We start from the raw sequence: 71,225 nt of genomic DNA on the forward strand, positions 1-71,225 counted from the left end.
CATTTTTCTTCAAAAGCCAAAAATTCCAAAAGAAAAGAAAAGTAAAAGAAAGCCACATTCGGCCATTAGCAAGCTTGATTCAAAGTGAGTTTTAGCTCGATTTTTTATAATTTTTACATTTTTGAGATCGTTGCTATGTTACCTATCAAGCCCATGTCTCAATTTTTGAATTTGATGATGATTTTATATTTTTCCATTGTTTGATGTTGGAAAATAAAAGATATGTGATAGATTAACATATTTTGTATTTGAATTTTTGATGATTTTGAGTAATTAGGGAAAATTTGTAAAAATAATAAATTGAGGGACTAAAGTGTGAAATAAATGAAATGTGTAGACTTGTATAAGGAAGATGAATATTCGGCCTAAGCATGGTATATTGAAATTTTGCATATTTTGGGTTTTGTGCAATAGGGACTAATTTGTGAAAAGTGTGAAATGTCAAGGGTAAAATGGTAATTTGCCTATTTATGTGTTTTTGGACTAAATTGAGTAAAATTATGTTTGAATGAGTTTAATTTGAATATGTTTAGATCAAGAACAAAAGAAATCAGATTTGGATCAGGGGAAAACCAAAGTTGTCGATTAGTTGTTCCGTTCTGATTACTGTTGTCTGAGGTAAGTTTAAAAGCAAATAGATGTTACTTATTTGATTAAATACAAACTATATATGCTTAAATGAATAATGTGATAGTGTATATGTGGAAGTCGAATATGTATAAGCTTGGAATCTATGTGTACGAGTTTGATTCGATCGAGTTACAACGTCCGAAAGCCTTGTACGAACCTTAGGAATAGCTAGGATACATATGTCATGACATAGGATTCCAATATGTGATGTGCGAGTAAGGCCATGGAATCAATATATGTGTGCGAGTAAGACCACATTTAATACATTAGCATCCATATGTGATTCCGATTTATGTGTGCGAGTAAGACCCTGTCTAGGACAATGGCATTGATATGTGATTACATGTAAGACCACATTTGGGATGTTGGCATTGTATGATATGTGTGATTATCTGAGTATCTTATTCAATTTCGAATGGTTCAAAGGGCAATGATAAGTTGTGATTGAAAGTATAAATCGAGCTAAAATGATCAGGTATGAGATAATTGATTACTTATTTGAAAATAAGGTAAGTTAGTTATTTGATATGTGATACAAATTATTCATGATGCTAATGTAAATATACGTATATTTATGAAGTATATTCAGCTACATGTTATGTTTCAGTATGTGATATTGAAATTTGATTCTAAAGTATATGCTTATGAGTAAATATATATTTGGTTATATAGTGGTATTATGGTTTTGAATTGAATGTAACTTTGATAATAGATATATGTACATTCAGCCAAGGTAAAATTTATATATGAAAGTATATGTTGTAAATGAAATTGTAAGCTTGAAATTAAATGTGATTATGATAGCATAAATTGGTTTGGTTAAATTGACTTGATATTGTCATTGAGTTATTTATTTGCTTATGACTTACTAAGCTACAATAGCTTACTGTATGTATATGTTTGCCTCTGTTTTATAGATTTTGGAGTCAAGTTACAAGCTCGGGGATTTTCAATGAAGTTTATCACACTATCGACTGTTTCGGTATTTTTATAAAGTTGAACTTAAACCTATGGCATGGATAGGCTAGCTTATGTTTATATTTGATTTTGGGATATGTAAATATGAGCCATGCGAAAGGGCTTATTATTTTTTTTAAGTTTGGATTTTATGTCTTGATCAAATTATGGTTATGTTTGTGTAACACCCTTTACCCGTGTCTGACGTTGGAACAGGGTATGAGGCATTACTGGACTTAATCGTTCACAAACATGTAAAAACTGGGCTACAAAATTTCTTTTAATTCAAAACTTTTCATACACATGCATAATGTCCCATGCACGGGCCTACGAAGCCCTAAACATGCATTGAAAGTAGTTAAGGACTAAACTGAGAACCTTAGCAAATTTTGGGAAAACTTAGAAAATTTCTTTCCATGAGATAGGGTCACACACCCATGTGGACATAGGGACACGCCGGTGTCCTCAAGCCGTGTCTATGACGTCAGTGAATAATTTGAACCACACGCTCATGTGCTAAGGCTGTGTCCCCCACATGGTTGAGATGAACGACCGTGTCTCGGCCCGTGTAGTCAACACTTAGGCTATTTCCCAAGCCTTCATGTTTCCCATAAACCCTTTCAACCATATACATATTTAAACCACAATTCATGGCATCATTTTAGTGATTAAACACTCTTTATTAAGACATATTCATAACATTAACATATCCTCTTATAAGTAATGCATCTACTCATGCAATACCAAGTCTAGATTCCTTAATTCACATTCATAAAACTTGTCATTTTGATGATCACTTTTACCATTATACTATGGTTACCAACTTATCCATCAAGCACTCATGTTCAACCATTATCACGTTGTTTTTATAACGTGCAATTACTACATGGCTATGACGACCTCAATTGGTCATAGAGCATATATCCAACACACATGTCATATTACCAACCATGCATGGCTAACAAACATAATCACATCATAAACCTTAGACATGACATAAATAGCTAGGTTTACAAGCCATAATGAATATGAGCCACATCTCATAGCCATATACATATAACTCAATATAAGCCAATACATTTGGCCAAAACATAATAACACATGTCAATAAACTAGATCCCTATACATGCCACTCACTTGAAATTTCTAATATATGTTTCATTATTTCAAAGGTGGTGACTTGATAGTGTGATGCTGCCTCCGACGATCTCCAACCCCGAGCAAACCTATCAACACTAAACAAAAGGAAAGGAAGGGATTCATCTTTATATCTTAGTAAGACCGTATGAAAATAATAAGCAATTTATCAACTTGCTTCTCAAGGTAATACAAGCATATTTGCACTTTTACTAATGCTCAGGTCGAGCTATTTTCTCGAGTCAGAGTCACTAAATTATTTATATCTTAAGATACGGAACTAAAAATTAATATCCACTAATTTTCCCTAAAACTAGAATGAAATATATTCTAACCATAAAATTTTCAAAATTTTTGGTTTAGCCAATTAGTACAGTTTATTCTTCAAAATCATCCCTTTTCTTCTATTTGACAACTTCAATCCTTCTTTACTAAAAATTAATTATCTCCTTACATGGGATTTGAATGATGTTCTCGTTTGCTTGTTTTGAAAATAGACTTATTCAGGATTCTAATCATATAAATTTTAACTGATAACTAGTTTTTTACAATTTTCAATGATTTTATCAAATCAGAACGGGGGATTTCAAAATCATTCTGACTCTATCACACAACAATTTAAATATTTCATAATATGAAACTCTTTTTCTTACATAGTTTCTTATATGTAAAACTAGACTCATTAATATTTAATTTAATATTTTATTCAGCCTCTAACTCAATTTTCACAATTTTTGGTCGATTTTCAAAGTCGGACTATGGTTGTTGTCCAAAACTGCTGCAGTGTAAATTAATGATACTAAGTTTATCACACTTCATTAATTTATTTCCACCACATTGGTAAAGATACATATTTATACATCATAAGTATAAACCCATAATCACAAGATCATCACAAAATCATTCTCATAGGCATGAATTACCTACTTACATCTTCACCAAAGGTGCATCATGAACCAAAATCATTTCTCATGAGCTTGGCACACATACTTGTGTTACTCAACATGCTCATATTCATTCCTCACTAATCATAAAACATGAATTGAGTTCACATCTCATCAATATCATCTAAGTACCTATACCACTCACAACATAGCCATAATCTCTATCATTGCGACTTAAACCATAAATTTCCTGCTAAACCATTTGGAACACTACAGAATATTCACTAAGCCTCAAGCATAGGGTAAGATACCGACGCCATGTCCCAGACATGGTCTTACACTGGCTAGCACATCAAAGTCGATACCATGTCCTAGACAGGTCTTACAATGACTTTCATATATCGAGGCCTATGTCGTGCCCCAGATAGGTCTTACACTGGCTCTCATCTATCAGTGTTGATGCCATGTCCCAGACATGTCTTACACTGACACACATCAAGCTGACGCCATGTCACAGGTCTTACATTAGCTTGTATATCTCGAGGCCGATGCATGTCCCAGACATGTCTTACACTAGCTCTCATCTCATTGCCAATGCCATGTCCCAGACATGGTCTTACATTGGCTCTCATAATGTGGCCGATACATGTCCCAGACATGTCTTACACTAGTACACATATCACCCAAATGTCATGGCATGAATATCCAATCTATTCCTAAGGTTCAACCAGGAGTTTAGCACGATAAGTCTTATGTTACCATACTCATAACCACATTCTATCATTATATTCAAAATCAAACATTCAATGCATAATAACGATAAAGTTGTAATATTTACGCACAACTTACTCGCTTCAATGGAATATCATATTCCATCAAATTTCCAATGTATTTAATCATTGCAAAAATGTTATTAACATTTGGCATCACTTTCTCATACATAACCCCATCAACATATAATTCAATACAATCATAGCAAAATAGATTTCAAGTATATTAACAATAACATGGGTAACATGTTTATTTAGTCACACGGACTTAATAGTCACACAGACTTACCTTATTAGCACAATCGGTGAAAAGGACTTATTCGTCATACTCTTTGTTTTTCCCACATTCTAAGTTCGAATCTCGTCTTCCTTGATTTATAATAACAATTTAATTTATTTACTCATCATTCTACTCAAATACAATTTCACATTTTTGGTAAAATTACATTTTTACCCCTAAGCTTTGTCATATTTATGCTTTTGCCCCTAGGCTTGTAAAATCAAATTCATTCAATCAAATTCATTCAATTTCTTCGCTACCCATGCCCAGTCGAATCTTTTTCATGCTTATAGCAGCCCATATTTTCATTTATTTCACATTTCAACCACTAAATTTTCACATTTCACAAATTAGCCCCTAATTTGCATTTTCATTAAAAATCATTTAACAAAACTTGTATATCTATCAACAAGCATTCATAATCTATCAAGAAACATCACAATACATGCTTATTCATCAATGCATCTTTTAAATCTTTAACAATTCAGAAATCGAAGATACGTGCTAACTAGATTAAGTTGCAATGGTATAAAAAACGTAGAAATTATTAAAAACCGAGCAAAAACGACTCACCAATTAAAGCACAAAGCTTGGTCGAATGTAGCTTTCTCCATGGCTGCCCATTTTCTTTTCACATTCGGTTCAAGAAAAGAGAAAAAAGATGATGCCTTTTTACTATTTTTGTCTTATTATACTTATTAACTTAATTACCAAAATACCCTTTGATCAAAACATAAAAAACAAAATTCACTATTTCATTTTCTGCCTAACCTTCCACTCACAATATCAATGGGCTAATTTCCATGCAAGTACTCCACTCTTCCTTTTAATAGCCATTTAACACTTTTAATAAATAGAATGCAACTTTTGTATTTTATACGATTAAGTCCTTTTTATCAAATTAAGTACTCAAACGGTAAAATTACTTTACGAAATTTTCACATAATGATTCCATCATGATGTAAACCTTAATAAATTAATAAAATAAATTTTTTGACTTTGGGTTTGTGGTCTTGAAACCACTATTCTGACTAGACCCAAAATCGGGCTATTACAATTTGGTTGTGGTTTTGGTGATTCGGTTATGTTTTATACATAGATAAATATATGTGAACTTGGTTGATATGCTTTGTTAAGGTATTGATATGTGAGTTGGTATTAAGGTAAATTTTGGTTATGGCATATAGAGGAGGTGAAGTTGATATGTTTATTAATATTGATGTTTGATAAGTTAGATTATGGATGAGTTATGTTGGCAAAAATGTCAAAGATATATTACATGTATATGATGAATGTATGTTTGACTATGATATTTGACTATCTATGTTTGGTTTATAATAGCTAAAATAGATATGTTTTAACAATTAAATGAAGTCATATTAAATGACCGAATTATACATAAATTGATTTAGTTGTGTATATGAAATTTTAGTATAATTTATAGCATATGAAATTGAAATGTTTTGATTTGGTTAAGTTTCTTGAAAAATTATAAATGTTAGTTAAATGATCAATGAATGAATTGATTATTTTGCAAGTAAAATTTGGTTAATTATTTATGATTGTATGTATGGTAAAATTTTACTTAGTTAACTGTGAGGTATAGTTTAATTTAAGCTAATATGTGCATGTGGAATGGCTTATAAATGAATATATTTGTTGTAATTTGAACACATGAAAATGAATGATGAATAATAATTTTTTTATGTTCAAATGTCATATTATTTAGTTGATATGAAATGCTTTTGATATTCGTAAAGCGATTAAAGATATTATAATGAATTGTACATGAATTAGTAATGCACATGATTATATTTGATTAATAATGTATGTACGATTTGTATTTGTTATGTGATTGGTTTATGTAGACTTAGCTTATATGGATGAGTGTTTGGTTACTAATTGAGTACAAATTTTTATAAAGAAGTTGTCATAATTTTGTGCATGATTTGTAATAAGGGACATGACTGTGATGAATCATGCTTATGTTTGGTAATACCTCGTACCCCTAATCCAATGACGGATACGGGTTAAGGGTGTTACAACAAGCCCGTTCAACCAATACCACAAACTCTTTCAATTCTAAAATCCCGACTAATACACGAATATCTTTAATCAATCCATCCTCAAATCTCTTCCGGAACTCCTCCTGAAAGAAGTCCTATGTGACCCTTTCTCTCAGAACTACAGATACGAGTGTATTCAACCAATAGTATGCTGAATCTCTCAGAAGTGAGATAGCACACTTTAAACACTCATCTGGTGTACAGGACAACTCATTGAATACCCTGATGGAGTTTTCAAGCCAAAACTCGACTCTCTCGAGATCATCATCCACATTAGCTCAGAAATTTTCGGCCCCATGCTTTCAGATCTTATTGACCAAAGGCTTATTTAATCTCATGAAATCCATACCTTGTGGGGCTACGGGAATCGGTCGAGGAATAGGTGGGGGTGGAGGAGGTTGGGCATTAGGATTTGCTCGAACAAATTTCGTATACCACTCGTTCATCATATGGAGAAAGGATTCCCTACCTCATTTTCCTTGACTAATTGTGGGGGGTCTACTATCAAACGGCGCTGTCCCTTGAGCGGGAGCCGGCGCATTACTTTCTACTTCATCAGCCTTAGCTCAATTGCGATCCATTACTATATGAATACATGATTTACAATTATCAAGAGTCATCACACTATCACAGTTCATTTATGGCATGTAGCTTTGATACCACTAAATGTAACACCCCTTACCCGTATTCAATGTCGGAACCGAGTGCGAGGCATTACCGGAGTTAAACTTAAACAAACATTCAAAACCAGGACATGAATTTCCACTCAAATTTAAAAATTTTTGAAAACATTCATATCGTCCCTTAAACGACCCTGTGATGCCTAAAACATGCATTAGGAGTGGTCCGGGACTAAACCGAAAACTTTAGAAAGCCTCCCAACACTTAGAAAAATTTTCACCAAAACAGGGGTCACACGCCCGTGTGGCTTTGGAACACGCCCGTGTGGGTAGGCCGTGTGGTCACACACGTCCATGTCTCTAACCCGTGTAACTCTCTATTTATAACGTCATCAACAAATTAAAGTCACACGACCAAGTCACACGCCCATGTGCTTAGGCCGTGTGGGTGATTAAATTTTCAAATTTTTTCATAAAATAGGTGTAGACTTCACACGCCCTGGGCACACACCCATGTCCCTAGGCTTTGTCCTTCACACTGCTGAGACACACGGCCATGTCTCTGCCCGTATGGACAAAATAAGGCTATTTACCAAACCATTTTACCACCCTTACTTGCACCAACCTACACCACAACAAGCAACACCAATCCAAGCATATACATACAACCAAATCAGCATATCAATACATCATTTGCACATACTAACAACTATCACGCATAAACATGACATTCTTTCTTTTCCATTCATGTCAATTTCATCTTCATGATAAGCATCATCACATAAACATACCAATGACCAATAAGAATAATATTAGCCAACTTCCAATGTCCATATACAAAATGAATCATTAACCATTACAATGCCAACACATTTGGCTAAACCAATATGACACGTAACAAAATGACCAAGTCCCTATACATGCCATACTCAAAATATTGAAACCAAGTATACCCAAACAATCGTTTGATAGTGTGAATCAAGCTCTGACGTTCCTCAATCTTTGAGCTAGGTTGACGACACTATAAGGAATGGAAGGAAAAAGGGGAGCAAGCTTTTAAAGCTTAGTAAGTTCCTATGCAAATAAAAAGCATCATAAACACACTTTAACATAGATTTAACATAACGTAAATAAACATAAATGTCATCGTGAATTCATAATCAAGCTTAGCATAGTTATATTTAAAATCTTAACATCATAACTTACTCGATCAAACCAATCCGAGGTTTCATCACATATCGAACTCATTAAGCATGAGTTTTGTGTACATACCTGTACCAACTTGCAAAACATACCATAATCTTTCACCACATACCATAGTCTTTCCCAACTTTAACATTGCTGTTAAGTTTCCTGTTGAACCACTTGGAATACTAAAGGATACTCGAGAAATTTCACACACATAGTACCATACCAATGCCATATCCCAGATGTGATCTTACATGGGATCTCATATCGATGACAATAGCTCAGCTATGGTCTTACATGAAATCTCATATCGATGCCATATCCCAGATACGGTCTTACATGTAATCTCAACTAACCCTAATGTCATGACATTTGTATCCTAACTATTCCTATAGTTCAACCAGGATATTTCTCACTCGTCATCCATTATCGATTTCATCCTAAGAGTCAATCATAAATTCATAAAATATTAAAGTATTTAAAACATAAATAAACAATGCATTATTTATATACAAACTTACCTCGATACAAAAAAAAAAGGAGAAATGAATTTAATCGTCAAACACATTATTCTTTCCATGTTCAAGGTCCGAACTTCATTTTTCTTAATATATAATAGAAAATTTAGCTTATTCATTATTTACACTACTCAATTCAGTCCAAAAATCATACTATGGAAAAATTACCTTTTTGCTCCTAAAGTTTCACATATTTACAAATTAGTCCCTAGGCTCGTAAAATGAAATGTGTTCCATTTCTTGGTTACCCAAGCCTAGTCGAACCGTAAACATGCTCAAATTAGCCTACATTATTCATCAAATTAGATTTTTACTACCCATTTTACAATGTTTTACAAATAGGTCCTTTAGGTATTTTCATGAAAAATCACTTAGTAAAAATTGGTTATCACACCTTAAACATACATTATCTTCCATCAAACACCAAAATACATGCATTCCACACATGGGTAAATTTTTAAACATGAACCCTACTTCAAAATAATGGTAGAAATAGGTAAATCGGTTATGAGGATTTCAAAAATGTAAAGAACATTAAAAACGGGGCTAGGATGTACTTACAATCAAGCTTGAAAGATGAAAAAACCCTAGCTATGGAGAGCTTGAAAATTTTGGCTATGGTGAAGAAGATGGACAAAGATTTTGACTTGATTTTCCCATTTAATTCATTTATTTACTAAATGACCAAAATGCCCTTATACATTTCTTTCAAAATTCACCTATCCATTACCATTTTTGTCCACTAACTTAAAAAATGGTTTAATTATCATATAAGGACCTCTAATTTAAAATCTCATAGCAATTGGACACCTTTAACATGTAGAACTTAACTTTTGCACTTTTTACAATTTAGTCCTTTTTTACTAAATTGAGTGCCCAAGTGTCAAAATTTTCAAATGAAATTTTCATGAAAACATTTCGTGAAACTGTAGACCATAAATATCTAATAAAAATTAAATTTTCCTACGTTGGATTTGTGGTCCCAAAACCACTGTTCCGACTAGCCATAAAATCGGGCTATTACACAGTATTGGGTACTAGTATGTCATTTGTATTGACATTGTGTATGGATATCTCTGTTACACAGGAAATGTGGATGGTTCTCTCTATCATTGATGAAATCTAGCAAGTATTAGCTTGAAAGTACCCTTGAACGTTGCACAAAAAAACATATATTTAGAACATTTCAAAACTAAATTTGAGTATTTTAGACAAATCAATATACGCTGAATCGCTTGAAGGATGATGATGATTTCCCAGTCCATATTTGGTCCTTGTAGGGGTTAGTAATTGTTGTCTCGAAGCTTTTCCCTAAATCAATTCAAAAACCCAAATTTAAAATAGATAAAAAATTACATTTGTATCTTAATAATGGTGAGATAATACCTTTTTGTATTTGCTTAGGGTTGTTCCCATTTGATGGAAATTTGAAGTATCACTAGTTTCCTACAATCATATAATTCATTTTTCAATAGAAAAATAGGTATTTGTTTCCAAGAAATATTTTTAGTGAGAAAGGGTTTTTCTTTTACATTCTGATGTAATGAATTAAAGACAATGCTTGAAATGGAGGTCCCAATGCTAGTGCCAATGCCATTTCCAGTCCCAAAGAGAGGATATGTGGGAATGGCCCTAGCTGGTTGGTTCAACAATCCTTGTTCTTGTTGTAGCCTTTGAAAAATTGAACTTTCAAGTAGCTTAGAATTGTAAAGGTCTAGATTTGATAAACAAGGCGTCGAGAATTGATTACTTGCTTGCTGGTGATGTGGCAACTTTGATAAATCAAGTATCAAGAATTGACTATTGGTTTACTAATGATAAGGCAACTGATAGAAACTATGGTTAAAATTAGTGGTTAATAATGTTTAAAATGATTCCATATGCCATTTGAACAACACTTAAAATCAAGCAAATAATAACCCTAAATGCATTGGAGAATCTTGCAACATAGAGTCGAAAACTTGTGAACCAAGTTGAGTTGTCATCAAATTAGACTGGTCAATCTGATGGTCACGATAATCATTCAAATCTTGGAAATTGTACCTCCCACTAAAGAGAAAAAATAGGTTAGAGCTAAGCATATGAATCATACTATTGAAAACCATAAACATCTTAAACAAACAACTTCTTTTTAGAATAGTAAGTACCTAGAATTGGACAGCATGGAGGATCTTGGTTGTAAATAATTACGGTATCGTAAATCTAATACATCGAGTGGATTGGTTTGATGATTAGGAGAAAGTATTGAGGTCCTAAATCTAATGAACAAGGTGAACCACTCCTTATTTATCCATTTCACACTAAAATTTAGAAAAATAGATAAGAGGTACCTTAATGGCATGGAAGATTCAATCAATCTGGTGCTATAAGTTCGAGGATTATATGCTCCAGATGTCATTGAAACTTGATCATGTTGTTGAGAGGATAAATTTTGAGATCTATAATAACAAAAGAAATAACAACAAAAAATTTATATTTGCACATTCTAAATTACAGTAAAAACAAGAAAGAAAGATGATGAAAATACAGAAGCTAGGAAGGCACTGGATGCTTAGACAACATGGAATACTGGAGAAGTGAATCAGATGCATTTGACCTATTAGGGACTTGATTAAGAAGTTGTGATGATTTTTTTAACCACTGTTGGGACCTGGATTCAAAATACAAAGATCAGAACATGATAAGATTCTAAATATCATGTATTAATGTGTATTCTACAAATATTTGTGTAGAAGATCTAGGTTGAATGAAGTTGTAATGTTGAGACTCAAAATTGCCAATTGATTGGAACTTATTAGCTTGTGACCTGAAACCCAAACAAAGGAAACATTAAGTGTATCATACTTATTGTAGTTTGTTTGTGTTTGATCAATTTGATGCCCTAATGGAGCTAAAGGCCAATAAAAGTCATTCACTTTATATGAGTTCCGCTTGTCGGTTGACTAGTGTAGATCTTCCATGCAAAAGTCCAACCTCAGTCTGCTTAATCTAAAAAGAAAAGCATATAATGACCTTATACAGTGAGACCTTATTGATGTCGAATAATTTTAAGAAAACAACTAATACTCACTAAACTTTGAGGGGTCGAATTTGGGTACACAAGTGGTTGTTGGTTGCCATTGGAATTATTGTTTCCATTGTTTTTCTTGAAATTGATCAACAAAAGTTACTCTCCTACCTGGATTGACTAAATCTTGACTTTGAGGACTCCAGCTATGTCAATATATGGTAGAAAAATTTTCAGTGTTAGTACAATAATATTTCCTTAAACAATGAAGAAAACGATCATGTACCTTGGAAGCTCATCTTGGAGGCTACTTCCAACATGACCGTTGAGTGTTTTTTCATGAAGTGAGTTAACCCTACAATCCAAGTAAATCGATTTAGCTGTATAAACTCCATCTTTTGGGAGGCTACTTCTAATATGATCATTGAGATTATTAGCTTTAACTAAGTTAGCCCTACGTTCCGAGTAAACCAGTTGAGCTGGATATACTCCATCTTTTGGGAGGCTACTTCCAATATGACTATTAAATTGATTTGCTTTAATTGAGTTAACCTTGCGCTCTGAGTAAACTGATTGAGTTGTATGAACTCTATCTTTTGGGAGCATTTCTTCCTGAACAATATAAGAGATAAATTAAGAATCATACCATGTAATATAAATTGTTTATATTTAATAGGCTTAGAGTTTGGACAACGTTACTAGTGGAAAAGGGACTGAAATTGTTCTCTCTATTATAAGAGGACTAAAAGGAGGTGATGTTGTTTGACGTGCATCATCATCATTTTCAAGTGAATGATTATTTCCTTCAAACACTAAATATACTAAGTGTTTAAGGTTCGAATCGAAGCTCTAACCATGAAGAAAAGATTCATTAGGTAAGTCAGGTGATGCTATTAATTGATTTAGTGGTACCTATTGAAAAAAAAAAGAGAGAGAAACTAGTATTACAATAATGTAATGGAAGAAATCAATCAAGAATATGATTAACATGCAAAGGGTTTGAGTTGTTATGATGGCTAACCTCTCCAAGGATATTGAGATCCACGTTCATTGGATCGAGTTAAGTCTGTTCATTTGTTGTTACTATTGGAGGTGGAAGTTCCAGTCTTGCATCCAACTATGGCAATGTAAAAAAAAGTTATAAAACATAAAAGAGAAATGTAATTTTTTCCTTGTAATTATGCTTAAGTTATAAATCAATGACATTAGCATTGAAGTAAATGAACAATATATATGATAAATTTGAGACAATGTATTGATATTTTGGGTATCTGAGATGGTTTAGGTGCTAGTGGAAGAGATTCATAGAGTTTATTGGTAGGGGCAGGGAAAATTTGGTTAGAGTTTGGCTCATCTAATACAGGTTGATTATTACTGCTTCTACTGGTGTATCCAATGTCTTCAATCCCCTAAATTAAAACAATAATTAACATCATATATACCATTAAATTATTAAAGAAATTGAGGTATAGTATAAGTAAATAATTTCCTTAATCACCTTTGACAAATTTGTAGCAGCTTCATTCACCATAATATCGTTGCCATTGTACATGAAGTCAAAATCATTAATGTCACTAAAGTCTTTAAAGTCAAATAATGGGGACTTCATTTTACTAGCTGCTTTAGAACTACATGAAATGTTCTTTTGCTCATAATAAATAAACAAACCATAAGTTTATGCTTTCATTATTAGAAAAATTAACTTCAAATTAAACAAAACTACAATCCAAACCCAAATTATAAATGGGTTAAAAATCAAATTAATTACTACAATTTTATTTTTCTTTATTCATTTTAACAATTCAAACAATGGACCCAAGTAAAATATTTTTACTTTATGATTATTAGTTATTTTGGTCAAATATTATTTTAGTATTAATGATTTAAAAATAAGGTTAAATGAACCCAAGTAAAATAACATCTCTACATTTGCCATCATTGCAAAGGAAGGAATAGATTCTTCGAACAGAATGTGAACTCTAAAGAGGAGAGCAAAACAAAACAAAACAGAATGTTCTCTATGCTGTCACTATTTTTGCTAGCTTTTAAGATGTCTATATAGAAAATAAATTATTCATACATTTTAGTCTACATATATTTATATATTATCATTATTTTTATCTTTTATTCTTGTTATAATAAAATATTCAACCAAGTTTATATTATTAGTTATAAAAAGTTTGATTGAGTTTGTATTATCAGTTTAATTGCATATTAATATATTTTAAATATGATACAACATTAAGACGTAATTTTGAATATGAAAAAAATTGAATTAAATATATAAAACAAACTACAACTAATATAATTTATATAATTAACTTAAAATAAACAATTTGTTAGCACTTAACACCATAAATTCCTCATTTATAAAAATAAAAATAAAAATGTAACTCCACTTTTTCTATAACTTAAAAATAAAATAAAATAACTGTTAATATTTTGTGAATATTTTTTTTAATTTCACTATAATCAAACTAAATTGAAACTATAATCTAGAGATTTAAAAGGGTCATTTACCTGCAAGGCAGGGGGTTTGCCTCCTTTTTTGAAGCATAGAAGATAGAAGGAAGCAACCAAAGCAAGAGATGGGACAAATAGGGTGAAAGGATATGATTAAGACCCAAGTTTTTTGTGAACTTGAAATGAAACATTGAAAGATTATTTATAGGCAAAAAAGCAAAGAGAGGGGGTACATGTGTGTAAGTCACAAAGTTAAAAGATGGTTAAATGATTTGTGGCTTAGAGATACTTTAAAAGGTTTCATAGTAATTTTAATCTTTTATGCAATTTGGTCCTCACTCACCCTTAAAAACAATCTACACTTAATGGTACAAAATTTGTGGCATAAACTACACCTCAATTACAAATCCTCCTGTTAAAATTTGTTGTTCAATACAACTTAGCAATAATCCTTTATGAATTATTTAGCCGTAAAATGCCGGTTTCAACACTCTTTAATGAGTTTTTTATACAAAATATTCATAGAAATTACAGCTTATTATAATCATGATTACATTTCTAAACAGCAAGCATCTAGTATAACAAAGCATATAACATATAAAGTCTGAATTTTAATTTTTTAATTTTCAAATTATGAAAAATTCATCCTTTAAAACAAACTTTATATTTATCCATTTAGGCATTGTGAAATATATATATATATATATATATATATATATATTAGATATTAATATTGATGAGTTGGCAGTTAATTATTTGATTTGTTAAAAACTAGATAATTACTATAAGGCTCATACACTTGGATTTTAAATGATTAGAAGAGAAGTAATTTACTAAAAACAAATAAAAATTAAGGGGCAAAAAAAGGAATAAATTTAGAAATTGTCAAAAAAACTAAAGCCCAATTAATTCTGCCATTCATGCAAATGCTTAGCTAAACTTACCATAAAGTCAATCTCTGTAAAAGGTAGGTCCACCATGGTTGAAGTAATTTCCAGAACTAAAAAAACAAATCTTAAACTATAATTTAAAAACCCATGTAATTGTTTAATTCTTTTACGTTGAATCAAAATGGAAATAATTTTTTTGTTAATTTTTTTTCTATTTCTAGTATTAAAAATGGGTATGACTGATCAAATAATCAAATAGCTACACGTGGCACACTAGGTGTATCTTATGCTAGTGTATAGGAACCAACTTTTAAATGTAAAAATGAAAGAAATTTTTAACAGTACTAATTTACTCTTTAATCTAATGTATAGAGATAAATTTACCCTTTTTTAGTAAAATGGACAAAATGCAATCCAACTAACAAGTAGGTAATCTTATATTCCCAATAATACCAAAGAATTAGAAGGTATATCACCTTTTTCTTTTTATAATTTTACTCTTATTTTAATGATTTTAATTCATTTTACTTGAACATAAACAAAATAATAATAACTACTGAATTAAATTCTTCAGTTTTTTATATATTTTGAAGGAACATCTCAACTACTATTACTATTGAACAAAATTAATATTTTATCTATTTGTAAAATATTTTTCTATTACATTATACTTCAAATGTTGCACTTTTAATAATATTATCATTCCTTTTTATATAATTTTTGTTAGATTTTTCATATATCATAACAAACAATGTAACACCTTGAATTATTTATTCTTGTTTTTGTGAAATTTATCATAAATGAGTATCTGCTTGATGGTTAAATGATATATGTTTGTGTTTAAGGTATTGGCTTCAAATCTCATTTTTTGGAAAATTCTGTTATCATAATCCTAGCCTTATCCTTGTTGGGTGGGCTCATTTGATATTTTTGGTGAACTTATATCAGAATGAGCTTGTTGGTTCAAGTGGTAAGGTGTTAGTTTGCCTCAGGGTCTTATGTCCAAACCCTTATGTGAGATAAGAATGTTATTTTTGCTTCGATGGTGTAATAGAGGTTCAATGGAAGTGAAATTCTGAGGTAGTTGGACATGGCTAGTGCATAGGATTCTGTGGGATAATGTTGGTTAGTGGAGAGTTGGGATGTTAGTAGGATTTTATTTTTGGAATTAAATAATTTTTATTTTATTTTTCCCAAAAAAATATTCCTCCCATTGTTTTGACTTCTTTTTCTTCTTTCTTTCCCTCTTCTGACGTTTTTCCCTTTCTCTACAAAACCCCTTTTCTTTTTTCTTTTGATTATGTTCGCAAGTCATCTGTTTAGTTGTTGCAACTTAGATTTTCGAGTTCTTTCAATTAGCTTGGTAAGTAGAGCTTCATTTATCTTCAATTAGCTTGGTGGTTTTTGTCAGCGGTAAGTTTGTGAGCTTTGTTTTAATATTTTTATGTAGATTCATAAATTAGTTACTGAAACAGTGTTTGATATACTATTTTATTACTTTCTCATCAAAAATGAACTAGGTGTGTAACGAAAATACGAGAAAATGAGGTGCGGCGAAAGCCAAAAAAATGGCCTGTCGATGCTATACGAGACATGTTAATTTTGTAAAATATGTTTATCTAATATCTGTATCTGTATATGGGGTGAGATTTGTATACGTGGAGGAAGTATTTTGTGAGGCGATCTTTCACCATTAATCTGGTAGCATGACTGCGATTATTTTGATAAGTGTCGTACAAGCACTATCTGGTGTGTAGGGCTGGGTGGGTGTTTTATACCCCATATGGTGTGTTGGGATGGTCGAAGTTGGTGTGTACAGAATGGGGGTAGGACCTTGTATATCCGTATCTGTTTATATGCGAAAAATCTGAGTATAAATGTATGTTTATTTCTGTTGAGTTACACACTAATTTTTAAAAACTCGCATTTTCTTTTCTGTTCTATTCAAGTAATCCTCAAGCTTAGGCGGGTCGGTGCGACGGAGGCTCAAAGGTGTCCACATGACCGTAAACTTAGATTATTTAAAAGTTTACTTAAATTCTGGTTTATTTTGAGAGTTTTGTAATTTTGGGACTTTCTGGAATGTTTGTTTTTAATTTTGGTTTTGGATGTGTTTTTGAATTTTATATTGTGATATTTGACAAGATTACGGTTTTACGCAAACAAATGGTTTTAAAATATGAACTTGGTTTTCAAAATATAATGATTTTTAAGATTTCCACTACAAATTATGTTTTGCTAAATAAACAAACTAACGACGGTTTTAGTAATGAATATGCTAATAAATATGTTTTCCTAAAACATGGACCCCTTTCGTAACAAATTAATACAAGAAATTTAACGTGATAGGATTAGATTTGAAGCCCTTATTAGAAACATTCCTAAATTCAGGCATAACATCTAGAGAGGATTTGGGGTGTCACATTTAGTGGTATCAAAGCCATGTTGCAAAACTCGGGCTGTGAATTTTGGGTTCAAAATTTTATTTGTAAAAGAACTAGTTTTCAAAAAAAAAAATTCATTTTTGAGTAAATATGTGAAACACCAAGTCTCCTGCGCTGATCCTGTAAGTACTTCTAAACTTATAAATAATGTAGTTAGAAAATTCTGAACTTCTGAAACTGTATTCAGTTAGTTAGAAACTGAAACTTTTGAAAGATTTCTGAAACTTCTGATAAATATTTGAAGAATACACACTTGCTAATAAACATTTAAACTGATACATAAAATTTTTTAATGTAGATAAAACAGTAATTACGATGAGCGCTCGTGAAACACGTGGTCATGGTACTCGTGGGTGTGGCGGGCGCTATAGGGAGACTCAAGCTGAGTCTTCCTCATTGGGCAGTATGCCAAATTTGGATAGGAGCAAGACACTGACTACACCTACTACCGAAACCGGGTCTCAGAACCGTTCGATGGGGACGATGTATTGTCCCAAGCCATGCTGAAATTTTTGGAGAGGGTTGTTAGACCCCATTCTGGATCTGGGAGCCGTGGGTTAGTAATTGAAGGACTCCGGTCCAATGGTGCTGAATTGTTTAGAGGCGTCACTGGAGTCATCCCTACTATGGTCGAATACAGGTTGGAGGCTGTAGAAAGGATAATGAATGATATTAGCTACACACCTAAGCAGAAAATAAAGGGTACAGTTTCTTTACTTTGCGATGAGGCATACCAGTGGTGGTTATCGATTAAGGAGGGTACTCAAACGGATCATTTTAATTAGGATTATTTCAAGGCCACCTTCCAGGGGAAGTATGTGGATACGAGCTATGTAGATGCTTATAGGCATGAGTTCATGAATCTCACGCAAGGAGATAATACTTGGGCCGAGTATGAGGCCGCTACGCTCAAGGGATGGTGGCATCTAAATAGGAAAAATGTGTTTGCTTTGAGAAATATCTGAAGGACAGTTTGAAAGTCTTCTGCTCTATTGAGAGAGTGGGAATTTTTCGTTTTGTTAGACAAGGCAAAGATCATTGAAGAGGTTAAGCGCATTGAGCGCCAGAATAGAGATCGTGAGAAAGGAAAGATTAAGAGGGATTTAGAGCCCTCTAGTTCTGTTCAGAGGCCTTAGAAATGGGCCAAATCTAATGGGCCTTCTAGAGTGCCAATTGCTCCTACTAGGGTTTAGATATACAGACTGTGGTAGGCACCATCTAGGCGAGCGTTGGAGGAGATTTCGGGTATATTTGCATTGTGGGTTGATGGATCATTGAGTTATAGAGTGCCAACAACGTCCTGATCAGATGCAAGCTACGGTTCCAAGTTTTGTTCAACCTTAGAGGGCAATACAGCAGCCGCCTAGTGGCTGTGGTCCGGCTAAGGGTTGTAATGGTTTGGGTAGAGGACAGAGAGCACTGGGCTAAGGTGCTAAGTAGACTAAGGTAGGACAGCCTGTACTGGCATATGCTGCTTAGCACTGTGATGATAGAGACACCCCTAATGTTATTACGGGTACATTCATTATTTTTTATGCCCCTTATACTTCTTTGATAGATATAGGGTCAACACACTCCTATATAGCTAGTTCTGTCTCTGGTAACTTGGGGATTGAGGTTGAGAGTATTCTTAGTGAGATTTCTATATTGAGTCTGTTGGGTCAGTTGGTTCGAGTAAACAGGCTGTATAGGATTGTACTGCTAGAAGTACAAGGGGTTGTGTTTCCGGTAAATCTGATGGAGTACCGTTTAGGGAGTTTGATTTGATTCGAGGTATGGACTGGTTAGTAAAGCACTAAGTTAGATTGGATTTCGCGATTAAGAAGGTAGGTTTGAGAGCTGAGGATAATGTGGATGCTATTGTGATCGACGAGCATCGGGATTACTTGTCCAACGTAATCTCCACTCTAGTAGCCAAAAAATTGGTTCGGAAGGGGTGTGAAGCGTATTTTGCTTTCGTAAGTGTTTCATTTCTGATAACTCTTCTGTTTGGAACATCAGAACAATGAGGAAATTTTTGGATTTTTTCCTGAGGAGTTATCAAGTTTACCTCCGAATCGGGAAGTTGAGTTTGACATTGAGCTTTTACCGGGTACAGCTTCGGGTTTCCATTACTCCTTATTGAATGGCACCGAAAGAGCTTACGGAGCTAAAGGCTTAGTTTCAAGAGCTTTTGAATCGTGGATTTATCCATCCTAGTGTGTTTCAGTTGGGGGCACCGATTTTTTTTGTAAAGAAAAAGGATGGTACCATGAGGATGTGCATCGACTACAGACAGATGAACAAGTTAACTGTGAAGAATAAGTACCCACTTCTGAGGATCAACAATCTGTTTGATCAATTTCATGGGGCTTTAGTATTCTAGAAGATAGATCTCTGTTTCGAGTATCATCAACTTAGGGTTAAGGAAGCTGATATTTTTAAGACGGCTTTTAAGACTCATTATGGGCACTACAAGATCCTAGTCATGCCCTTTGATTTGACGAATGCTCCAACTGCATTCATGGATCTGATGAACTAGGTTTTCCAGCCGTATTTAGATCAGTTCGTCATAGTCTTTATCGATGATATCCTGGTGTACTCTGAGAATGAGGATGAGCATGATGAGCATCTTAGAGTAATTCTTCAGGTACTTCGAGAGAAACAACCCTACGCTAAGTTGAGCAAAGGTGAATTCTGGTTAAGAGAAGTAACTTTTTTGGGGCACGTGGTTTCTATTGAGGGGATCTAAGTTGATCCTAGAAAGATTGAGGCTGTACTTGATTAGAAACAGCCTAAAAATGTTTCTGAGATCCGTAATATTCTCAGTCTTGCGGGTTGTTATTGGAGGTTTGTTGAGGGGTTCTTGTTAATTGCAGCTCCTCTGACTAAGCTTCTACGCAAGAATGTTCCTTTTGTCTGGATTGATGCATAACTGTAACACCCCGAACCCGAGACCATCGCCGGTGTCGGACACGAGGGGTTAGCAAGCCAAGTTCACTTGTTTTGCCCATCCATTGGACATTTCCAGTCAGGCTGGAAAAACTGCGTCACTGTCGCCTTAAAAATCATATCTCGAGTTTCAAAACTCGAAAACTGGTTTCGTAAATTTTCCCTGAATTTAGACTCATATATCCATCCATGGATTTATTTCTAGAATTTTTGGTCGGGCCAATTGGTACAGTTTATTAGTTAAAGTCACCCATGTTACAGGGATCGACTGCTCTGACCTTCGCGCGGTATAACTTGAATATCTCTCTGTACAGGGCTTTAATGCTGGTACCGTTTGTTTCTAATGAAACTAGACTCAAAATGGAATCTGTACATATAAGTTATGTCTCCTAATTATTTCTGGATAATTTATAGTAAATTTTAAAGTTGCGACAGGGAACCCAGAAACCGTTCTGGCCCTGTCTCACAATAGCTTTAATATCTCTTAACATGTAACTCCTATGACCATTTCGTTTCTTCCATATGAAAATAGACTCATCAATGTTCATTTACATAGCTGATTCACTATTTAATACCATTCCTACAAATTTTGGTGATTTTCACATTCACATTACTGCAGCTGGCAGCATCTGTTTTTAAGGTAGGTCTTACCTATTTTGTAGTCTCCATGAACCAACTAGTCTTGCCTTACATAGGTCCACATATGATCATTTTAACCATGCCAATGGCTGATCATGTGACCAACATTCCCATTTCAATTCATAGTCACATCATGACACCATATATATATATACAAACCACAAATAGTTTAAGTTGATACTTCACTATTACGAGCCATTTTCGCATGGCCGTACACATATACATCATAACATATTTAAACCAACAAGGGTAGTCCTATACATGCCATTTCAAGTTCAACCAAGAATTTATACCAAAATGGGGGCTTGATAGTGTGGATGACTTGACTTCAACGATCCCGAATCCGATTGCTATCGGCGAAATCTAGAAAAGCGAGAGCCAAAGCGGCGGAGTAAGCATTTTTATGCTTAGTAAGTCTCAAGGAATATAATCAACTCTAATTACAGCAATACATTCACATAGTTAAATGCATCATTTCATTAATGCACATTCACATAATCATACTTACTTCACCATCCCAACTCTTATGTTCATACACAAATAACGGCTTCATTAAGGCCGATAACTCGTTCCATCATAGGAGCGGATATTCACACGCTCTTACTCCTAGCGCGCAAAGCACACACCGCACTTACCTTGTCATTGGGAAATTTCACAAGTGCATTAGCTGAAATTTTCCAGCAAGCTTATAATTTTCAAATCACATACCTTGAGTTTAACCGGATGTCGCTACTCGATCAATCGCCTTGGGACATAGCCGGTTATGGTAACCCGCACCAAGGCCTACGGGACTTAACCGGATATCACGATTTGCACAAATGCCTTGGTCTTAGCCGGATAGAATGACTTCATACGAATGCCTTGGTCTTAGCCGGATGTAGCCACTAGCACAATTGCCTTGGTCTTAACCGGTTATAATTTCCAGCATAATTGTCTTGGGCTTAGCCGGATATCAATCAATTTCTCATGCACACATACATCAATAATCATTGGACATACATATTTATTTTCGTTACTAAGGCTCAAACACAATTATAATCACTAACATAATCGCCGGGACTTAGCCGGGTATCATTCAATACTCATACACACATAAATCAATAATCAATACATCCATATTTCATTCCACATAATTCAAGTAAGGTCACTTCTTGAGGACTTACCTCGGATGTTGTCGAGCGGCTTTTACGGCTATTCGATTACTTTTTCCTTCCCTTGTCCAATTGTGGCCCTCTTAGCTCTTGAGCTAATTCAAACAAATTCAATTTATCAAAACCTCATTGTGCTAGCTTATGGCGAATATGACAAGGAATTTAAATGGTCATATGGCCACCCTTTAGCTTGAATACACAATGGTCATGCACATTTTATACTACATCAAGCAATTCAATACAATTTATTCGAGCATCAAGGAAAAGCTAAGGCCTTCAATAGGCTACCCAAGGCCGAATATACTTGTCCATGTTGAGGCCAATTATGCACTTAATACCACACAAAAACAGCATGCATTTTACTAGTTAATGCTTTGCATATTGTAGCTCAAAACTTACAATATAGCATCAAGCACTCATATGTGTGCTAGGCGAATGTGCTTACAATTTCACAATTATTCTTCAACATCTTCTTCTTTAAACAAACTTATTCATCACTTCCTTCATAACCAAAACATCATGTGCAAACATATATATACATATATGGGCATGGCAATTTCAAGGTGTCCATAGCCATCCAAAACACAAATTTTAACTAACATGCAAGAAGCATGAACCATGCTCATGAATGCATCATGGCGAATATGACAATCATGCTCCTTTTCAACTTCAATCATGATAAAACAAAAGAAAGCTCAAAATCTTACTCAAGAGTAGACAATCCATCATTGCATGCATCATCATCAAGCTTCACACTTAGCATGCAATGGCTTTATCACCATAACAACTTTGGCCAAATACCATTTCCATGGCTTAACAAAGATTTGAGCCATGGCTAACATGCACATCAAGTTAGCAACCAAAACATGCATGAAACTCCTAACACAACCTCATACATACCTTAATCTTGATGCAAACTTAGCCAAATCTCCTTCTAGATCTCTTCCAAACCAAGCATGAAGCAAAAATCCTCCTTCTTCCTTAGTTTTGGCTCAAAGAAAGGATGAACAAAATTTTTTCTTTCCTTCTCTACAACTCACGGCAATGGGGGATTACCACACTCACACACATTTTTTTTCATTTTTTATCACCCATACACCTTTGTTTATTATTTCACCCTAATGCACCAACAAAACATGTTTCATGACATGTTTAGCCCATCCTCCTTGTCATGGCCGGCCACCACCTATAAAGGGGAATTTGACATGCAAGTCCATTATTTTGCATGCATGCTTTAATTAGTCATCACACATTTCCTATCATACTTTCAAAGTTCATTACTAAGTCCTTTCTTGTGGAATTCACCCTTATAACACTAAATCAATCATCATAAAATGTCATACATGAGCACACACATATTATAGGCATCAAAATAAATTTTTAATTATTTTATGCCTCGGTTTTCTTGATCCGAGACCACCTTCCGACTAGGGTCAATTTTGGGTGTCACAACTCTCCCCACTTAAGAAATTTTCGTCCCGAAAATCTTACCGGTAAATAGGTTTGGATATCGCTCTTTCATAGAGTTCTCGGTCTCCCAAGTAGCTTCTTCTATCCCGTGCTTGAGCCATAACACTTTTACTAGCGGAACCCGCTTGTTTCACAACTCTTTCACTTCTCGTGATAGGATACGAATCGGTTCTTCCTCATAACTCATATTAGCTTGAATTTCAATTTCTGATGGACTAATCACGTGCGATGGATCGGATCTATAGCGTCGAAGCATCGAAACGTGAAAGACATCGTGAACCTTTTCGAGTTCGAGGGGCAAAATCAAGCGATATGCCTTTGGATCGACTCGCTCGGATATCTCATATGGCCCAACGAACCTCGGGCTCAACTTGCCCTTACGGTAGAATCGAGTATCTTTTTCCAAGGCGATACCTTGAGAAACACTTTATCACCCACGATACTCGATATCCTTACGCTCAGGTCCGCGTCGACTTCGACGATCGGAGGCTATCTTGAGACTTTCACGGATTACTTTCACTTTTCATTCAGCATCCCTAATCAAATCCACCCGAAAATCTTGCTTTCACCGAGCTCGGTCCAAAACAATGGTGTACGGCATTACGACCGTACAAGGCCTCGTAAGGGTGCCATCTTAATACTTGATTGAAAGTTGTTGTTGTAAGCGAATTCAATCAACGGCAAATACCGTTCCCATGAACCACTAAACTCGAGGACGCAACATCTTAACATATCCTCAAGTATCCGAATTATCCGCTCGGATTGACCATCGGTTTGGGGGTGAAAGGCGGTCTGAAATGCAACTTGGTACCCAAAGCTTCTTGCAACTTTTTCCAAAATCGCGAGGTAAATCTCGGATCTCTATCCGACACGATGGAAATAGGCACCCGTGTAATCTCACAATCGAGAAACGTACAATTCAACTAATTTGTCCATTGAAAATCCGTACGTATGGGGACAAAGTGGGCCAACTTAGTCAATCGATCTACCACGACCCAAACCGCATCCTTCTTACTTGCTGACAATGGCAGTCCGGATACAAAGTTCATTGTGACTCGATCCCATTTCCACTCGGGTATCGTGATTGGTGAAGTAATCTGAAGGCACGATGTTCCGCTTTCACTTGTTGACATATTAAACATCTCAAACAAAGTCGGAGATGTCTCGCTTCATACCATGCCACCAAAACCGACGTTTCAAATCATTGTACATCTTCGTACTCCCGGGTGGATTGCCATTCGGCTACAATGGGCTTCATTGAATTACGAAATGAGTTCAATTCTTTGGAACACACAGACGACTTTTGAACCTCAAACAATCGTCATCATCGATTTGAAACTCGAATCCTTGTTCGAACACACTCAAACCCGTTTTGCAGCCAACTCGTCGTCGACTTTTCGAGCTTCTCGAATTTGATGTATCAATAGTGGTTTGGCTTTCAATTCAGCTACTAACACACTATCGGATCAAGCAGACAAGTGCACATTCATCGCTCAGAAGCGAATAATGATTTACGACTCAAGGCATCCGCAACCACATTCGCCTTTCCCGGGTGATAGTCAATGACCAGCTCGTAATCCTTTAATGACTCGAGCCAACGTCTTTGTCGCAGATTTAAGTCTCTTTGGATCATCAAATATTTGAGACTTTTGTGATCCGAGTATACATGGCACCTTTCACCAAATAAGTAATGTCGCCAAATCTTTAAGGCAAATCGATGGCGGCCAATTCGAGATCATGAGTCGGATAATTTTTCTCATGTGGCTTTAATTGCCTCGACGACAGGCCACAACTCGACCTTCTTGCATTAATACGCAACCTAACCCAAGTAGAGAGGCGTCGCTATAGTTGACAAACTCTTTGCGGACTCGGGTTGCACTAGAATTGGGGCTTCATCAAATAAGTTTTCATTGATCGAAACTTTTTGGCATTTCTCCATCCATTCGAACTTAACATCCTTTTGGAGTAAGCCGTCATCGGCGTGGCTATCGTTGAGAAGCCTTTACAAATCGTCGGTAATAACCAAGCAAGCCCCAAAATGCTCGAACCTCGGTAATATTTCTGAGGCTTCCAATTAAGTATGGCTGAAATTTTATTCGAATTCGACTCGAATACCGTGCAGATACCACATGACCCAAGAAGCTAACCTCTTAACCGAACTCACACTTCTTGAACTTAGCATATAATTGTTTATCCGTAAAATTTGCGGCACTAACCGCGGTGTTCAGCATGTTCGGTCTCATTTATTGAATAGACCAAGATGTCATCAATGAACACGACTACGAATCGATCCAAATATGGTCTAAAGATCCGATTCATTAAATCCATAAATACCGCAGGGGTATTAGTGAGCCCAAACGGCATCACTAGGAACTCATAGTGACCATATCTCATTCTGAAGGCAGTCTTGGGTACGTCCGAATCTCGGATTCACAATTGATAATAGCCCGATCTCAAATCTATTTTCGAGAACACTGAGGCTCCCTTTAGTTGATCGAACAAGTCATCGATACATGGCAACGGATATTTGTTCTTTATTGTCGCTTTATTAAGCTGACGATAATCGATGCACAGCCGCATGGTTCCATCCTTCTTTTTCACAAACAACACTGGCGCACCCCAAGGCGAAAAACTCGGGCGAGCAAAACATCTATCCACCAATTCTTGCAACTGAGCTTCCAACTCCTTTAATTCCGTTGGTGCCATACGATACGGAGCTATCGAAATTGGAGTGGTACCGGTACCAATTCGATGCCAAATTCTATTTCTCGAGCGGTGGTAAACCCGCAATTCTTGAGGAAAACATCCGGTATTCACAAACCACGGCACAGATTCGGGTTTCTTTTCGATTCCTTGTCATCGAGCACGTCGCAAGGTACGCTTCGCACTCTTTTCTTACATATTTTCGGGCCAACATTGCGATATTACGGTGGCAACCCTTTAAGTCCGTAGACTTAACCCGAATTATCTCGTTATTCGCACCTCAAATCGATAGTCTTGCTTTTGCAATTTACGACCGCATCGTGCATGGTCAACCCATCCAAACCAAGAATAACGTCAATTCATCGAGCGGCAAAAGCATCAAGTCCGCCGGAAACATGAACCTCGGAACACTAGGGGACTTTTCTTGCACACTTTGTTGACAAGCACGTAATGACCCAAGGGTTTGACTCGAATTACAAACTCAAGAGACTCAATAGGCAAAGTCTTCTTTGGATGCTAAGGTTTCACATATATAAGATTGAGTAGAACCAGGGTCAATCAAAGCAATCACATTAGTATTGAAAAGAGTGAAAGAACCGGTAATGACATCAGGAGAGGCAGCATCCTCGCGTGCGCGTATGGCATAAGTCCTCGCAGGAGCACGAGCCTCAGATCTAATGGTAGCATCTCTAGATCCTCTCTGACCGCCACTGACATTGCCCATATTTCTAGGTGGCCTACCTCGAGCAGTGGTAGCACCCGAGTTTCCACTCTGACTCACATTCTGTTCAAGCATCCTCGGGCAATCCTTCCTAAAGTGGTCGGCCGATCCACACTTATAGCAGGAGCGATCACGAAACCAACAGCTCCCCGAATGCCATTTGCCGCAATGTTGACACTCCGCCCTCTCTCGGCGATCATTTCCACCACTGGCGATCGAAGTGACTCGTGTGGTCACAGGGGGTCGATCGCGTCCTCGTCTAGAAAAGCCCAAAGTGCCTCTAGACCGGTTCACATCATCTCGAAATCTCTTCGGTGCCTGTTGAAGAGACTTTCCCGAGGACCTCTTCGAATTCTCCGGTTCCCACATCGCTTTTTGTTTCTCCTTTCTAAGCTCTTCGACTTTACAAGCTCGCTCAACAAGTACTACGATCTCTCGTATTTCGAGAATGCCAACGAACATCCTTATATCATCATTCAGCCCATCCTCGAAGCGTTTACACATAATAGCTTCGGACGAAATGCATTCTCGCGCGTACCGGCTAAGCCTCACAAATTTTCGTTCGTAGTCGGTAACTGACATAGAACCTTGCTTAAGATCAAGAAATTCCCTTCGCTTTTGGTCGATGAATCTCGATCGATATACTTTTTTTTTTTTGAACTTGGTTTGAAAGAATTCCCAAGTCACTTGCTCTCTAGGTACCACGAAGTCGAGTACTCCACCAATAGTAGGTGGAATCACGTAGCAAGGAGATGGTACACTTTAAGCACTCATCGGTGTACAAGATAGCTAATCGAGCACCGGATAGTGTTGTCCAACCAAAATTCAGCTCGTTCGGCATCATCATCATCCGTAGCTTTAAATTCAGTGGCCCCATGTTTTGAATCCTATCGATTGGGGCTTACTTGACCTTATTTGGTCGATTCACGGAGGTATTGTAGGTCTTGGGGTTGCATTTGTCGGGAATGGAGGTTGTGGGACGGCCGTGTTAGTTCGAATGTATTGATTAAACCATTCGTTCATCACACTATAAAAGGCTTGCCTAGCCTCATCATTCGGATTGCTGGCCATAGGTTGCGAGTCCGCGGTGCTGTCCCTTGTGCGGGAGCAGCGCCACACTCTCCACATCATCAGCTATTGCTCGGTTGGAATCGGGATCCATTGCTATAAACAAACTCAAAGTCAAATTGTCAGAAATCACCACACTATCGATTCATCATTTAATGGCATGTATAGCTAGACCCCAAACACCTCACGGTAGTCCTAGAATTGACTAAACCGTGGCTCGATACCAATAAAATTGTAACACCCGAACTCGAGACCATCGCGATTGTCGGACACGAGGGGTTAGCAAGCCAAGTTCACTTGTTTTGCCCATCCATTGGACATTTCAGTCAGGCTGGAAAAACTGCGTCACTGTCGCCTTAAAAATCATATCTCGAGTTTCAAAACTCAAAAACTGGTTTCGTAAATTTTCCTGAATTTAGACTCATATATCCATCCATGGATTTATTTCTAGAATTTTGGTCGGGCCAATTGGTACAGTTTATTAGTTAAAGTCACCCATGTTACAGGGATCGACTGCTCTGACCTTCGCGCGGTATAACTTGAATATCTCTCTGTACAGGGCTTTAATGCTGGTACCGTTTGTTTCTAATGAAACTAGACTCAAAATGGAATCTGTACATATAAGTTATGTCTCCTAATTATTTCTGGATAATTTATAGTAAATTTTAAAGTTGCGACAGGGAACCCAGAAACCGTTCTGGCCCTGTCTCACAATAGCTTTAATATCTCTTAACATGTAACTCCTATGACCATTTCGTTTCTTCCATATGAAAATAGACTCATCAATGTTCATTTACATAGCTGATTCACTATTTAATACCATTCATACAAATTTTGGTGATTTTTCACATTCACGTTACTGCAGCTGGCAGCATCTGTTTTAAGGTAGGTCTTACCTATTTTGTAGTCTCCATGAACCAACTAGTCTTGCCTTACATAGGTCCACATATGATCATTTTAACCATGCCAATGGCTGATCATGTGACCAACATTCCCATTTCCAATTCATAGTCACATCATGACACCATATATATATATACAAACCACAAATAGTTTAAGTTGATACTTCACTATTACGAGCCATTTTCGCATGGCCGTATACATATACATCATAACATATTTAAACCAACAAGGGTAGTCCTATACATGCCATTTCAAGTTCAACCAAGAATTTATACCAAAATGGGGGCTTGATAGTGTGGATGACTTCGACTTCAACGATCCCGAATCCGATTGCTATCGGCGAAATCTAGAAAGCGAGAGCCAAAGCAGCGGAGTAAGCATTTTTATGCTTAGTAAGTCTCAAGGAATATAATCAACTCTAATTACAGCAATACATTCACATAGTTAAATGCATCATTTCATTAATGCACATTCACATAATCATACTTACTTCACCATCCCAACTCTTATGTTCATACACAAATAACGGCTTCATTAAGGCCGATAACTCGTTCCATCATAGGAGCGGATATTCACACGCTCTTACTCCTAGCGCATAAGCACACACCGCACTTACCTTGTCATTGGGAAATTTCACAAGTGCATTAGCTGAAATTTTCCAGCAAGCTTATAATTTTCAAATCACATACCTTCGAGTTTAACCGGATGTCGCTACTCGATCAATCGCCTTGGGACATAGCCCGGTTATGGTAACCCGCACCAAGGCCTCACGGGACTTAACCCGGATATCACGATTTGCACAAATGCCTTGGTCTTAGCCGGATAGAATGACTTCGCACGAATGCCTTGGTCTTAGCCCGGATGTAGCCACTAGCACAATTGCCTTCGGTCTTAACCCGGTTATAATTTCCAGCATAATTGTCTTCGGGCTTAGCCGGATATCAATCAATTTCTCATGCACACATACATCAATAATCATTGGACATACATATTTATTTTCGTTACTAAGGCTCAAACACAATTATAATCACTAACATAATCGCCGGGACTTAGCCGGGTATCATTCGAATACTCATACACACATAAATCAATAATCAATACATCCATATTTCATTCCACATAATTCAAGTAAGGTCACTTCTTGAGGACTTACCTCGGATGTTGTCGAACGGCTTTTACGGCTATTCGATTACTTTTTCCTTCCCTTGTCCAATTGTGGCCCTCTTAGCTCTTGAGCTAATTCAAACAAATTCAATTCATCAAAACCTCATTGTGCTAGCTTATGGCGAATATGACAAGGAATTTAAATGGTCATATGGCCACCCTTTAGCTTGAATACACAATGGTCATGCACATTTTATACTACATCAAGCAATTCAATACAATTTATTCGAGCATCAAGGAAAAGCTAAGGCCTTCAATAGGCTACCCAAGGCCGAATATACTTGTCCATGTTGAGGCCAATTATGCACTTAATACCACACAAAACAGCATGCATTTTACTAGTTAATGCTTTGCATATTGTAGCTCAAAACTTACAATATAGCATCAAGCACTCATATGTGTGCTAGGCGAATATGCTTACAATTTCACAATTATTCTTCAACATCTTCTTCTTTAAACAAACTTATTCATCACTTCCTTCATAACCAAAACATCATGTGCAAACATATATATACATATATGGGCATGGCGAATTTCAAGGTGTCCATAGCCATCCAAAACACAAATTTTAACTAACATGCAAGAAGCATGAACCATGCTCATGAATGCATCATGGCGAATATGACAATCATGCTCCTTTTCAACTTCAATCATGATAAAACAAAAGAAAGCTCAAAATCTTACTCAAGAGTAGACAATCCATCATTGCATGCATCATCATCAAGCTTCACACTTAGCATGCAATGGCTTTATCACCATAACAACTTTGGCCAAATACCATTTCCATGGCTTAACAAAGATTTGAGCCATGGCTAACATGCACATCAAGTTAGCAACCAAAACATGCATGAAACTCCTAACACAACCTCATACATACCTTAATCTTGATGCAAACTTAGCCAAATCTCCTTCTAGATCTCTTCCAAACCAAGCATGAAGCAAAAATCCTCCTTCTTCCTTAGTTTTGGCTCAAAGAAAGGATGAACAAAATTTTTTCTTTCCTTCTCTACAACTCACGGCAATGGGGGATTACCACACTCACACACATTTTTTTTCATTTTTATCACCCATACACCTTTGTTTATTATTTCACCCTAATGCACCAACAAAACATGTTTCATGACATGTTTAGCCCATCCTCCCTTGTCATGGCGGTCACCACCTATAAAGGGGGAATTTGACATGCAAGTCCATTATTTTGCATGCATGCTTTAATTAGTCATCACACATTTCCCTATCATACTTTCAAAGTTCATTACTAAGTCCTTTCTTGTGGAATTCACCCTTATAACACTAAATCAATCATCATAAAATGTCATACATGAGCACACACATATTATAGGCATCAAAATAAATTTTTAATTATTTTTATGCCTCGGTTTTGCGGTCCTGAGACCACCTTCCGACTAGGGTCAATTTTGGGCTGTCACAATAACAATCAAGCTTTGAGAAGCTCAAGTCTATTTTGACTTAGGCTCCTGTTTTGATACAGCCTGAATCTGGTAAGGAGTTTGTGGTTTATAGTGATGCATCACATGTCGGGTTGGGATGTGTTTTGTTGTAAGATGGTAAGGTTGTGGGTTATGAGTCCTGATAGCTTAAGTCACACGAGGGAAATTATCTAACGCATGATCTCGAGTTGGCTACCATGGATTTTACCCTAAAGATTTGGAGGCATTATTTGTATAGTGAAAAACATATCATCTACACTGATCACAAGAGCCTTAAGTACCTCCTTACTCAAATGGAGTTGAATCTTAGGTAGCATAGAGGGATTGAGCTGCTTAAAGATTACAAGTGCACAATAGAGTATCATCCCAGTAAGGTTAATGTGGTAGCTGGTGCTCTTAGTCATAGAGCAATGTCTAATTTGAGGGCGATGTTTGCTCGCCTAAGTCTATTTGAGGATGGGAGTCTATTAGCCAAGTTGCAGTTTAGCTGACTTGGATTGATCAGATTCGGGATAAACAGTTGAGTGATGATTCTCTAGTTCTGCGTTTCTGTCATATAGAGAGTGATAGTACGTCTGATTTTAGGTTGAATAGTGATGGGGTTCTTTATTTCTGAGGACAGGTTTGTGTACCGAACGACTATAATTTGATACAATCGATTCTCAAGGAAGCACATAGTAGCCCTTATGCTATGTATCCTGATGGAAATAATGTGTATCAGGATCTTCGTGAATTGTATTGGTGGCTTGGTTTAGATGGAGAGGTAACAAATTTTGTTTCTCATTGTCTGATATGCCAGCAAGTTAAGGTTGAGCACCAGTTGCCTTCGAGTTTGCTCCAACCCGTTAAAACTCTCTTATAGAAATGAGAGCATATAATGATGGAACCTATTAAGAAGGATTCTGTATGGGTCATCGTGGACTAGTTGACAAAGTTTGCCCATTTCATTCTGGTTTGGACAGATTATTCTATGCAGAAGTTGGCCAAGCTCTACGTTTCGAAAATTGTGAGAATTCATAGGTGCCAATTTCGATAATTTCTGATAGAGATCCTCTCTTCACTTCTTAGTTTTGGAAAAAGCTCCATGAGGCTTTGGGTTCAAGATTGGTCATCAGTACTACGTTTCATGCTTAGACCGATGGTCAATCTGAGAGGATGATTTAGATATTGGAAGATATGCTTTGGAGTTGTGTTATGGATTTCTGAGGGAGTTTGGAGGATTTTCTGCCTTTAACTGAGTTTTCTTACATCAACAGTTTCGAGTCTAGCATTTATATGGTACCTTACGAGGCTCTGTATGGTCGTAAGTGTCGTACTCCACTGTGTTGGACTGAGTTGGGTGAACGACGGGTTTTGGGTCTTGAGTTGGTTTTCCAAACTGAAGACAAGGTCAGATTAATTCGAGATCATCTTAATGTAACTTCTGATAGACAGAAGTCATATCCAGATCTGAAAAGGAGGGATATCGGGTATTTTGTGGGTGACTTTGTATTTCTTAATATGTGTCAGTGGAAAAAGGTTTTGTGATTTAGACGTTAGGGCAAGTTGAGCCCTAGATTCATTTGGCCTTATTAGACTTTGATGTGTGTGGGACGGTCGCTTATCAATTAGATTACATCCAAATTTAGACTGTATCCATGACATATTTCACATCTCTATGTTGAGGCATTGTCGGTTTGACCCATCTCACGTTGTTTCGGTTGAGGAGATCGAGGTTAGACCAAATTTGAAATTTGAGGTGGAGCCGGTTCAAATCTTGGATTGAGATGTAAAGATTCCAAGGAGGAAGTCTATTCTGTTAATTAAGGTTTTGTAGAGGAATCATGGCACTAAGGAAGCCATGTGGGAACTTGAAGACTCGATGCATTAGTAGTATCCTCATTTGTTCGGATCAAGTAAATCTCGAGGCAAAAATTTCTTTTAGGTGGTAGAATTGTAACACCCTAAATTATTTAATCTTGTTTTTGTGAAATCTGTCATAAATGAATATCTACTTCAGTGGTTAAGTGATATGGGTGTGTGTTTAAGGTCTTAGATTCAGGCCCCACTCTCTGGAAGGTTCTGTTATTTTGATCCTAACCTTATCCCTGTTGAGCGGGCTCATGTGATATTTTTCGTGAACTCATATCAGAATGAGCTTGCTAGTTTAAGTGGTAAGGTGTTAGTTTGCCTCAAGGTATTGTGTTCAAACCCCCCATATGAGTGAAGGATGTTATTTTTACTTCAGTGGTGTGATAGAGGTTTCGTGGAAGTGAAATTTTGAGGTAGTTGGATGTGGTTAGTGGGTAGGATTTTGTGGGATAATGTTGGGTAGTAGGGAGTTGGGATGTTAGTAGGATTTAATTTTTGGAATTAAATAATTTTTATTTTATTTTTCCTAAAAAAAATATTCTCCCATTGTTTTGACTTTTTTCTTCTTTCTTTCCCTCTTTTAATGTTTTTCCCTTTCTCTACAAAACCCCTTTTCTTTCTTCTTTTGATCTATTCGTGAATCATCCGTTCAATCATTGCAACTTGGATTTTCGGGTTCTTCAATCAGCTTGGTAAGTAGAGTTTCACTTATCTTCAACGATTAGTATTTGGGATGCTAGTGATGTTATTTTGTAGCCTTTAATTAGTGGGTTCTACATTTAGGAGAAGGTTGTGAATCAGAGAATTACGCTCCAACGGCCTAATTCGCGATAGAGGTGGTTTTCGTCAGTGATAAGTTTATGGGTTTTTTTTGAATTTTTTTGTGGATTCGTAAATTAGTTGCTGAAACGGTGTTTGGTATACTGTTTTTAGGTTTTGAAGGTCTCAAGATTCATTTCACATCAAAAACAAACTAGGTATGTAACGGAAACATGAGAAAACAAGGTGTGGCGAAAGCAAAAAAAGTGGCCTGTCAACACCATATGAGCATGTTCCAGGCCATGTACGACACGTGGCCATGTGACGAGCCAGTGTGTGGCCGTGCAAGTCACAGGAGCTAGGCCGATTTGGGTATGTGGGTTGTGGGCCAAGCTGTGTGGGCCCAGACAGGCAAGCCACACGGTCATGTGGGCCTAATATTTTAAAATTTTCCCTAGTGTCACATACGTCATTCCAATCAAATGTGGGCCTACCATAGGGTCAGTAAGGGAAAAACAAACCCTAATGCATGTGATATGCTATACTGATAGACTGATTTGAGCATTAAGAAAACTAATACGTATGATTTGACTGTTTTGAATAAATATGTATGGCATCTGTATATGAGCCTGCGGGACATGTTAATTCTGTAAAATTTGTTTATATGATATTTGTACTTTATATGGGGCTGGATTTGTATATGTGGGGGAAGTATTCTATGAGGCAATCTTCAGCCATTAATCTGGCAGCATGACTGCGATTATTTTGATAAGTGTCATACGGACACTATGTGGTGTATAGGGCTGGGTAGGTGTTTTATAACCCACATGGTGTGTTAGGATGGTTAGAGTTGGTGTGTAAAGGATGAGGGTTGGACCTTGCATATATGTATAACTCTATTGATCTGATTCTGTTAAGGACTTATGTCCGTATCTGTCTATATGCGAAAAACCTGAGTATAAATGTATGTTTATATCTGTTGAGTTACACACTAAGTTTTTAAAACTCACATTTTTTTGTCTGTTCTATTCAGATAATCCTGAGGCTTAGGCAAGTCAGTATGACAGAGGGTTAGAGGTGTCCACATGACCGCAAACTTAGATTATTTAAAAGTTTACTTAAATTCTAGTTGATTTTGAGAGTTTTGGAATTTTGGGACTCGTTGGACTATTTTTTTTTATTTTGGTTTTGGATGTGTTTCTTACTTTTATACTGTGATGTTTGACAAAACTACGGTTTTACGCAAACAAATGGTTTTAGAATACAAACTTGGTTTTCAAAATATAACGGTTTTTAAGATTTTTGCTGCAAATTATGTTTTGTTAAATGAACAAACTAACAACGGTTTCAGTAATGAATATGCTAATAAATATGTTTTCCTAAAACATGGACCCCTTTAGTAAGAATTAATACGAGAAATTTAACGTGATAGGATTAGATTCGAAACCCTTTTTACTAACATTCCCAGATTCGACCATAATGTTTAGGTCGGGTTTGGGGTGTTACAAATAACATTTTTACTTAACCATTTGACTGGAATCAAAATGGTTGATGGAGAAGTAACATTTTCATGGGTCATTCATCTAGGACGAATGATTTAATTACTATGTATTTGTAATTGGCTTTTTCATGGAGGAAGATGCAGTGGTTGTCATGAGATAAAATAGGATCATATTGGGTGAACAGATTTAACCCAATGAAATAAAGGATATCCTATGATGACAACACACATATGACAAGGTCATTAGACAAACAAAAATCGAGTTGCTTTCATAATGGTATATAATAAGGGAGAATTCAGTTATGGTACTTTTAGTGGATTGACTCTATGACTAAATAATATTGTAATATATTGAGAAGAGTTAGAACTTAATTTTAAATTTATTTGAACCCTAATTATACATGTCCAATCAGTCCATCTTCTAGCTCAACACAACCCTTTCCAGATTGCATTTGAACTGATATGTTGAATGAATGAAAACAATAAATAAAGAAACATATTGCATGTATCACTATCCAAAGTAAGTGCATTTTCTCATAAGGAACAAAAGATAACTTCATGATTAATTTAATTTATTTAAATTTTAAATTATTTTATTGTAATTAAATAATTGAAGTTTCAAGTGGGAATTAAATCAATTAGTCATCACAATTTTACAAAATAAGACAATTTAAATTTATTTACTCATAGATTCTAGTACGGTAAAATTGTCATGACTTTAACAGAATTAGAGTTGGGCTGGGAAATTAATTTAATTAAGTAAATTAATAAATTTTATTTTAATTGATTAAATAATAATATTCTTTGGAAATAGAAAATTGGTTATAAGATTGATTAAGTATATGAATTGGTTTAAAATTAAATAACACATATAATTATATTCAATATATGAAATTTCCAATTTGAGCTCAACATGTACTGATGAGTGGCAACCCTAATGTTCCTAGAAGGGTGTGCCACCCACCCTATGTAGTTTCAATGGGACTCGGTGTTTTCTATTAAAATATTATTATTTTGATATTTCTTGTTCAACTAGAACTCTTATGATTTTTTCTATAGATAGGTACTAAGGGATAAACAAAACATAACATCTTCCTAAGTGTAGTTTTTTTTTCAAATTATAATGAGATTTATTTTCCAAATAAATTCTATTTTTCCTGAGAAATCAATTTAGGCTTCTAAGCTATTGGAAAATTAAAAAATTCTCATTGTGTGATTGATTCGTGATATTAGAGCCCACTCTCTATGCAAACTGAGAGTTCGAGAATAGCTGAGAAAATCGTATTAGTTGAAAACTAGGAAATGACCAGACTGCCTAATCGAAAACACGAATAATAAATTTGGTAAAATTTATTGCTATAAATAACACAAAGATCCAATTTTAGAAAATTTCTACTAACAACAAAATTATTTTTTAAACCAGTTTCTTTCTAACATTTTAAAAATTAAGAATTCTGCCACGTTTGGGATGGTCGTACCAATGGACTCAGAGAATGTGATTATTAGTACCCTCCGCTCTTCATTACATAGTATTCCTTTTATGCAGACCAGATTAGGATACCCAAAGGCGAACATTCCAACATTAAATTTCAACCATCACGTAGTGGGTGTTGTCCAACTAAAAGAGCAAGTTGGTTTACATCATTTCTTAAGTGAGCGAAAAGAGTTTACGGAGGACATGATGCACTCTAATGGAGGAGTTAGGATTGTATGAAACTATGATTCCACGTCGTCCCTATCCCTTTCAAATAGGAGAATGACAACTCATATTTTTCATCCTAATTTTTAGCTTTTTCCTCCTGAAAAAAATTCAAATCCAACTAAAAGTGCTAAAAATTAGGAAGAAAAATCTAATTTGTCATTTTCTTATTGGAAAGGGATAGGGATGACTTGGAATCACAGTTTCATACAATCCTTTATCTTAAGGGAGAAATTACTTTGAGGCATTTAGCATCAAGCCACCAAGCAATTCTACTTTTTACTGTTACAATAATCTACAAAAGATCAATAATTTTACCATTGCAAGGGACATAATTTCTGTGTAGCTACCTAGAAACACGAAAATATACACACTTTTTCATACTTTTTTTAACTCAATTTCATACAGTTTCTATAAAATTCTTATCGAAAAGTATATAATTATTAAAATAATTAAATTGTACTCAAATTATGAATATGTTGAATTTTAATTAATTTTATATCAAATTTTGATTAATTTCAACAAATTTGCACAAAGGGCGAAAAACGGCTCGGCGGACACTATTAGAACCACAAAATCGAAAAGCAATTTTGAAGCATCAAGGCGAACTATTTTTTCCTAAGACGGTCAAAATTATGAGTATTAATTCATAATATAATTAATTTTAATTTTAATCAAATTTATTTTTGGTTAAATAAATTATTATTTAATTATGAAAAAAAAGGCCCAGTTGAGCTGAACCCAGAAAACCAATCCAACCGAGCACTGGGCTACCCAAAACCGTCCCACATGCTGACCCAATTAGCTTGTTTGGCTGATTATTTAGCTTGCAAAATGGCCCTTGAAGACTCCTTCAATTTGTATTCAAACCCCTCCACTATTCATGCCTTTCTAGATTTGCGGCTACCTAAAAATAGCATGTTCGAAACCTTCAAACATGCCACATGTGTGGCTAGCCATGGAGGGCGTCTTTGGCTATTGATTTTTTTTAATTTTAGCAGCCATCTCAACATATAAATACCCCTATTGGTTGCTCACTTCAAACACATTTCAAACCCTCTCATCCCTTCACTTCTCTCTCAATTTCTTTATTCAAACCCCTTCCATTATTCTTCATTTTCTTCCCCATTCCTTTGCTGAGTTCACCTCTTGAAAAAGAGTCTTTAAACCACCATTTGGAGAAGCATTCAAGTATTCGTGGAAGCCTCAGTTTAACAAGAACAAGTGGAGAAGGAGGAGCGAAGCAAACTAGTGAAGCCTCAGAGAAACACCAGATTTAATTCTTGTTCCGTATCCTTTTAATTTTATTGTTTTTGTTATGAAAATGTCTATGAATATTTGTGATGTTGACATGTTTAATTTAATTAATATGGCTTAAATTTAACTCATGTAAGGTTGATTGCATTTTGTCCACTTAATTTATTAAAATTGTGTTTGTGTTGTTATAGGTCTTGATAAGATGTTTGACTAAGTAAAACTATGACTAAGGTATTCTTGCATTACAATTGTAAGGTAACTAATGAATTAATTATTTAGACGAATTGAAATTGTAATTAATTGACACGATACTTAATTAGTGCATGTTTAATCATCTAAGGTAGCTGAGGGCTAAATAGCAACAATATGTAACGATACATTAGCCTTGCATAACTTGCAAGATTATTGTGATTAAATTGTTTCAAGGTAGAAATACATTGTTACCTCACGTAATCTTTTATGTGCTTATGAAAATTGAATTAATTGTTTGAATTGCTATAGAGATGTGTACAAGAGATTATTTTGATTTCATAAGTATGTATGTGCATTAACACATTTGCTTATTAAATTTTGTTTAATCGGTTGAACTGACATAGAGATATAGTCAAGAGATAAATGGATTTTGGTAGGTGAGTATGTTCACAAGTTAGCAAATTGCCAAGTTGCCGTGAATTTATTCGTAACAACATGAACATGAGTTTAATAATTCTAAGTTAATAAATGTAATTAATCTGATAGAATTATGTCATCTTGATTAAAATCATGAAATCATGCATTGGAACTTTTCTTTTCTTTTTGTTTATTTTACTTAGATAAAAATCTTATTTTTTAATCACCTCCTCAAATCAAAATATTTTTCTTCACCAAAGTGTTTTTTTTAATTGCATTCATAAATAACTCTTTTCATAGTCCCTGTGGGTACGATAAGTCAACATTTATTTGTCACTTTATTACTTGTTGCGATTGTGTACGCTTGCATATTTTCATCGATCCAAGTTTTTGGCACCATTGTTGGGGACTATTTTAAAAAGTCATTTTTAAATTTGTTAATTTTGCATTTTGGTTTATTTCTCTGTTCAATTTTAACTTAATTAATTTTTTCTGTGTTGTTTCAGGTGTTTATGAGTATTGATCAAATTATCAATTTACTCCCTGTAGACCTTAAGATTGAAAGAACTTTCGATAGAGATGAAGACAAACAGGTTAGAGAAGGACCGAAGAGATGAACTTTGAAAATCCGAATCAAGGAAACGAAGCAAACCCTGCTCAAAATCCTGTCCTTATTGCTGATGATATAGATAAAGCTCTAAGACAGTATGTTGTGCCCATGTTTCATGATCTTAATCATGGTATTAGGAGACCTGAAATTGAGGCACAATAGTTAGCTGAAGCCAGTCATGCTCTAGAGGCTTCAGACAGTGGGCCAATTCAGTGGAATGCCAAAGATCCTCATTTTCACTTAAGACTGTTTATGGAGGTAGAATTCTTTCAAGTTAACCAGAGTACCCTAAGAATGTCCATCAAACCCAAAATTTGTGTATTACATGGGTAATCGAAACCAAAACTGAGGAAGGCAAGGATTGTAATCCAATTTCTACAACCCATCGTAACGAAACCACCCGAATTTTTCCTGGAGTAACCAAGGGGCTGGAACCAATAACACTTATGCACAACTAAGATAGACCCAGCCACCTGGTTTCCCCTAACAAGTTTAGTAACCAACTCAAGTTGAACCTTCCAATAGCTTAGAGAACCTATTGAAGGCATATATGGCAAAAAACAACGCCACTCTAAGGAATTTGGAGACTCAAATAGGTCAACTTGCCACTGAACTTAGAAACCATCCACAAGTTGTTTACCTAGTGATACGGAGAATTCGAGGAATCCCAGGAAGGAGCATTGTAAAGCATTGACATTGAGGAATAGAAAGATATTAGACTCTAACATTTTTGAAGTTGAAGAGGAGCCAACTGATGCTCAAGATCCAGTGGAAGTTTAATCAAGTGTTGAAATTCCAGTTTCACTAAAACCAAAATCTGCAAAACCCGATAAGGTAATGTGTGAACCAGTCAATTCTAATAAACTAACAACTTCATTAGATGTAGAGTTGTCACAAAAGACGAATCAACCAGTTCCAATAAAAAAACCTCCACCACCCTACCCTCAAAGAATTTAGAAGCAGAAGCAGGAAGTCCAATTTAAGAAGTTCCTAGACATACTCAAGCAACTTCATATCAACATTTTGTTGGTTGAAGCACTTGAAAAAATGTCGAACTAAATCAAATACATTAAGGATATTCTGTCTAAAAAATGAAGACTAGGAAAATTTGAGATGGTAGCCCTGACGAAGGAATGCAATGCATATCTCCAAGACAAACTACCCTCGAAGTTGAATGATCCTGGATGTTTTACCATACCTTGCAATATTGGAACAACATATTATGGTAAGGCACTATGTGATTTGGGTGCGAGTATCAACTTGATGCCCATGTCAATATTTACAAAATTCGGGATAGGTGAAGTTAGATCGACTACGATTACACTTCAATTAGTAGACCAATCCTTAGCACATTCAGAAGGAAAAATCAAGGATGTATTGGTACGTGTAGACAAATTTATTTTTCCTACTGACTTTGTTATTCTAGACTTTAAAGCAAATAAAGAGGTGCCAATCATTCTAGGAAGGTCTTTCTTAGCAACTAGAAGGAACCTTATTGATGTGTAGAAGGGTGAGCTTACTTTGTATGTTCAGGACGATTAGGTAACATTACACAATTTATGATTGTTCTGCAATATCCGATTTAGAGGAATTAATCATGGAAAAGGAACTTAACTTTGTTGAGGATCCGTTGGAGCAAACTTTGACATCAGACCCTCCAAGTGATGAAGAGGAGGATGAATACTTAGCTTTGCTAGAAGCTAACTAAAGGGGATTTAATCCGTAATCCTGCTTTCAACCTTTTGAGTTAAAGAAAAGGGATTATGCCTAACCAAAACATCTTGGCTAACCGAAGAATATGTTAACTATGGCTTTTTATCATTAGGACAATTTTTTAAAACTAATACATTCGTATTTAGCTGAAAAAAATATAATTAGTTTGTCGATATGATAAAATCAACTTTGCTTAAATGTTTATTGTAACGGTAATTAGAACAAAAACATGCAGTGAAAAAAAAAAGCAAAAAAGAATCGACACAATTAGTCTTTGTTAACGCAGTTCATACACAGCGGTCCTATATCTGTGGAACCTCGTCCAATAAATGGTTTTAGAACTGAGGGTACTTCCCTCACATTTAAAATATGTTTATTTAGGTAATACTTCTACTTTGCTTGTTATTTTTTCAGTGTAATTAACCGAAAAATAAGAAGAGAAACTAATCTTACTGTTGAAACAATTCAAGAAGGCTATCGAATGGATGATAGTCGATATTCGTGGCATTATTCCATCTATATGCATGCACAAGATCCTCTTGGAAGATGGAGAGAAAGGGAAGATTGATGGACAACGAAGACTAAACCCCATCATAAAGGACATGGTAAAGAAAGAAATCATTAAGTGGTTAAATGCGGGTATAATTTATCCCATCTCAGACAATTCGTAGGTAAGTCCGGTCCAGTGCTTGTTAAAAAAAGGACATATTACGGTTGTAGAAAATGAAAATAATGAGCTAATACCAACTAGAACAATTACGGGATGGAGAGTTTGCATCGATTACCGAAAGCTAAACAAGGCGATAAGAAAGGATCATTTTCCTTTGCCGTTCTTAGACCAGATGTTGGACAGACTCGATGGATCAGACATTACTGTTTTCTCGATGGATACTCGGGGTATAATCAGATCACATTAGTGCAAAAAGATCACCATAAAAAAACTTTCACATGTTTGTATGGTACATTTGCATTTAGACTCATGCCATTTGGTTTATGTAATGCACCTACTACATTTCAAAGATGTATGATGTCAATTTTTACTAACATGGTTGAGAAATAATTGGAAGTCTTTATGGATGATTTTTTAGTGTTTGAAGACACTTATGATGATTGCTTAGCCAATCTAGCCAAGGTACTAAGGCGATGCGAAGAAACAAACCTTGTACTCAACTGGGAATAGTGTCATTTCATGGTACAAGAAGGTATTGTTCTAGGGCATCAGATAACGAGACATGGAATCGAGGTAGATAAAGCAAAGGTGGATGTTATTGAGAAACACCCACCTCCAACATTTGTAAAGGGTGTTAGAAGCTTTTTGGGCCACGTCGGTTTCTATCAGAGATTTATCAAGGAGTTCTCCAAAATTGCTAAACCCTTATGCAAATTATTTGAGAAGGACATGATGTTCAAATTTGATGAAGAGTGCTAAAGAGCTTTCAATGATTTGAAAAGCCGATTAGCTTGAACACCAATCATCGTCACACGAGATTGGGAATTGCCATTTGAATTGATGTGTGACGCAAGTGACTTCGCGATAAGAGTTGTGATGGGCCAGTGTAGGAATAAAGTTTTTCATCCCATCTACTACGCAAGTTAGACTCTAACTAGAGCTAAGTTGAATTATACGGTAACAAAGAAAGAGTTACTTGCTATTGTGTTTTCTTTTGACAAGTTTCGATCTTATCTTGTAGGTACCAAAGTGTCTGTCTATATGGAGCATTCAGCAATTAAGTATTTAATTGCCAAGAAAGATGCTAAGTTGAGATTAATCCAATGGGTACTTCTACTCCAAGAGTTTGATATAGAAATTCAAGATTGAAAAGGGGTAGAAAACCAAGTAGCAAACCACTTGTCCAGGTTGGAGCCTCAAGAAGGGAATTCCCCACTTATACACATTCAAGAGACATTCCTAGATGAACACATACTAAAGGTAAATCATATCCATAATACCCCTTGGTTTAATGATATTGCTAACTATTTAGCTTGTGGTTTGATGCCGATTGATAAGATGTATCATCAAAATAAAATTTTTTTCACAATGTGAAGTACTATTTCTTGGAAGAACCATACTTGTTTAAAAAGTGTGTAGATCAAATGATCAGGAGATGCATGACAGAAGATGAAGTATATAAGATTTTATATCATTGCACATAGCTCCGAGTTGGGGACACTTCGGAGGTACACGTATTGTGTCCAAGGTATTGCAAGTTGGATTCTTTTAGCCAACGCTATTCAAAGACATGCATGCTTATGTAAAGAGTTGTGCTCGATGTCAAAGGGTTTGAAACGTCACCAACAGAAATGAGATGCTCCAAACAAACATAATTGAGGTAGAATTATTCAATGTTTGGGGTATTCACTTTCTCGGTCCTTTCCCTCCATCTTTTGGTCACAAGTACATATTGGTAGAAGTAGATTACGTGTCTAAGTAGGTGAGGCTGAGGCCGAGGCATATCCAACTAACGATGCTAAAGTTGTGATGAAGTTTTTGCAGAAGCATATGTTCGCAAGGTTTGGAACCCCGAGAGCTATCAACAGTAATGAAGGGCCCCATTTTATGAACAAATGGTTGAAATGGTTACTCGACAAACATGGAGTGAAGCACAAGGTTGCCACAGCCTACCATCCGCAGATGAATGGGCAAGCTAAACTGGCAAACAAAGAGATCAAAGGCATACTTGGGAAGGTAGTTTTCCTAAACCGAAAAGATTGATCCAAAAGATTGGATGATGCTTTATGGGCCTACAGGATAGCATACAAGACACTTTTAGGGATGTCACCCTATAGGTTGGTCTTTGAGAAAGCCTGTCATCTACCCTTGGAGTTAGAGCATAAAGCTTACTAGGCTTTCCAACAACTCAACTGGGATCTTAAGCTTGCTAAAGAGAAACAGATGCTTCAACTCAATGAGTTAGAAGAATTCTGAATGTTCTCATATGAGAATGTCAAATTACTCAAGGAAAGACTTAAAAGATGGCATGACAAGCACATTCGAGTTTGAGAATTTAAAGCAGGTCAGCAAGTCTTGTTATTCAATTCTAGATTAAGGTTCTTTCCAAGTAAGTTAAAATCATGTTGATCTAGTCCATTTAAGGTTCACCAAGTTTATCCATACGGAGTTGTCGAATTTCAAACTAAGGGAGGTAATTTTCAAGTCAATGCTCAGCGCTTAAAACATTACTGGGGGGATAAAATTGAACGGGATCAAATCTCATTCATTTTATCAGATATTTAATTTTTTTTTCATTTTTTCTTTTAAATAAATGATCTAGGGTATATTTTCAGGATTAGTATGTTTAAATAAATTCTGTCTAGGAGATTGGAACTTAAGCGTGACCACTTGTGACCCCTCCAATCTTTCCTGGGATTTGATTTTAACAAAATCTTTTGAGAAATTATTCCCTAAATGGAAAAATAAATTTTTAGTTTTTCAAATAAAAGGGTCAATTTTGATCCAAGTTTTAATTGCAACTCAGTTTCAAATTTTCTTTAAGTCTAGGTACTTAATTGAACTATTTTCAAAATTTGGTTTCTCTTTTGTAAATATTTTCAAAGGCATCTACAATAAATGTTTTAATTCAAATTTAATAAATAGGATGATAATGATTAATATATAATTATATATATTATAATATATCTTAATTATTATCAACTTTGCATAAAATTAGGATTAGTTTAAATTTGATTATATTTTATTTTATAGTTTTTATTTTAATAAATTAATAGAAAATAATAATTTAATATGCATTATTTTAATTATTAATTGTTATTAACTTTGTGAAGAATTAGAACTTAGAATATTTTAATTGTTAAATTGTTTTAAAAATTCTAGTTTAACCCATATTCTCTTCACTTTAAATACCATCAACCTTCTCCGTCATTCATCACTTATCAAAAACCAACCTCCATTCGACCATCCCTCTATCAATCCTAGCATCCGAAACCCACCAAGTACCGAATCACCTAGTGCCACAGCTCCTAACTCTCTAGCCGCAACTCCGCCCAACTCCGCTTGTCGCCCACACGCCTAGCAGCAGCCCCATTTGGCCAGCAGCCCACGCATGCACCTAGCAGTTAACGCCACTACTATCGCTCGTGCCAGACCTGCTCTCACACACCCACTGTCGTGCGCCAATGCACCAACCTTGCTAGTTGCTTAACAGTGTTGCTTTCTGTCTACGCATCTGCTCACTCCTTGCCTTGCTACTCGTACCAACACCCTGGCCTATCGCACCACACCATCAAGACACCCTACAACCATCCCTAAACCCACCTCTTTTGCTTTATATTTATTTTCTTAGAGTTCTTAATCTTTATATAAAGGTGGTAAGACAAATTTTTCTCCCAAAATTTAATTTTACTTAATTTTTCAATTAACTAAATTGTTAGTATTTTATACTAATTGAATTTTTGAGATTTTTTTTCTATCTTATGTTAAAGTTAATCATGCCTCGCAAGAGGACTCGTGCCTCTATCCAAATTGATGAATCCCAAAACAAACGTCATTGTGAAGAAGCCAAAGCAAGATATGAAAACGTCTTCAAGAATCAACAAATGCACCCTAAAAAAGGCTTTACACTGAAAGAAAGCAACTATATTGATTTCATGGCGCGCATTCGACAAATTGCTAAAGCTCTCAATTGGAAGTTGTTTTGTGAGAAAAGACCAAGTGTAGATGAGGAATTAGTTCGTGAATTTTATGCAAATTTGACCTCAAATGAATTGATGAAAGTTGTTTTTTGAGGAATCAAGGTACCAATAACCTCAAACACTATTAATGAATTCTTTGAATTACCTAATTTTGAAGATGATGGATATTCTTCCTTGATGAGAAATATTGAGATTGGAAATCTGTAAGAAATTCTTGAGGAACTTACAGTTCCAAGTTCTAAATGAACTGTCTCAAAGCAAGAATTCACACTTGTCATAGAGAATATTTGACACAACTAGCAAAGGTATGGTTCTATTTCATTCGATTAAGCCTTATGCCTATTTCACATGAGACTACAATTTCATTAGAGTGAATGGTCTTATTATAATTGGTTTTTACTAGAAAGACCATTAATGTGGGAAAAATCATCCTGAGAGAAATGCGGAATTGTACTGTTAGACGTTCTGGCCCAGCTTACTTTCCCTTTACAATAACAATTTTGCGCTTGAAAGCTAAAATTCTTGCAAACGTAAAGAATACAAGTTATAGCCAGGTCACAATCATAGATTGGGACTTCTACCGAATAGCCGGAGATTCTTTTCTTCAATAATGAGTTGACAAGAGCAACGATCCTGAAGAAGAAGAATAAGATCCCACAGAGATCGAACCAATGTAGTCAGCTAAAATTCTTGATAAGGCAGAACCAATGGAACTAGTAACCGAACCTGACGTCGCAACCTCAATGTTCAGAAGTCATTAGCCTCGCCCAAATCTTCGAGATGAGCTATCAAAGTTAAAGGACATAATGCAACATATGCAGTGGTAGCAACAAGCTTACTAGAGATATTCAAAAATAGAGATGACTCAATGAAAAGCGCTCTTAAGAAAATATACAATGACCCGCTTATTTTTGTTCCTGATTTTCCAGATTTCATATTTGAACCATAGAGTCCACTATCGAATAAGGAGTGAAGTGATTCATGCAAAAAAAAAAGACGATGAAGCAAAAGATGAGTCAAATTCGGAGGGATCTGCAAAAAAATTAATAGGGGGATCTTGAATTTATTTTATTTCTATTCTTATGTTATTTAATATTTTAGGATTGGGTTTTATTATGAATTTTTATTTTCACACAATAAAACATGAGGTGGAAATCATAAATAAGAATGAACAAGTTGGAAAGTGCAAAGTGTGGCAATAGATATATTAGATATTTGCCCGAAGATTTACATTTTACTGAGTCTCAATCCTAAGTTGTTATGTAACACCCCAAACCCAGCCTAGAAGTTTGGCTCGAATCTGGCGTGTCACATTCAAGTGTTTTTCGAAAACCATGTTTCCATTAAAAACCTTTCTTAATAATTAAAAACTTATACCCTTTTTAAACCTTGTTAGAAAACCTCAGCTAAATAACATTCTTAACAACTTTGTAAAAATCTTGGCAGTTGCAGAAGCTTAATTTAAAAATAATTGCGGATACGTGATGTTTTGAACAACAGTAGTTGCTTTGGAAAAACCGTGTTCTAATACTAGCAATTATAAGAACAATAAGTAAAATTTCAAATTTGAAATCTAAAAAATTACAACAGCTTTACTACAACCCACATAAAACATTTAAAAGTAATAATCAAAACTATAAAATAAACAGTGTGTGTGGCTTCCTCCGAGCCCCTCGCAGCTCCGATCCGTCTATGGCTAGAAATTACCTGAAAGGTTAATAAACGGGGTGAGTTTACAAAAACTCAGTGTGAAATCCCCTACTAAAAAGGACAGTCAGTCATATAAAAGAATTAAAAGTCTAGCCCCAGCCTTACTTACAGTTTCAGTATCAATTGGGCCTTAGCCCACTATAACAGACAGTACCAGATGGGCTTTAACCCATTACAGAATAAGAAATATTATCAGAACTAGAATCAGAATCAGGTGACAGAATCAGAATCAGAATCAGTGTCAGGTAATAGAATCAAAATCAGAATGTGAATGCAATCCTAACCCAATCCAGTCGTATACACCCCCGTACCAACCCTACACTCCATGTGGGGAATAGCTCAACCCACCCAGCCCTATACTCCATATAATTTGCAACATGGTCGCCGTAAGCAGATATTGTGATAGAGTCACCAGATCTGAGATATTTTGGCGAGCCACGGAACAAATATTTGTGGCATAGCCACCAGAATCAGATAATGTGGCAAAGCCACTTAACAGAATACATGGCACAAAGCCATCGATAACTGTAATAACTTCGGTACATAGCCATTAGTGACGGTAATATAACTGGCATACAGCCTTCGGTAAATATGATTGACACAGAGTCGTTAAAAAATATGTTAGGCACATAGCCACAAGTAAATACGTTTGGCATGAAGCCATAGTCAAGATGGCATGAAGCCATATTTAGGTTGGCACAAAGCCATCGATAACGTGTCTATAATCGGCACGAAGCCCACAATATCAATATGAAGCCCACAATAACAGCGCACAACCTTCGGTAACATGATCAGTAATCAGCCATCGATCGGTCCACAGTCGTCTCGGCCGACCCGTGCGACCTTAACAGATCAGATCTTCCTCCGTACGAAATTCCAACCCATGCAACATGTCATGTATGTAGAATGTCATGCCCATATTTGAATCAAACAATCACAATCAAGTCATTCATATCACCAACATATATTCACAATCAAATCCGTCAACCACGTAGTCCAAGTCAACCACGTAGTCCATAAGGGCAAAACAATCATTTAACACCCTAGGGGCAAAATGGTAATTTTACCCCATGAGGGTATCTCGGTAATTCTACCCTACAGGGGTATTTCGGTAATTCTACCCTATAGGGTTGTTTCGGTAATTTTGTAAATCGAGGGTAGAACGGTAATTTATAAATCAAGGGTACTTTGGTAATTTTACAAGTTAAAGGTATTTTAGTAATTTTACAAATCGGGGTATTTTAGTAATTTTGCAAATCGGAGGTATTTCGATAATTTTGCAAATCGGGGGTATTTCAGTAATTTTACAAATCAGGGGTATTTTGGTAATTTTACAAACCAAGAGTATTTTGGTAATTTTACAAACCAAGGGTATTTCAATAATTTTGCTAATCAAGGGTATTTTGGTAATTTTGCTAATCGAGGGTATTTTGGTAATTTTGCTAATCGAGGGTATTTTGGTAATTTGGTAAGCTAAAGTATTCTAAACAGGGATAACAAAACGAATGGGCCTAAAGCCCTTCTCATTAAATGGGCCCTGCGCTCGTGTGGCCCTTTTAGCCCAAATCTAGCCACAGATATGAGATTCACCTAGCCTAGTCCAATATTTACTACACAATCAAACAACTTATCTAATTGGGCCCGTAAGCCCATTAGGCCCACATGGCCCCTATCGGCCAATCGCGGCCCGAAGTAGCCATCCTACAGCTAGAGTAGTGAGAAATACACACCTGATTGGAGACTGGAGTTAATCCACGCTCCGACCACTCTTAGCCGGCGCCCAACCCAACCGAGCACGCCACAAAGCGAAAGGGATCAGCCAAGAAGGGTACCTTTACTCTCCTCATGGTTCTCTCTATTTAAAGCCGACCAGCATCCACTCTTATGTTAGCTTCTCGATGTGGGATCCTCCATCATCGAGTTTAAATTCAACACCAACTCTTGCCGCCTTGTTAGCAAAATAAATGCTCTTTGCTTGCCATGGGATTCGAACCCATGCCTCCCTTAAATGCTCCACACGCTACTTGGCACTAAGCCACAAGGCTTTTTGTGCCACAATTTCTCCAACAATATTCTTAAGGCCTACCTACTACACCCAGGGTTTGATTCACCGTAAACCGAAATTTTTGCTAGAGTCCAGGTTTGAACCCAGGACTTCTCCAACACTTCTCACCACACTTAACCACTAAAACAAGCCTTCAACTATGAAATTTTCACGCACAACAGAAAATTATAAGCTGCCTTCAACCGCTCCCATGCTCAAGGCCTAAAACTTCTAGGCCCAAATTCAGGGTGTTACAACTCTACCTCCCTTAAAGAATTTTCGTCCCCAAAATTTCCATCTAACAGGGTGGTCGTGTAACATCTACCCCACTACGCTACCGCTGCGCACTCTGATCCTACTATCACTATCACACTTCAACTAGAACTTGAAACATCTCATACATACAACACTTATTCACTAAAGCAGACACATATTTATCACACATATATACAATTTCTATATCCAAACATCACATCCACATAAAATAAATGCCAAATTTAAATTCAGACCAATATCTAAGGAATCCACAGCATTTCAATTTCTAAATAGACAAAAGTATTTAGAAGACTTACGGATTCGGTGTCGGAGACTCGGTGTGCCACACTTTTTAAGAGAAATACTTCAAACTGACTACGTGGTTGAAAGTAATTTTCTGAAATTCAACCTTTGAAAACCCAATCCACAGCCGAGTTGTTGTAACTTGGCTCTGATACCACTAAATGTAACACCCCAAACCCAGCCTGGAAGTTTGGCTCGAATCTGGCATGTCACATTGACGTGTTTTTCGAAAACCATGTTTCCATTAAAAAACCTTCTTAATAATTAAAAACTTATACCCTTTTTAAACCTTGCTAGAAAGCCTCAACTAAATAACATTCTTAACAACTTTGTAAAAATATTGGCAGTTGCAGAAGCTTAATTTAAAAATAATTGCGGATACGTGATGTTTTGAACAACAGTAGTTGCTTTTAAAAAACCGTGTTCTAATACTAGCAATTATAAGAACAATAATTAAAATTTCAAACTTGAAATCCAAAAAATTACAACAGCTTTACTACAACCCACATAAAACATTTAAAAGTAATAATCAAAACTATAAAATAAACAGTGTGTGTGGCTTCCTCCGAGCCCCTCGCAGACTCCGATCCGTCTATGGCTAGAAATTACCGAAGGTTAATAAGCGGGTGAGTTTACTAAAACTCGATGTGAAATCCCTACTAAAAAACGATCGGTCATATAAAAGAATTAAAAGTCCTGGCTGACCTTACTTACAATTTCGATATCAATTGGGCCTTATCCCACTATAACGAGCAGATGCAGATGGGCTTTAACCCATTACGAATAAGAAATATTATCGAACTAGAATCGAATCGGTGTGATGAATCGAATCGAATCGGTGTCGTAATAGAATCAAAATCAGAATGTGAATGCAATCCTAACCCAATCCAGTCGTATACACCCCCGTACCAACCCTACACTCCATGTGGGGAATAGCTCAACCCACCCAGCCCTATACTCCATAGAATTTGCAGCATGGCTGCCAGAACAGATATTGTGATAGAGTCACCAGATACAGATATTTTGGCAGAGCCACCAGAACAAATATTTGTGGCATAGCCACCAGAATCAGATAATGTGGCAAAGCCACTTAACAGAATACATGGCACAAAGCCATCGATAACTGTAATAACTTCGGCACATAGCCATCAGTGACGGTAATATAACTGGCACACAGCCTTCGGTAAATATGATCGACACAGAGTCGTTAAAAAATATGTTAGGCACATAGCCACAAGTAAATACGTTTGGCACGAAGCCATAGTCAAGATGGCACGAAGCCATATTTAGGTTGGCACAGAGCCATCGATAACGTGTCTATAATCGGCACGAAGCCCACAATATCAATACGAAGCCCAAAATAACGGCACACAACCTTCGATAACATGATCGGCACTCAGCCATCAATCGGTCCACAGTCATCTCGGGCGACCCGTGCGACCTTAACAGATCAGATCTTCCTCCGTACGAAATCCTAACCCATGCAACATGTCATGTATGCAGAATGTCATGCCCATATTTGAATCAAACAATCACAATCAAGTAATTCATATCACCAACATATATTCACAATCAAATCCGTCAACCACATAGTCCAAGTCAGTCACTTGCCCACAAGGGCAAAACAGTCATTTAACACCCTAGGGGCAAAATGGTAATTTTACCCCACGAGGGTATCTCGGTAATTCTACCCTACAGGGGTATTTTGGTAATTCTACCCTATAGGGTTGTTTCGGTAATTTTGTAAATCGAGGGTAAAACGGTAATTTTGTAAATCGGGGGTACTTTGGTAATTTTACAAGTTGAAGGTATTTTAGTAATTTTACAAATCGGGGTATTTCAGTAATTTTGCAAATCGGATGTATTTAGGTAATTTTGCAAATTGGGGGTATTTTAGTAATTTTACAAATTAGGGGTATTTTGGTAATTTTACAAACCAGGGGTATTTTGGTAATTTTAAAAACCAAGGGTATTTCAATAATTTTGTAAACCAAGGGTATTTCAATAATTTTGCTAATCGAGGGTATTTTGGTAATTTTGCTAATCGAGGGTATTTTGGTAATTTAGTAAACTAAAGTATTCTAAACAGGGATAACAATACGAATGGGCCTAAAGCCCTTCTCGGCCCAAATGGGCCCACACGCTCGTGTGGCCCTTTTAGCCCAAATCTAGCCACAGATATGAGATTCACCTAGCCTAGTCCAATATTTACTACACAATCAAACAACTTATCCAATTGGGCCCGTAAGCCCATTAGGCCTACATGGCCCCTATCGGCCAATCGCGGCCCGAAGTAGCCATCCTACAGGTAGAGTAGTGAGAAATACACACCTGATTGGAGACTGGAGTTAATCCACGCTCTGACCACTCTTAGCCGGCGCCCAACCCAACCGAGCACGCCACAAAGCGAAAGGGATCAGCCAAGAAGGGTACCTTTACTCTCCTCACGATTCTCTCTATTTAAAACCAAGTTCGCATCCACTCTTATGTTAGCTTCCCGATGTGGGATCCCTCCATCATCAGAGTTTAAATTCAACACCAACTCTTGCCGCCCCCTGTTAGCAAAATAAATGCTCTTTGCTTGCCATGGGATTCGAACCCATGCCTCCCCTTAAATGCTCCACACGCTACTTGCCACTAAGCCACAAGGCTTTTTGTGCCACAATTTCTCCAACAATATTCTTAAGGCCTACCTACTACACCCAGGGTTTGATTCACCTTAATCCAAAATTTTTGCTATAGTCCAGGTTTGAACCCAGGACTTCTCCAACACTTCTCAGCACACTTAACCACTAAAATAAGCCTTCAACTACGAAATTTTCATCCACAACAGAATATTATAAGCTGCCTTCAACCGCTCCCATGCTCAAGGCCCAAAACTTCTTGGCCCAAATTCAGGGTGTTACATGTTATAGCAATTAAATTACTTAAAAATCAAGCAAAATTCAACTCAAAATCCACTAATCATGGCCGACCACTCGTTCAAGAAGCTTAAAGTGTAACAACCCATTTTTAGGTCAAATCAGAACAGTGGTTTCAGGACCACGAATCTAAAGTAGAAATATTTATTTTATTATTTCTTTAAAGTCTACAACGTGATAGAATAATTGTGTGAAAATTTCGTTAAGAAATTTTATTGATTGAGTGCCCAATTTTACTAAAAGGACTAAATTGCAATAGGTGGAAAACTTGAATTCTATAAGTTAAAGGTGTCTAACTATTATGAACTTTTAATTAGAGGTCCTTAAATGGAAATTAGACCATTATACCTTAGGATGGACAAAAATGGACATGGTTAGGTGAAATTTCAAAGTTATGCATTAAGGGTATTTTAATAATTTAGCTAATAAGGACAAAATTAACTAAATAAAAGTGTCCATCTTCTCATATTAGTCCCCGCATAGCTGAATTTGAAGAAGAATACATAGCTAGGGTTTGGACAAGCTTTCAAGCTCCATTGTAAGTCCGTTCTTGTCCCGTTTTTAACGATTTTTATATTTTTGAGATCGTTGTAACTTGATTTAGCTATTTCAAGGACTAATTTGAAGAATAATTGAAGTCTAAAATTTGACCCATGATGAATATATGTGTATTTTTATGTTTAATGGTAGAATACATATGTTTGATGTTAGATAAACAACATTTACAAAGTGATTTTCGGTAAAAATGTCAAATAGGGACTTATTTGTAAAAGTCTATAAAATGTGTAGAAAGTGTGAATAAATGAAAAATGTGGGCTTTTATGAGTATAGATAATATTCGGCTAGGCTTGGGTTGTGAAGAAATTGAAAGAAATTCATTTTACGAGCCTAGGGACTAAATTATAAAATATTGAAAAGTTAGGGGCAAAAATGTAAATTTTGCCATAATGTCTTCTTAGGCTGAATTGAATAATGTGATGATTAAATAAGTTAAATGTGGTGTTATAGATCAAGAAAAATGAAGTTCGGGTCTAGATCGGGGGAAAAACAAAGTAACTGAATAAACACATCAATCATAAATTAATATCCTAAAAACATTAACACATGAAATAAGAACACATAATTGAGATCAAGAACAAATATTTATCATGTAATTCAAGAAAATCAAATAATAAAATCCGTCTTAGGTTTCATCCTCCACAGGTATCTAGGGAATTTAGTTCATACTTTGGAAGGAAAACATCTCAAACTTAGGAAAGCAACAAAACATAAAGAAACTCAAATACTTCAAGAGAAATTGAATGGAGACCTTCAGTCTTGAAGGAGATCCTGCTTCTGAGTTGAATCTATTGGCGTTCTTCGAGTGTTTTCTTCATTCAGCTCTACGTGTCTCCTCAAGTCCTCTTCTAGTATGTATTTATAAACTTTTGAATGCTTAGAAACCCTAAAAATTGGCTTTTTCCTCGTATTGGGGAAACAGGGTTTGAAATCGACACGAGCTAGCACATGGGCATGTGGTCAACCCATGTGGCTCACACAGGCATGTGCTCAGCTCGTATGGGAAAAGGCTTGGCTGTGTGGATCCTTAAAATAGCCCGTTTTGTCCGATTTTGACCCATTTTCTGCTCCTTTTGTTCCCCTATGCTCTTCTAAGTATAAAACATGAAATTAAAGAATTATAAGCATCAAATTCACTAAATTAAATAATAAATCATCCAAAAATGCATCAAGAATGGGATTAAAATATGTTGCTTTTATGGCTTATCAAATATCCTCACACTTAAGCGTTTGCTTGTCCTCAAGCAAAATCCTGAACTCATAATTAAAATTAAACTCTCTCAATTCATAATTCTCATCAATAATGTTTTATCATAATTCACAAATAGTCATACATTGATAATTCAACTAAAAGATCACTAAAGATTCAAACAATCTAAGTCACACATTTTTATAGCATGAAAACATAGGTATTTCCCCTTATCTAAGTAATTACTTTTAATTCAAAACTGACAAGATTTGACGTCCCCATTAAAAATTCACTGAGATCACTCAAAGTGTTTAAGGTTCAAAAATTAAGCACTCAAAAGTCAAACATGAAAAGTCATTACCATAGGGTTTGCATGAAAATCAAATCTCCACCACTATAAAATGAGATGATACACAAATCAAAAGGTCTTTAAAGGGTTGTAATGGGGCTTAGGTTAAAGGTGTGGATAAAGGCTAAAAAAGAATGTTAGAATCGAGATCAAATTGATAAATTACCTAACAAGGAAAATAAACTACTACTGAATAATTACATCAATCAAAATTATTTAAGAAAAACATGAGCTTCTTCTCAGAATATGAAATTAACTGTTTAGCTCAAAACATAGAACTAGTAATAATCAACATATATGTATATATATATTTCACTTTTTTTGAATAACAATGGATAATAAGAGATAATTTAACAACTGAAACAAAATAACATAGTTAGGCAACTGACCAAATCAAATCTCGACAAAAAGGGAGTCAATAAAATGGGAACAATTCTCAAAGAATCAAAAATGAGTTATGAGTTTATATTAATGGGTAAATCAAGAAACTGTTTGTTAGGCTCAAAGGAGTTCACTAAGGGCTAATTATAAAGGTAGGTTTATGGGATAAGTGGGTTAAAACCTAGGTGCCTTTATCATCTTAGTATATCAAATCAAAGGTGTGGTCCCGACATGTATAATCGAAGTAAGTTCTAGAATAACCAATCAGCATTGACACACTCATAACCAATAATAAAGTGAGCAAGAAAAGTGTATGCTCTAAAGGCTCAAAATCTCACAAAAATTGTGGTTTTTGATGTCAATCTTGCACATCTCAAACTTCAAGATAATACTTAAATTTAGGGAAACAACCTAACAACTTTTAAGTCTAAAAATAGACTTATCATGCTTGATTCTCTCATGTCTTAAAGTTTAAACAATCAATGCACAATTACCTATGAATTTAATCTAAAACACATCAATGAAAATCACAAATCAATAAGAATTCATTCTAATAGTAATATAAGAAAATTACATGAATACAAGACATAATTTAGGGATTTTCTAATAATCATATAAATAACCTTACCACACTTAAGATGTACATTGTCTTCAATATACAAAAATAGATAATCATAGTAGAAACAAAAATGTCATAAGAGAGGGAGAGAATTGAAACTGCCCTGAATATTGGATGAAATTCCCAGAATAGTGAATAGCAGAATTGTAGATAAATGTAGATGTAGGGACTGATTCTGAGCAACTAATAAGAAAATAAACAGAACGCTGAAGAAGATTAAAGGGTTACTCGATTAGAAACAACCATAATAAATAAATAAAAATATATAGTTCAAAATATAAAAACAAAAGAAGTCTAAAAACATAACAATAAACATAAAAATAGAAATAAAACTAAAATAATAAATTAAATTAAAATTAAAATTAAATGATAAATGGACTCAATGGTCCTCATCATTAGATGTATCGGCATCGTGAGTCGACAGTGCTGGAGGAGTAATATGGAAATGCTGACAAATCTGTTGCAATGTTGCATCAATACTGTCAAATCTCTGAACACAGTACTGACCAAAGCTAGTGAACTCCTTGGTAGATACTCCTCAAAAGCTAGCAATATGTCGGTGACTCGAAGGTGGAGGTTGAGGTGGATCCTCGTGATAGGGAGGAAAATCATCAATGAAGTCCTCGGGGTCATTCTGAGCGTAAGAATGAAACAATCTGTATTAAGGAGGATCCACTCCACGACACCGCTCGATTATCCTCATGTGTATCATGCTCGAGATGCCCTGAAGGAACATCTGGCCTACTAATGTGAGTGCAGGGGACTGCTCCGAAGTGTCGAGTGAGGCAAGTTAGATAAAGACCTAAGCAGATGGGGCCTCTCCTGTGGCAGTTAATTTGATGGCAGAAAGATAAAGCGATGAAGTACGCCAAATCAATAATATGGCCATGGGTCATGCTTCAAAGAAAGTATGCATCGTACGTGCTAACAACTCCAATGCTCTCTCTCTGTCTTGTCAAGATATGAGCGAGGAGCTCGTGAATGTACCGTAAGGTCGAAGAGAGAGAAGTTGCCTTTGAGAAACTCACGTCATATGGTGTCTAACTCCCTGTAAGCTCGGTCCAACATCGTGATGGTGAGTGGTGGATATGCCAATGAAGTTGAAGAAAGTCTTCAGCACTCATAAAGTCCTCTGAATATAGTCCCATAGCAGCACCGAACTCTGGGACGCTTATATGTCACACTAACCTACAAAGACGAAAGATGATGGTGGCTGGCTCATCATGAACTGTCATGACCTGCTAGACCGAGAATGTAGCACAAAACTCCAAGGTGAGCTCTGTGTAGGTAGGCTCGATGATGTCGAAGAATCTATCCCATGGAGCTGTGGCAATAATAGCGCGCACGTCATCAGCTAATCGGACCTGCTCCAACATGGCCCAGTCAATGCAACGGCCTAGGCTAAGTGGTTGTACGCAATGGAGCTGGTATAACTCCTCCTGGGGGGCCGCCAGAAATCAGAGATAGGGGTGGCGAGCCTCAGCGAAGGCGCTTGAGGAGGAGGTCGAGCCGGGGCCCTTCCGCTTTTTTGAAGCGAGGATGGCAGTCTTAGTCTTACCATGTGTTTTTGTCATAATAAGCCTAGAAAAATGTAATCACCTAATTCAATTTGATGAATCAACATAATAGCCAAGCGAATAAGAAATAACCATCCAAGTTCAGCTCAATCAATTAGACTAAATAAGCATGATGTTACTACATAGTAGAAAAAATAAAATAAATGATCACTATATAAAAAAATTTTGAATGAGCAAAGAATATGAAAATAAAATAATAATAATAATAATAATAATAATAATAATAATAATAATAATAATAATAATAATAAAGGCAATGACCCTAAAGCAAAATAAACACAAAATACTGCTAGTGTTCAAAACTAAATTAAGCATAGAGATAGAAGTATCAATAAAGAACTGAGCTGAACAAGAATCAACAAATCAATAAAGCAATAATAATAGTAAACAATAAATCAATAATAAAACTAATAAAATAAAAAAAAAGTGAAATAAAATAGTATTAAAGAAATAAATAAGAATAAGAATAAATAAAAATAAATAAATAAAAGGAAATGGGGAAAAAGGAAACCAACGATGGCCGGTATGGAGACGCGGCGTTTGACGGGTCAAACGACGCGAGATCGGGGCGAGAGGTGGAGGTGGGGGTCGGTTCTGGTGCTTGACGAGGAGAAGGGTGAGGGGCTGTTTAAGATTGCGTCGGGGTGGAGATATGAGGGAGAGGAGACAGGGTGGGAAGGTTGTTTGACGGAGTGGTTGGGGTTTTCATGGCGCAATGGAGAAGGGAAATATTGGGGCGGCGGTTTGAGAGAGGGAAAGAAAGAAAGGAAGAAGGGGGGTCGTGTGTCCAAGTCGTGTGGTTCACATAGCTGTGTCGCATGGCTATCTGTAGTCTCCTTCGCTTCTCCCACGCCTGTGTGACCGAACATATGCCTGTGGGGCCGAACACACAGCCGTGTGTGTTGCCCGTTTAACTCTTTGACTTGTTTTTAAATTGAAAATTTTATCTCCAGGTTTCACACGACCTTGGATACGCCTATGTGTCCAGGCTATGTGGTCCACACGACTGTGTCGCACACCTGTGTGGACTATATTTAGGCCGTATCTCTGTCAATTTTTGGGAATTTAAACTCCAGGATCCACACGGCCAAGGACACGCCCATGTGTCCAGGACGTGTGGGTTACATGGCCATGTCGCCAGGCTATATAACTCTCTGTCAATTTCCTTAAAATTTAAAAACTAGGTCTCAAGATCCACATGGCCAAGGATACGCCCATGTGTCTAGGCCATGTGGGTTACATGACCATGTCACTAGGCCGTGTAACTCATTTTCGCACCCCTATTAGGCCACACGACCAAGGACATGCCTGTGTGTCCAGGCTGTGTGGGTCAAAAACCTGTATTTTTAATATTTAGTTAATTCTAAATAAATATTATGAAATGAAAATAAAGAAATTAGCGGTGTTAATACTCGGGTTGCCTCCCAAGAAGCGCTTATTTAAAGTCTATGCTAGACTTACCTTGTGCACATGACTACAACGGTTCGTGAAGTTGAAGTTCCTCTCTATCATTTCTAAAATCCTCACCACTATAAAGTTTAAGTCAATGACCATTTACCTTGAATGTGCCATACTCTGGATGAGCTACCTCTATCGTACCGTAGGGGAAAACTGTTTGTACTACGAACGGACCTGACCATCTTGATTTTAGCTTTCCAGGAAACAACTTGAGCCTTGAATTATAGAAAAGGACAAGATTTCTAGCTAAAAATTGCTTGTGTTACCTCAAACGAGCATCATGGCATTGCTTTGTCGCTTCTTTATATAATCATGAGTTCTCATAAGCATTCACTCGCCACTCATCTAACTCGGTCAACTGCATCAATCTCTTTTCACCTACAAGTTTGAGATCATAGTTTAGGAATTTTATAGCCCAAAATACTTTGTGCTCTAATTCAAATGGTAAATGACAACTTTTTCCATAAACAAGTTTGAAAGGAGATGTTCTTATGGGTGTTTAAAAGCAATTCTATAGGCCCATAAAGTGTCATCTACTTTCATCACTCAATCCTTCCTATTTGATTCTATGGTTTTCTCAAAGATGTGTTTAAGCTCTCGATTTACAACTTCAGCTTGTCCATTGGTTTGAGGGTGATAAGGGGTAGCTGTCCTATGATGTACTCCATACTTCTTAAGAACTTTATCAAATTGAGCGTTACAAAAATGCGTACCCCTGTCACTAATAATTTCCCTAGGTGTTCTGAATCGAGAAAAGAGCTTCTTGAGAAATCTAACTACCACTCTAGCATCATTAGTAGGTAAAGCCTAAGCTTCTACCTATTTTGACATATAATCGACCGCTACTAGGATATATTTATTACCAAACGAGCTAGGGAATGAACCCATAAAGGCGATGCCCCATACATCAAATATTTCACATGAGAGCATATATGTTTGAGGCATTTCATTACGTTTAGAAATATTACCTGTTCTCTAACATTTATCACAAGAAGTAACATACTTGTTTGCGTCCTTGAATAGTGTGGACCAATAAAAACTTGATTCAAGCGTTTTATGTGCTGTCCTAGTCCCACTCTAATGTTCTCCTGTTGGTTCTGAGTGGCAATGTTCCAAGATCTTACTCGCTTCTGATTTTGTAACACATCTCCGAATTACTTGATCTGCACATACACGAAAAAGAAAAGATTCCTCCCAAAACTAATTTTTCACATCAGTAAAGAATCGCTTCTTTTGATTACGTGCAACCCTTTTAGTAGGACGATAGTGGCCAGGTAATTTGCATTATCTACAAACCAAGGAACTTCTGAGTCAATTATAACCAAAAGTTGTTCCTCAGGAAATGATTTATTTATCTCATTCTCATTAAGCTCCTTGAGATGTGAATTCTCTAACCTGGAAAGGTGATCTGCTGCAAGATTTTCAGCTCCCTTCTTGTCTTGGATTTCTAAATCTAATTCCTACAATTATAAAATTCATCTTATAAGTCGAGGTTTTGCATCTAATTTAGTGAGGAGATAACAAAGAGCAGAATGGTCAGTGTAAATGACAACTTTAGATAAAATCAAATATGGCATAAATTTATCGAATGTAAAAACCACAGCTAGCAATTCTTTTTCTGTAGTACTATAATTTTCCTATGCAGCTGTCAATGTCTTGCTAGCATAAAAAATCGGTTGAAAATGCTTGCCTCTTCGCTATCCAAGAACTACACCTCCTGCAAAATCACTCGTATCACACATTATTTCAAAGGGTAAATTCCAACCAGGTGCAACTACAATCGGAGCATTAATTAGTTTATCTTTAAGAGTATTAAATGCTTCTAAACATTCTTGACTGAAATCGAAAGGCACATCTTTATCTAGAAAATTTGTTAAAGGCTTAGCTATTTTAGAAAAATCTTTAATAAATCTTCTGTAGAAACCAGCATGTCCTAAAAAGCTTCGAATAACCTTAACTGAGCTTAGGGGAGGTAATTTTTCAATGGTTTTAATTTTTAATCTATCAACCTCAATCATTTACTAGAAATTTTATGACCTAACACAATCCCTTCTCGAACCATGAAGTGACATTTTTCCCAATTAAGTACAAGGTTTGCTTCCTCACATCTCATTAAAACTCATTTTAAATTTTTAAGACAAAGATGGAAAGAATTACCGAATATCGAGAAGTCGTCCATAAATAACTCAATAATATCTTCTACAAGTTCATCAAAAATAGCCAACATGCATTGCTGAAAAGTAGCAGGAGCATTACATAATCCAAAAGGCATTCGTCGATAAGCAAACGTACCATGTGGACATGTAAATGTCATTTTTTCTTGATCCTAGGAAGCTATTAGAATTTGAAAGTAGCTAGTCCATCAAAGAAGCAATAATACATATGCCCAGATAATCTTTCTAACATTTGATTAATGAATAGTAAAGAAAAGTGATATTTTCTTGTGGCATCTGTAATATGCCCAATTTGCCCAAGCCCATATAGAAACGAAAAAATAAATTAAACCAAATAAGAGTAAAAATTTTAACAGTCCATTACAAAAATAGGCCTTCTACCCAATTACAAGCCCAATCCAAAATTAAACAGACCTAAAGCTAAAACCAAGCCTGAAATATACAAGGCCCAAATGGCCCAAAAATTTAAATACTCTCAGCAAACCTAGGAAACCTCAGCCCTAGGCGCACCGTTGCTTCCATGTACGGCCCCCAGCTACCTCGCCACATCGTCTCCGTACCTTCATACCTACGAAGAAAACAAATGCAACAGCACAACAAAAATAACAGTAGTAAAAATATATTTTTTTAATGTTTTCGACTATACAAAGCTAGGGATTTTCAATGTATTTTTTTACGCATACTACGAACACACACACACAGGTACTGAAATACAAAAAAAATATAACAATCGAAAACAGAAAAGAAATTGAAAGAGGTGATTTTCGCTTCATATTTTGCTATTGATTTTGCTTTTAAGTTTTTATATTTCACTGTTATACGAAAAAGGGGAAAGTTTATTTGAATCTACCCGTGGTTTCGTTGTCGAAAGTCCTCTCTCTGGCGCGAAAATAGGACCAAAAGGGGCTATGAGCCACGGTAGAGGCGGAGGCGTATCAGACACTGATGAAACCCACAAGCCGATTGGGGTGGGGATAGAGAGAAAATGTGGGGGGTGTTCTCTTTTTTTTTTTTCTAAAATAGTAGCTCAAATGATTTTTTTTTTAAATTGATTCAAGTAGATGAAGCAAAATGATGTCGTTTTGCTTCAGCCATTTAAGGGCCAAAACGGCATCGTTTTACGCCATACCCACGTGACCCGACCCAAAAACTGCCTAGGATCCGCGTGTTTTTGGACTAGGTGTAACACACCAAACTCGGCCTAGGCGTTATGGCTGAATCTGGCATGTCACATTGAAGTGTTTTAGTGAAAACTGTGTTTTCATTGAAAATCATTCTTAAAATAAAAGAAAATCTTAATTATAAAAAACAAACTCCTTCCAATCACTTGTTCAAAACATATGATTTGATGAAAATAAGTCACTTTAAAAATTTAGTTGCGAAAATGTAGAAAGGACATACTATAGTTTAAGAAACCATGTTCAACTTCTTATAATTACATCACATAAAAATAATAATCCAAATAATAACAAAATGAAAGGCTTTATTACAATCCAGTCTATAATCACTTAATAATCAGAGACTTATATGCTTTAAAATGAAAAAAACAAGTCCAAATTGTCTTGCTAGCTGGCCACCCAAAGTCCCTCCAAACATCGAACCTCCTACTGAGCATCACCTGAAAATAAAATAAAAGAGGGGGGTGAGTTTTCGTAAACTCAGTGTATACAACCCTCGACAAAAAACAAGCATTCAAAAATCATCATACATCAAACATGAAATGCAATCCCATCCCAATAATCCATCCGCTACACACCAGCTCCGTCCGCCATCACATCATGTGGGGATATAAATATTGACCTACCCAACCGACACATCAATGGTAGCCTGGTTACAGAACTACCTTCATTTACGTATTGGGCTTAAAAGCCGTTGGTGGATCCACGATTGTCAAGCAACCATGCGATCCTCATATACTTCTTCCATTCCATACTTTCCAACCCATATGCAACCTAAGCAGAATATCATATGTATGCAGCAGATATGCGTGTCACATCCATAAAATTTACATTCAACACCTAGGGGTATTTTGGTCATTTTTGCCCTTAGAGGCATTTTGGTAATTTTCTCTTTGATACGATTTTCACTTACCTCGGCCCGTCAACAAATCCCATGAGCTAAGATGAACGAATACTATGCACCAGATAGGATTCCAGAGAAAAGGAGGTGAGTCATTAAGACTGCTGAAGTACCAAGCTCTCCCTAGATCCAATCCTAGACATGCATATACCCGTTGTCACACCTTAACCCTATGGCTTGTTCACGATCGCAATACATTAATTATATTTTATGTAGTTATCATATACTAGGCCCAAAACCCCTACATACATGCATATGGCCCACTTGGCCTAATCTCATTTATATGGCCCATCAGGCCCAATTCACATTCATATGGCCTATCAGGCCTAATTTATATTCATATGGCCCATCAGGCCCAAATCACCTTTATATGGCCCGTTAGGCCCAAATCACCTTATATTCATGCTCACACACAAATTTTCTATCACATAGCATCAATTATCAAAATTTTGCCTATTATAGGCCGAATAGCCCATCGGGTCCATTAAGCCTATTTTGGCCCGGTTGGCCAGATCACAGCACAAGTCTATGGAATCGTCCATGGGCCTCAGACAACCCATCGGATTTCTCCTCACGAGTGTTCGCGCACTTGCAAGACTATCGCAGCCGAACTTTTGGCTTTTCGGCATTTTGACCTTTCGGCATTTCGGCTTTTGCCGATCTACTTGTGTGTGCAGTGTATGTACACACCTGGTAAGCAAGCGTGTTGCGATTCCCTTAGTCACCAACCTACAAACGATATCATCCTTCAATTATTCGCCTGCTTAATACATATCTTTACTAAAACCGAAACCTCACATTAACCTTACCTTGCGCGATAAGTATAACAGCCCCTTCTTTATTCACTAACCACGACCAACTCCTAGATCTACACCAATCTTAACTATTAAAACCATAATAATAGGTGACTCATATCCAACACAAGTCCCCTTACCTTAACTATGAACATTCAGCCACCTTAGCCAATGGGAGAGGAATACTTACCAAAACCGCAAACACCTAAAGAGCAATTTCAGCAGAGAGCTAAAATCTGAGATTCGATACTAATTCCCTACCACAGTTGATTAGAAAGAGTAAGGAAAGAACAACTTAATAGATTCTTAGAAAAATCAATTGGAAGAAACACTAGATTCGGTCGAAGAGTGTTTGGCCCTTGGAAGATTCGGCTTTTCGACTTTCAAACTTAGTATGGTGAATAAGGTTTATTTGGTACAGATTAAAGAAGAAGAGTAGAAGAAGGAATCAGCTAAGCAAAACAAAGAAAATTGTGTAGAGAAAGAATAGAAATCGGCACAAACAAAAGAGAGTAAACAAAAGGGTTTTCAACTTTTAGGGAAAAGGGTTTCCGGTCACAAGGTGAAGGAAATTCGGTATTAGCCTGGCAACCCTACATTCGACACTTATTTATAGCCCCTATAGCCAAATTTTCTGGCCCTCAATTCCCCATTCGACTACTAACTCAGGGCCCAAAACCCTTCGTTTGCCTAACTCCATCCAACATGTTGGAGTTCGACACCTTCGCCCATACAGTGCTTTGTATGGAGCCATCCCAATGCTTGTTTGATAGCTATTATTGTACGTGAATTTGGCTAACAGTAAATAGTCCTCCCAGCTACTTCGAAACTCAATCACGCATCCCCTCAGCATATCTTCCAATACTTGGATCACCCTTTCTGACTGTCCATCAATTTAAGGGTGGAAAGCCGTACTGAAGTTCAACCTAGTACCCAACGCCTCATGCAACTTCTTTCAAAATTACGAAGTGAAACGTGGGTCCCTATCAGGTATTATGGATACTGGCACTCCATGCAATCTTACAATCTCTGCCACATACAATCTTGTTAGCTTTTGTAACGAGTAATCAGTGCGAACTGGTACAAAATGGGCAGACTTGGTTAACCGATCCACTATAACCCATATCGAGTCTTTCTTAGTAGGCGTCAAGGGTAGCCCACGAACAAAGTCCATAGTGATCCTTTCCCACTTCCAAAGTGGAATCTTTATTGGCTGAAGCAATCCTGAAGGCAACTGATGTTCCGCCTTCACCTTTTGGCAAACTAAGCATTTACCTACGAACTCCATAACCTCGCGCTTAAGTCCAGGCCACCAATAAAGCTCACGTAAATTTCGATAGATCTTGTTTTCGCCAGGATGCATAGCATAAAGGCTGCTATGTACTTCTTGCAGAATAGATTTCCTTAGATCATCATCCTTTGGTATACACCTTCTCCCATGGAAACACAATACTCCTTCACTATTTATCCTAAAGCCCGATGTCTCCCCACTCTTCACTTGTTTAAAACGAGCACTCAAAGTCTCATCGACTAATTGCTTACACCTTATCTGCTAGACCCACACTGGCTTTACTTGAAGCTCAGCTAACAAGCTACCATCATCCAACAAGCTTAAACAGACGAGCATAGCTCTCAAGTCTAACTTAGCCCTACGACTCAACATGTCGGCTACCACATTCACTTTGCCAGAGTGGTATTCAATTGTACAATCATAATCCTTCAATAATTCCACCCACCTACGCTGCCTAAGGTTTAGCACCTTTTGGTTAAGGAAGTACTTCAAACTCTTATAGTCCGAATAAATTATACACTTCTCCCCCATATAAGTAATGCATCCATATCTTTAGTGCGAAAACCACCGTAGCTAGCTCCAAATCATGGGTTGGGTAGTTCACCTCATAAGTCTTAAGTTGTCGTGACGCATACGCAAGCACCTTTCCTTCTTGCATCAATACACATCCTAACCCCACCTGCGACGCTTCACTATAAACCGTAAACTCCTTCCCAAGCACTGGCTGAATCAACATAAGGGCCTCAGTTAAAAACTTTTTAGGTTTCCTAAAACTCTCTTGCTGCTTGCCCATCCAACAAACGGTACTCCCTTCCTCAACAACTTAGTTAACGGTGTAGTAATTACTGAAAAGCCCTCGAAAAAATACCTATAGAATCCTGCCAAGCCCAGAAAACTTCAGATTTCTGATACCGACTTGGGTGTTTTCCAGTCTAACACCACTTCAACTTTTCGGGGATCCACTTTAATCCCCTCGGCTAACACCACATGTCCTAGAAAAGTAACCTCCCTTAGCCAAAATTCACACTTACTAAATTTGGCATACAGCTGTTTCTCCCTCAAAGTCTGCAACACAATCCTTAAGTGTGCATCATGCTCATCCTCATCCCTTTAGTACACTAAGATGTCATCTATAAAGACTACCACGAACTGATCCACGTAGAGTTGGAAAACCAGATTCATGAGATCCATGAAAGCGGCAGGTGCGTTCGTCAGCCTGAATGGCATCACTAAGAACTCATAGTGCCTATAATGAGTTCTGTAAGCTGTCTTATAAACATTCGCCTCCTTAACCCTCAATTGGTGATACCTCGACCTTAGATCAATCTTCGAGAAAATGGATGCTTCCCCAAATTAATCAAAAAGATCACCGATTCTAGGCAGAGGGTACTTGTTTTTAATAGTTAACCTGTTTAACTGTAGATAGTCGATGCACATTCACAAGGTTCCATCCTTCTTCTTCACGAATAACACCGGTGCTCCCCATGGAGATACACTTGGTCGTATGAATCCTCGATCCAACAATTCTTGAATCTGTGCCTTAAGTTCCACCAACTCCTTTAGTACCATCCGATAAGGAGTGATAGACACCGAAGCCATCCCAAGTAACAACTCGATTTCAAATTCCACTTCTCTACTGGGTGGCAACCCAGGCAGCTCCTTGGGAAAAACATCTGAAAATTCCCTAACTGTTCTCAACTCCTTAACAGTAGGGCTCTTCGCCTCCGTATTACTAATATAAGCCAAAAAGGCTTCACATCGCTTTTGTACTAACTTCTCAGCCCTTAACGCCAAAATCACATTCGACAGATAGTTTCAGCATTCACCAATCACCACCACCTCCTTATCCTCCGCCGTTCTTAACACCATTCACTTTGCAGGGCAATCCAAGGTGGCTCGGTGCTTCACCAGCCAATCCATACCTAATATGAAGTCGAATTCGCTAAACGGAAGCTCCATCAAATCCGCTAAAAAGGTAACCCCTTGGACTAATAAGGGGACCTCCCTAAACAACTTATTCACTTTTACTGACTGCCCTAACGGACTTATCACAATCATCTCATTCGTAGTAATTTCAAAAATATCACTCAAAGATTCAGTCATATTGCATGCAACATATGAATGCGTCGATCCAATATCAATCAATGCTATGTAAGGTAAGTCATATATAAAGAACATACCCATTATCACATCTGGGGTATCCCTGTCTTCCCGACAACAAGCAGCATAAACTAAAGCTGGTTGTCTTGCATCAGCATGGCCTGCATTTCCGTTTGGTGCTCCACGTCCTCGTCTCTTGCTGTTACCGCCCCTGGCCTGCCCACGACTCCTTGGTGGCAGCTGGCCACCCCTTGGTGGCTGAGAACCACCTTGGCCCACTACTGGCTCTCGACCTAGCATTCGAGGGCAATCCTTGATCCTATGCTTCATAGACCCACAAGCAAAACAAGCTCCCATCCTCTTCCAACACTGGCCTCTGTGGCTTCTCCCACAATCAGCACAAGGTGGCACTCTTGGATTAGCAGCAAGGGGCCCTACTCTAACTGGCCCTGTTATTTCTGGCCTTAGCCCTAGGCCTCTGTCCAACAACCGGGGCCTCAGCCTCCCTTTTATTCTTACCCCTTTCTTTCTCCTAATTTAAACGCTCAGTGCACTTTACCTCCTCCACTATCTTTGCTTTCTCCACCAATTTCGAGAAAACTCGCTCTTTTTGTTGAGCTATTAATACCCTAAGGCTATCTCTCAGTCCGTCCTCAAACCTAACGCAACGCTTATAGTCCATCGCCACCATTACTTTTACATACCTACTAAGGCATAGAAACTCCGCCTCATACTCCGTCACCGATTTGTTTCCTTGGGTCAAGTTTAGGAAATCCTTCCTTCTAGCATCCACATATTTCCCTTGAAATACAGCTTTGAAAACTCCCAAGTGACCCACTTCGGTTGGGTGCCTTCTTTCACCGTCAGCCACCCCTGGTAGGCTTCTTCCCTAAGTAGTGACACGACTCCTTTTAACTTTTGTTCCGGTGAATAGTCCAGGTCCTCCATTATCCTTTCAGTGGTCTCCAACCAATATTCTGCCACATTAGGAGCCACACCAGCCATGCCCTTAAAGATCTCAGCCCCGTTCGATCGAAGTCGCTCTGGAATGGACCCCCGATTTCCCGTGCCATTATTGGGCCCAGCTACCCTCTCCAAAATCCTTAGCATTACCTGCGACAATGCATCTTCTCTTGCAGCCTGATCATATGGCCCAGTCCCAGCTATAGGTGAGGCCGAAGCCTCTTCTACTCTAACATTGGGCATATGGCCTGATGCCGACGATTCAGCCCTAACACTTTTGAGGCCTCGGCCACGGCCTTTTGCACCTCTTCTAGCACTCATCGTCGATTCACGTATTTTCTGGATTAAAAATTTTATTAAGTTTTAGTTAAATTCAAAAAATAACCCGATGTTTTTTATGAAAGTATTTAAAGAGAATATTGTTTTCCTAAATCCTCTACAGTTTCAAGATCCTACGGGCTTCAGTTCCATCATAACATAATCGTCTAAAGTAGCTCTCTAACTATTTACTGTATAACAATTTAAGCATGTTTAAGAATAGAAGAACTTACTTGGTTCGACGTCGGAGACTCGATGTGCCGCTCAGCAGGACTTCCCCTTTTCCAAAATATTATAATTCAATCAAATATATATATTTTTAAAACATAAAAAGAAATCAAGTACTAAGGCCCACTTCACAACCCGTATTTTGCAACCTAGGCTCTGATATCACTAAATGTAACACCCCTAACCCGGATCGGACGTTGTGGTCTAATCTGGCGTGTCACATTGAAGTGTTTTAGTAAAAATCGTGTTTTCATTGAAAACCATTCTTAAAATAAAAGAAAATTTTAATTATAATAAAAAAACTCCTTCCAATCACTTGTTCAAAACATATGATTTGATGAAAATAAGTCACTTTAAAAATTTAGTTGTGGAAACATAGAAAAGACATACTATAGTTTAAGAAACCATGTTCAACTTCATATAATTACATCACATAAAAATAATAATCCAAATAATAACAAAATGGAAGGCCTTATTACAATCCAGTTTGTAATCACTTAATAATCAAAGACTTATATGCTTTAATATAAAAAAAACAAGTCCAAATTGTCTTTCTAGCTGGCCACCTAGAGTCCCTCCAAATATCGAACCTCCTACTGAGCATCACCTGAAAATAAAATAAAAGAGACGGGTGAGTTTTCGCAAACTCAGTGTGTACAACCCTCAACGAAAAACAAGCATTCAAAAATCATCATACATCAAACATGAAATGTAATCCCATCCCAATAATCCATCCGCTACACACCATCTCCGTCCCCCGTCACATCATGCGGGGATATAAATATCAACCCACCCAACTGACACATCAATGGTAGCCCAGTTGCGGAACTACTTTCATTTACGTATTGGGCTTAAAAGCCGTTGGTGGATCCACGATTGTCAAGCAACCATGCGATTCTCATATACCTCTTCCATTCCATACTTCCCAACCCATATGCAACCTAAGCAGAATGTCATATGTATGCAATAGATATGCGTGTCACATCCATAAAATTTACATTCAACACCTAGGGGTATTTTGGTCATTTTCGCCCTCAAAGGCATTTCAATATTTTTCTCTTTAATACGGCTTCCACTTACCTCGGCCTGTTAACAAATCCCGTGAGTTAAGATGAATGAATACTATGCACTAGGTATGATTACAGAGAAGAGGTGGTGAGTCATTAAGACCGCTTAAGTACCAAGTTCTCCCTACATCCAATGCTAGACA

At 36.6% G+C, this 71,225-nt stretch overlaps 1 long non-coding RNA gene across 1 annotated transcript; it reads right to left on the reverse strand.

Moving 5' to 3' along the window:
* Window positions 1–48,241: 48,241 nt before the first annotated feature.
* On the reverse strand, window positions 48,242–50,251 carry LOC128296513 (uncharacterized). Its single transcript, XR_008287121.1, has 2 exons — window positions 50,145–50,251; window positions 48,242–48,411 (listed from the first exon to the last, which is right to left on the reverse strand). It is a non-coding gene; the product is annotated as an uncharacterized LOC128296513 (long non-coding RNA).
* Between the last annotated feature and the right edge of the window lie 20,974 nt (window positions 50,252–71,225).

The sequence above is a fragment of the Gossypium arboreum genome, chromosome 8, assembly GCF_025698485.1.
Source record: "Gossypium arboreum isolate Shixiya-1 chromosome 8, ASM2569848v2, whole genome shotgun sequence".
Lineage (NCBI taxonomy): Eukaryota > Viridiplantae > Streptophyta > Magnoliopsida > Malvales > Malvaceae > Gossypium > Gossypium arboreum.